The 72,089-nt window shown below is 33.3% G+C and overlaps 2 long non-coding RNA genes across 5 annotated transcripts; one reads left to right on the top strand and one right to left on the bottom strand.

Moving 5' to 3' along the window:
- The first annotated feature begins 38,666 nt into the window (after positions 1–38,666).
- Positions 38,667–41,939, top strand: LOC124898147. The gene is made up of 2 exons (XR_007054935.1): positions 38,667–39,410; positions 41,466–41,939. It is a non-coding gene; the product is annotated as an uncharacterized LOC124898147 (long non-coding RNA).
- Positions 41,940–48,650: 6,711 nt separating this feature from the next.
- Positions 48,651–66,898, bottom strand: LOC107868101. 4 transcript variants are annotated; one of them, XR_007054934.1, is made up of 4 exons: positions 66,431–66,898; positions 54,184–65,370; positions 49,173–49,740; positions 48,651–49,080 (listed from the first exon to the last, which is right to left on the bottom strand). It is a non-coding gene; the product is annotated as an uncharacterized LOC107868101 (long non-coding RNA). The 4 variants fall into 4 exon arrangements; XR_007054932.1 differs by having other exon boundaries at positions 65,211–65,370; positions 66,431–66,884; XR_007054933.1 differs by lacking the exon at positions 54,184–65,370 and having other exon boundaries at positions 66,431–66,881.
- Positions 66,899–72,089: the final 5,191 nt, after the last annotated feature.

Below are 72,089 nucleotides of genomic sequence, written 5' to 3'. Positions count from 1 at the left end.
ATTTGGCCCACAGTTTTAAGTAATATTGGGCTATTTGTGATGAAATTTTTGATAAGACGTCATAATTTTGATAGCTTATCACAAATATCGTCAGCCTTAATAGAAATTATCTCAGAGCTATTATTTCTGATGACAAAGCTGATGGCTTACCATAATTGTGACAGCCCGTCAAAAATGTCATCAGAAGCACTTGGATGGATATATCTATTCCACCTTCTTTGAACTAGAACCTAACTACAAAAATAAATAATTTCCTGGGATATTAAAAATTTGGGTTGCCTCCCAATAGCGCCTAATGTACTGTCGCGGCACGACTTGGTTATCTTGACTACTAAGACTTCGCCAAGACAACTTGTTGATACCCCTTTACCATCTTCATAAAATACGTCCACGATAGAGAAAACACTCATCTCCATTTCCAGTGTCATAGATGAGTGTATTTTGAATCTTGCTTCCTTGTCATTGAACCTGAACTTCAGCTCATTCAGTTCCATACCCACTATTACTCTTCCAGTTACAAGGAATGGTCTGCCCAAAATGATGGGCACTTCGAAGTCCACCTTGTAGTCCAGGACTATAAAATCAGTGGGCAGAATGAAGTCGGCCACCTTTGCCAATACATCGTGTAATATACCCACTGGCCGCTTTATAGACCTATCTGCCATCACTAATCGAATGTTCATCGGGGTAAGATCCCCCAAACCCAGATTCTTGTACACAGTAAGTGGCATTGGGTTTATACTGGCTCCCAAAACGTATAGTACTTTTGTGAAATTCAGGGACCCAATAGTACACGGGATGGTAAACATTCCTGGATCTTCATTTTTTGCACTAAAGACCTTGTAGAGAGAGTGCCACAATGAAAGAGATTGTCCTACGGCTCATGGATAACCTTCTGTTTCTTAGTCATAAGGTCTTTAATGAACTTCGCGTATCCTGGCATTTCGTCAAGTGCCTCAACCAAAGGCATATTTATTGTTAATTAATTGAGCATTTCCAGAACTTGTTGAAGCAGCCTCACAATTTCCAGGAGGAACATATAACCTGCTCCTATCATTATTATTCCTCTAATTTCCTTGCTCCCTATATTTATAACCAGGCTTATCACAGTAAGTTCGACCTTGATTCCCTTGGCTATTTTCTTAAAAATCCCCTGATTATTAACATAGTTAGCCTCTTCATCTATATCAGCCTCACTTCTATCCTAAGATCCCACAGCTTTTACCTTTTTAATCTTGCCTAATAGCAAATGCTTGGTTAGTAAGTCCATCTATATTTTAAGGTGAGCCATGTCTTGGTCAAGCTCTTCTTCTCTTTTGCATTGTTCTGCAGTAATACCTATAGAAGCAGTGGGGCTGGCCACCACAGAGTCTCTGGTATGCCATGCCCGACTCTATTTGGTCATTCTGTCCAGCATCTCTGAAGCCTCTAGTAATATAAGATCAACAAATGAACCATCACTGGAATTGTCTATAATTGGCTTTGTAACAGAGTTAAGAGCCCTGTACAAAGTCTCCATCAGATGTATGTACATCATGTTTTGGTTCGGACACTGTGTTAGCTTTTTCTTGAATCTTTCCTAGGTTTCATACAAGGCTTCAGTCGGGAGCTACCTAAAGTTGCTTATCTCATCCCTTAACTGCACCCTTATGGAAGGTGAAAAGAATATTTCTAAGAAAGCTTCTTTCAACTGCCACCAGTTAGTTATAGAATCGGGTGTCTTTTTATTTAGCCACAATGTTGCCTCCCCAGACAGAGACAAAGAAAACAATCTCAATCGGATAGTATTCTGGCCTACTCCTGAGTTATCAAAAGATTTTCAAATGGTGAAAAAATTCATCAGAATTAAGTTCGAGCCATCCCCAGGAAGGCCACCAAATAACCCCTTCAGATTTAGGAGTTGAATCATAGTACTCGTAATGTTGAATTTTTCCCCAGGTGCCAATGGTGGAGGAATAATTGCACCCGTTGTACCTGCTCCATCCATTCCATTATTATTATCATTGAGATCATACTGGACCACCTGGTACTCTTGTCTTTCTCGGAATGGACGGTTCCTGTTAATATTACGCCGTACTGGTACAGCTATTTGCTCTGCATGCCTTGGGATACCAAGATTAAGCAACTCCTCGTCTCCCAAATCTTCGTCCTTAGGATTTAGATGTCATCTTTGTTTCCCGACATTTTGCACAATCACCTAACCTCTAGCTAAGGCTGCCAATCTGTCAGTCTCTTGCTGTTTTACCATTCTTCCAGTTCGTTGCGGTTTTCGGATTAGGTGGTAATAACCGTTCTCTTGAACTTCTGGTTCTTGGCATACACTATAAACATCCTACAAATAAACAAAAACAACAAATAAATGTAAAACTAGGAAACTTCACTAACAGTCAATTAGCACACACAAACTTCAGTTTTCAACCGTATTCCCCGGTAATGGTGCTATTTTTGATAACGCTCAAACTACACCTCTCAACAAGAATTTAAGCGATCGTTGTCAATATAAAACCCATCTAGGTTGGGTTCGAATCCCATGGGGAATACGGTGTGAACGTAAGTTGTTTACAATTTAATCAACTGGTAGTTGGATGTTTCTAGAAACAGGGGGGTTTTAGTTAACAAGTAATTATTGGTCACTTTAGTTTAAATGTTTGTAATGAAGAGTTTATGAAAAACCAGAATTATGTTCACTAGGGGTTTTGGTACTTAACAGATGCTACTAGTGGTTCAAGATTCTCACAGAAGGTAGGACAACAAGTTATCTTTAGCTAAGTTATGCTTAAATGTATCTCGACCTACTTAAGCATTTAATTACTTAATCCTCTCAAACTTAGGGAATTTATATTCACTTTCCAGATTTTACTTCAAGTTAACCAACCTTGTTACAGCGCTGATTATTAAACGAAAGTTTAGTGTTTCCAAGTCCATGTTGATAATCCACTTCCCACTATGTTTGATTTCTTTTTCAAGCAAATCAAAGCAGGTGTTATCTATTGTTTTTAACCAACAGACAATAATTAAAATATCAAAATTATCAAAGATTCCTACCACCTTTTGAATCCTGAACACTCAACACCTTAACAAGACCTACCCCTAGATTCCATAATTCAGGTTAAAGGAATTTAGCTGCTCATGACGTAATTAACGAAAAAACTAGATGAATTCATGCTTTGAAAGATGAACTTACCAAAATATGAATAGAAACTAGAGATTTTCAGATTAAATCACCAAAGAAAATCCCAAAATAATGATGATAGTCTCTTTAAAGTAATTGTTTTTTCAAGCCAAAATAAGAGGGAGAAAAATATCAAAGTATCATCTCAAAACTCAAGGTTCGGAACTCTTAAGAAAACCCTAAACAAGGCTTTAAATATTTCACCCTAATTATGGAAACAAAATAATAAAATTCAGAAATTCCTCAGATTAGGTGACGTCATTTGTGATAGCCTATCAGGAGGCTGACGACTTATCACAAATGTCGTCAGCTTCCTTTATGCTTTTGGTACTCGCTGCCTAACACTGACAACAAATAGTGATGCCCTATCAGCTCCTCAATGAGCTATCACAAATGTCGTCAAGGCTTTTCTTCATCTTTCTTGTTCTGCCTTAGGTTGACGACAATCTTGATGACTTATCAGCTCCTTGACGTCCTATCACAAGATGTCATCACAGCTTTCAACTTAGGCTAATTCTCAGTCTACTACTGACAATGAAGCTGATAGCTTATCACAGGGCTAACGACTTATCACAAATGTCGTCAACAATACTTCACCTTTATTTACTTCAGATTTCAGCTCATTTGCTTCCATTTTTGTTGGTTCTTTAGCATCTTATCTTCTACTACAAAATCAAACATAAAGCAATTAAAAACGGCAAAATTTGCTTAAGACTTTGAAATTACTCTTAGTTAAAAGCCTCAAATGTGTTAGCATTAGCTCACACATCAGGGATCGAGAGAGAGATCAGAGAAAAGAAACTGAGAATTGAGAGAGGGAAGAGAAACGATGAATAATTTTTGGCAAACTCTTACCGGAATATACCAAAGCCACCAGCTCCACCATCACAGGAAACCCAATCAAATCAGTATCAAACTCATCAAAAAAAATGCCTCTATTGACCAGAATTGGGTCTGTTCTCCATTTCCTGTTCCTTCTAAGCTCACCAAAGCTCCAATAAGACAAAAATAGTAACCACAGTCCGTCAAACTCTCTGAAATAATGCAACATGGTTAGGTCCCATTAATTTTGAGATTCATCAGGATTGACTTGTCGTTGAATTAGTGGTTTGGGTTTTGACTAATTTATTTAGGATTCAAGTTGGTGGATTGAGGTTCGATTTGAGGTTTTTGGATCTGACTTTATTTTCTAATCACATAATTTGGCATAATAAAATCTTTGATTGAGGTTCATTTCTCATCTCATTCTTGATTAATTTTAATTATGTGATACTTTGTATGATAAATCCATAGTGTCTGGACTTTGTTTTTGTTAATTTTAATATGTTTGAACCATCTTAGGAGATTGTTAATATTTATTAATTGAATTGAATAATTGCATAATTTAAACTCAATTAGGAATAAGTGGGACAGGAATCAAAAGTTGATAAAGTGAATATTGTTGGGTCTTGATTCATCGATTGTTGTTGGATTTTAAATGGATGTTAATTTTATCAAAGTCGACAGTATCATGTTTTAGGCCAAGAATCAATAGGAAAATCTTAGGTTTTGGGTAGGCAACTCGTAGGCTTCTATATCATCGAATGTATAAATGTTTGCATTGAATGATTTCTCTACTTTTATCATATTTCATCAAATGTATTCATTCATCGGGGAATGTCCAATGGTTAAATTGTACTTATTCGCCGAGAAATATCCCAAAGTATCATGCATGTGAAGGAGGTTTGTGATCGAGGCCCGAGGCACCAGGTGAAGCATAGTTTAGGATTAACATAAGTTAGCGTAGATTTACATTTCAGTACCTTTTTATTTTGGGTCTGTAATAATTTGGATTTAATAATGTTTTTAAGTTTTGAATTGTTTGGTTGTTTGTTTTCTTTTTTTTGTGTGTGTTCTGTTGATTTTTTACATTCCAAAGTGTCATTCTAACTGATACACTCTTTGGATCGACCATGGTGAACCACGAAATCGAGAGATGCCTAACACTTTTCCCTCGGTCAACAGAATTCCTAAATTGGAATCTCTATTCATGGATCATTTTTTTAGAGTCAAATCATTTTGGAAAAGAACTTTCAAAGGTGACTTGGCATACCCGATTTATGCCAATTGGCGACTCTGAGTTTAAACATAAAAATCCTTTTCGAAATAAATTTTTCTTTTTGTTACTTAATAATAAAAAACATTTTCAAACTTAAAATCAATTCTTTTTGGGTAAAAAAGGGGGTGTGACAGCTTTTGGCGACTCTGTTAGGGATTTTTAAAATTCGAGCTTCATTGTTTTGAGTTCTATCGGCATAGTTCGATACTATGGATGTATAGATGTTGTTTGTGTCATCACTTGTGTTATCTTTATCATTGTTGTATATTTATGTGTTATGTTTTTACATTTTTTCCTTTATGTTACCGCATTATATCTGTCATCATTTGCATCACTCGAGTCATTTCTTTCAGAACAAGTCCCATAGTTCACCCTATGTACACGGCCTTTTATTGAGTTACCCTTCCTTTTTTTTGGAGAGCCGTGGATGGTATGGAGTAGGTGGAAAGCAATCGCAATTATTATCAACCATACTCTTTCCCAAATACCCTTGTTAGTTAAACCCTAGCATAAGTCAGCCTTTAGGCCATTCTTATGTGCATCATGCTGAGACCTAGCGGGACCCGCCTGGTCCGTTGTAGGAGACTCACCCCTAAATCATACCTACGTAATAATTGTTGCATCTTTGTGGATAATGGGGTCATTTGACGGACTGATTTGGGTAAGCATGTGCTAGAATTTAGGGAAAGATTATTTAGGCATGGAAATATTCGACGAAAAATGAAAGAAGGTGAGTCAAATAAAAGATTCGTAGGTTTTAGGAGTTTTTTTATGGCTTTTTGTTTTCTATAATCAAAAATGCAAAAAGAATTTTTTTACCTTTTGCATGTCATTTTCTCAAAAAATAAAAAAAATGAAAAAGATTTTCCTTTGTTTTCTTTAGCAAACATTCATAATTCAAAATTTTCAAAAAGATTTTTTTTTAATATGAGCATTTTATAAAATTCAAAAAAAAACAGATGATAGAAGTTTTGTACATTTCATATAATGAAAATGCAAAAAAAAATTCTATCATTTTTGTGTGAAGTGTCAAATTAACCCCTCCCCCAAAAAAAGGAAAGATTTTATTAACGTTTTTCATCGTTTATCTTTGTTGATGTCTCTCAAGTCAAGGTTCAGTTTATTATTTAATTCTTAATTGTCCATTCTAGATGAACTATGCACACCTGATTCTCCTCTCTTGGGAGTGAGATATATAGGTAGCCCTTCTTGGGTTCGGTGATCTTAAAAAATTCAAAAGATTTCCTTCTCTTCATTTTAGAGTTGGTGTTTCATAATGTTCTTAAAAAGAAAAATACAAAAAGATTTTCTCTTTATTTTAGATTAGTTGTATGCATGTGTTGCTTCAAAAAGATTTTTATTTGGTAATTTTAGGTTTCATCTTTGTAGGCATTTCAAAATCAATTTAAGAAGATTGTGTAAATATATTTTGAAAAAAAAAAGAATTCATTTAGCAGTAGATTAGTTAAGCTATGCATTTCTCCATATGAAAAATACAAAATGATTTTCTCTTGATAATCATAAGTTTCATTTTGCATAGGGTATTTAAAGATGAAAAAACACAAAAAGATATCCATCTACTATTGAAACTTTGTTGTTTTATCTTCCTTTAAAATTTCATCAAAAAAAGAAAAAGAGTTTGATTGGCCATTATGGTAAGACTTCACGAAATACGCATACCTGATTCTCCTCTCTCGGGGTGAGATACGTAAGCGCCCCTTTTAGGTTATGGTGGTCTTTTAAAAAATTAATAAAAAAAAGGGTTTGAAAATTTTTGAACTCTAACGCATTTGTTATCTCTTGTTCGGTTAGTTTGAGGTGGTTAGTTTGTGACATTCTGGATAGTCATCCATATTAATCAAAATCAAGAGAAAGTTAGCTATGACCAACAAGGAGATCGAGGTTTTTATCATTAACCAGACAGAGTTCAAGGGATAAGTATTTAGAACCTAATGAAGTGATTCAGAAATTAAGGTAGCAAATGATAGAAATGCATTGAACTTAGGCTAATGGGTTTCCGCCTCCTCTATTTTTCACTGATAATCTGGAATATCTTTGTAGCTTGCCTTCAGTGTCATATGCATAATTCCCTATTTTTGTTGACACTACAATATGTATCAGGATTTACTTCAGCGCAACACCATCCCAACACTTCCAATATTCCTCTTCTAGCTCCTCAATACAAAACTACCACATACTCGATTCCACATGCAATTCCTATTTTTACGGTTCCACCCCCACATGAAGCTCCTACTTTTGAGGGCCATCCAATGTTTGTGATTTCTCACTCTGCAAGAAATCTTATATTGAATATTTCTGGTGATCAGCATCATGCTTTTGAACCCATATTTAAGTTGAGTGTTCCTTACGGCTATACTTACCTACCTGAATTTTCTCTTAACATTGAGAAGTATGTTATGACAAAAGAACAAGAGAGCATGGCACACAAATTGAAGAGTTTAGAATAGGCCATGAGAAACTTGCAGGGGATTCGGGGTTATAAAAGTGTTTCGTATAAAGATTTGTGCATGTTTCTAGTTGTTAATCTCTCTCTTGGTTTTAAAATGCCAAATTTTGACAAATATGACGGGTATGGGGACCTAGTGGCACATTTGAGGCATTATTGTAACCAACTAAGGGGCATTAGGGGGAAGGAAGAATTGCTCATGGCTTATTTTGGTGAGAGTCTTTTAAGTCTAGCTTTATAATGGTTTGTTGATCATGACATCAACAAGTGGAATAGTTGGGATTACTTGGCTAATGAATTTGTGCAATAATTCTAATACCATGTGGAGGTGATTACTGATGAGAAATCCCCAACTAATATGAAGAAGAAGAAGAGCACTGAAAGTTTCAGAGAGTATGCAATTAGATGGCGTGAATAAGTTGTTAGCGTGAAACCACAAATGAAAGAAAGAAAGATAATGGAGGTGTTTATTCAAGTGAAGCATGAAACATATTATTGTTGACACCCAATTTTGACCTCACAATATCACTTTTAGGCTATTATTTTATCAAAATTATTTAATTTTAATTATTAATATTTTTACATATTATTTTTTTTTACCTTAAATACATGCTAACATGTCTCACTTATAATTTAGAAAATTCATAAATTATTTTATTATCTTTTAGCATCATTTTTAAAATCAAATACGATATTTTAATAATTAAATTACGCAATTGTGCACATTCACATTTTTGCAAATACATTGTCTAATTTTCCATTATTTAATGCTATTTATTGATATTATTATTTTTATTTATTATTATTTATTGACATTGTTATTATATATATTATTATTTATTATTATAATTTATTATTTTTATTTTTTTATTATTAATTATTGTTTATTTATTATTATTATTTGTTATTTATTATTTAGTATTGTTATTTATTATTATTATTATCATATATTATTATTCCTACTTTAATTTAAATAACAGCCTAAATTAAAATTACCATACACAATTTATTTACCTTTTAGCCCAATATTGTTCAAATTCCTTATAGTTATAGCCTATTCTACTCAATCCATTACAATTTTAACCCAATTCCTTGCAATCCTAGCCATTCTAAATCCACATAGTCTTAAAATTTCAGTCGTTGATCAAATTTGATCTAATGGCTGAGATGTGATCTACACCTTTCATTTCTTTCTAATCCAACAACCCCAAAACCCTAATCTTATTACCATTTTCATCAGACTTCACCTCTCTCTCTCACCCGCCTCTCTCTCTTTCACCCGTCTTTCTCGTCCTCCTCCTTCCCCATTCCATCATAACCTTGTTGCCACCAGCACTGTCGTTTCCCTTACTTCTCCATTCCCGTTCCACTGCTTCTATCCATATCCACAGCAACCACCGGTGAAACAGCTGCCTCCAGTCGTGGCGCCATGACTCTTCTCTGTCAATGCCCAAATCTACCAGCGCCGGTCATCCCCATCGCGACTAGTTCAACCTTCTCCGTCGTTGCTCCACCGGAGAAGGCCCAGAACCTCGTCGCTACTCTGTTGTTGACGCCGTCGAACATCTCCAGCTAGAAGAATAATCAGCCACCTCCAACCACCGCTACTCCGGTTTGAGTCGCCATAAAACATTCATCCTCATTACGGATTCTTAAGGATCCGTCCAAGGTTTGATTTCTCGTTTCTATTTTAAAAGTTCTCATTTTCTTCTATTTTTTTAATTTTTTTGACATTTCTTTATTTCATTTGGAATTGACTAAACTTAATTATTAATTGTCAATTAATTCTTGCAAGTCATGTACGTCTACGTGTTTATATCCGTGTGTCAAAACACCGGATGGTGTGTGAACTGTCTAAACCCCAAATGTTCACTTTGATTTTTTTTATTATGCATGTGATGGAATTGTGATGTTCATTTGGATGTCTGATTTATGTGCAAAATAACATTGACTGTTTCGTGCTTAATTACAGGGATCTATCTGAGTTACATCATCAGGTTGTGTATGAAAACTTTTTGACAATCATGCAATTAAAATAATTTGTGATTAATTGTTTCATATTTTCTAATCATTAAAAGCGGAAGCATATCTGTATTTTTAATGTTTTTTATTTTATATTTTTTTAATCTATTTATGGTAAATGTGTGTTGATTGATTCACTCTACTTAATTAAGAAAATTTGAATTGATGGATAATTTGATTATTTTGACTAATTTTATATTATTGAGTGTGATCTTTATATTTAAGAATAATTTTGTTGATTGATTACATCAAATATGCTCTATGTTGATTGATATTTCTCTTCCTTCTATGCTTAGGCTGATTTAAATTACTTGACTAATATAGGTGGGATATTTATGGAAAATTGTCATTGATTGTTGGACTGATTTTATTTTTTCTTAATTGATTGACAAAAGATATTCTTTTTCTGTTATTTGTCTTGACTCTTTTATTATATAAACAAGGCCCTTTCTTATTATTTAGGGATATCTTATCACCCTCTCTCACTCCCTATACACTCTTTCTATACAGAAAAACCTTCACTTCTCATCACAGTCACTCCCTACTCTCTAGACATCTCAAATACTACTCCTGACTACAACATATTCTTCTCTATATGAAAAAATAAGACTTCTCAAGCTCTTAAGCTACGAACTATTACTCTCTCTTAAACAAAACATCAACTGTTTTAATACCAGGCAATTAGATACTTGGGTTCTTTTGTTTTTCTTCAAGGATTACTGGATACATCTTGCTATTACTCTAAGTGCTTGACATTATTATTACCATTGTTGCTTTTTACTTGTTGCTTACCGGTAAGTCCTCAATCGATACAATTTTCATTCTCTGTGTGTTGACTGTATGATGTTTTGAAAACTACAAAGCATGTCTATAGGAAATAATCATGTCATGCTCGTCTTCTATGTGTTGGCATATTTTATCATCCTTTTTGTGCTTGCCATGTTATGTTTAACAAATTCAAAAATCGAAGAGTCGACGGGATGTTTAATTGGATTATGTTATAGTTAGATGTGTCTTTATTTATTTATTTGGGTTTGTAATACTATTTGTAAAAACATTATTTTTATTATTGTAATTATAACATTTGGGGGACTACTTTGGGGGCAGGGATTTAGATGTTTTATGAATGGTATAGTAGGTACAACTTAGGTTTACATGTGATACATGTTACGTGGATCATCTAGGCACAACAAATTTAGGATTTATTAACATAGGCAATGCTTAGTTTGTTTGTTAACGAATTCGATTCAATTCCGGTACATTAACGAGATTTTAGCATTAGGTATAAACTATTTAATATGTCTATCATGTTAACACGAATATAACCATATTAACTTGACATTATGTACTATAACATATTGGGCGTATTAATTTGACATGTAGCATATCAATGTACTTTGGCATGTTAGACTCTAAAACATGATAATGCATCTTTACAACATTTGTATGTTAAGTTAATTTCTAACATATTAACGTATTGTAAGCATGTTAAACAATAGAGGTTTAAACGAGTTAATATATTCTTAGCATGATCATGATTTTAAGCACGTCTATCCATGAATATGTTAACAATTAATCTTATGCATGTTAAGTATTATATTTAAGCCTATCGCATTTTCTAGTATGTTTAACACAATTTTCAGCATGTTTAATACAATTTTTAGCATGTTTAATACAATTTTCAGCATGTTTAATACAATTTTCAGCATGTTTAACAATATTTTCAGCATATTTAATTGATTTTCCTGCACATTGTAGTATTTTTCTGCACATTATACACCCTCGGAACACTATAACATATTACTGCATAATTAAAACAAACTTCAACATGTTTAATAATATTTTCAGTATATTAAAACAGATTCCAGCATGTTTGTCGTGTCTAATAATGTTTTCAATATTTCAGCATGTTAGTATTAAATTCTAAAACATGTTAATCTTTAACTCCGGCATTATTAACATTTTTTTTTGTGTTAAAACATTAGTATTTGGCATTTCAGCATATCATTGCACTATATTTCTTGACACAATTACCACACTTTTGACACCCCTCACGAATGCACATCACATTGTTGCATACACGAGTCATAGTCATCTTTTATAACTACCTGCTGAACATTTAGACACCATGCTAATAGGCTAACAACATAACCAATAATTATTTTTCTCTGTATGTAATCACATTAATTAATGTTAAATAATTAAGAGGCTAACTTGGGATTCTTATGTACTACTTGTTGTCCAAAGTGTTACGCGCTTCGAGTCCTGGGCAACATAACTTTCTTTTAGTCAAGAACACATATCCAAAATAGAAAAGTCCAATGCCTCTTGGACGATAGGTGGGGCGATAAGTATTACTAAAAACGTTAGTTTAATCCTTGTCATAGAACGCCCTTAGACTTGACATCCAATCTAGGTGGGTAGGACGGATAGTCATTCGGAAATGATGATCCCAACAGATATTAATGGAGAGGCTAATGGCATTATTACCTGTCTAAGACTTCAGCCCTCTTGGGTCGGATGATGATTAAGAAGTTAGGTTTCTAATCCGAATGAGACCAAAATATTTTTTTTGTTTGACTTGGATAATTTCTTTTTTTAGTCTTTTTATTTACTTTACATGTATATTTGGGGTAGTTAGTTTATTACATAAGCAGTCCCTATTATTATGATTTTGTCATTTCTTTCTCCTCGCTTATCTTATTTACATATTTTTTTTGATTTTATCACTTAGATGATTAATAGCTAAAATAATTAAATTAAATATTTGTTAATTACTTTATCACGTAGTCAAACCTTAAATTACTAGTAAAACAAGAGACCTTTATTTCACCACATAGAATTCCCACATAAAGTATGAATTCGGCCGGTAACCACCTTTATGGACCTCGAAAGGTGTCTAATACCTTTATTTCGAGGTAATTTGAGCCCTTACCCGAACTCTGGTGAACTAATACATAATAACAAAAGTAGGTTCGTAGTATCCTAGACCGGTGCCCTAATGCACCTTAATTCATTAGGTGGCGACACTTCACACCCTACCTTCAAACGCATTCCAAAAAGAGTTTGTTAAGTTGAATCCCGCCTTTCGTGAGGAAAACGGGGCGCGACAAAATGGCGACTCCGCTGGGGAATCTTAGGTTCTAACCATTATGAATTTGTGCTTTATGTGGGATTCTCGTTATTTTTTTTATCATAATGTTTGCTTTCTACATAAGTTTTTTTCTTTATGTTCGTCTCTTGTTATTTATTCACATTATGATTTATTTTTCACTTCTCCTTCTCTATTTTTTTCCATGCCTACTTTTCTTTTATTGGTTAAATGTTTCTATCTGCTAAAGCATGCTATGGTGTTTCTATGTGTTATGTGTTACTGCTTTATATAACTGGCACTCCGCTCATACTTTCCTCCACTTGGAAACCTCTTTTATTTTCTTTTACGAACGGTTGCGTGAATACACGGACGTTCTTTCCTAAAACACCCTTTTGCAAATGTCTTATGGATCGGTCGATCAGCGGTGCATTGACAGTCACAAGCTTTTCCACTCTCGAGTTTTCCACTATCAAGTTTTCCTCTCATGTCCTTTAGGTCATAGCTACATATTTCTTTTATTAAGGAATATGCATCCCATTCAACGTAGGATGGCTTGGCATCCTTGACACATTGAATGTTAGTCTCATTCAAAGTCCAAAGAGGTTCACAAACTCAAAAGGACTTACAATTACTTGTTATGTGTTGCATTTCTATGTATGTATTGACATGTGCCTAACTTGCTGTTTTTGTTCTTTCCTTAGTCACTCCTTACATTTAGTGTTCCTCATCTTAGAGCTTGTTACTCTTAAAATTCTATCATGTTAGGACCCTACCGTACACTCTTAGTGCATGCGCTACCATACATTCTTAGGGTCTATCCAAAACGTCTCTTTAATTATTATCCTCCTGACTCGTCTGTTAGTATACTAATTATCCCTAGGCTCAATTCTCTATTTGATAAAGGGTTTTAGTCTCATTAACAATCTCTTAGTGCAACTTATCATTTTAGGATATCTTCTCCCTAATGCTTCTAATGCTTACATACTAGTGTCCTACCACGATTCTCAGACATTAATATTATTATATTTGTGTCGTACTTTAACTTTCACAATCTCTAAGTTACATAGAGCTCTCATAACGTCTATTCACTCCGAATGTGCATAACTCATTATAGACTTCCGTACGTACTCGTTGTTCTTAATAATAAATTATTTCTTCTAAAGTTAACTAAAGTTGAACATCAGAAATGGCAAGTCAAGCAATGTTTATCGATCTTGTCAATAGCGACAATGAGCATGAGAATTTGGGATTGTATCACAACAAAGTTATGTCGAACGTCAGAAGGATAGAAGGGAAAATAGAGAGAATCGGGGGGATAATGACTAATCTCTGGGGTTCAGTTGAAATACCACCAGATTTTCCAGAGCCACTATCTGAAACTGACTTCATTACTCCCACATCCACCGTGTCATCTCCTAAATTGACAACCTCACCCACGCCTGATTTTGGGGCACAGGTATCTTCAAGCCGGTATTCGGTTGCACTACAGAAAGCACTCAATGGATTGAAAACTATGGGCAAGGAGAAGGAAACGGAAGGAGAAATTCCTAATATTAAGGCAGGGTCATCTCAATATCCTAAGATGGATAAGTCGCCTAAGGCTAGGGACGAAGACAAGGATAAAATTGAGAACTTGAACTTTCCACTGTATGATGGGTCTGGAAACCCTCACTCCCATTTGAAGGAGTACCTTGACAAGCTATCGTCTATAGGGCGAATTGATAGCCTAAAAATGAAACTCTTTGTTAGTTCACTTAAGGGTCCAGCATTGATGTGGTATGTCAAAAATGATAGTAGCAGATGGGTTCTTGGGACCATTTAGCAACTGACTTTGTTAGGTGGTTCAACAATAAGCTAAACATGAAGCTCGTAGCTAAGGCAAATTTGGTTAAGCCACAATCCAAGAATAAGGGAAAGACAATCATCAATGGGACATCAAAACCTACAAAATTTGAATTAATCATACCCCAACCTCAACTAATATGGTACCAAGCTCCAGAAATCGTCCCATCATCCAATCATGTCCAAGCCTATTATCCTCATTCCTTCACAAAACCTCCTCCACAGACTTTTTGGTACCCACCTCCATCATTGATCCGATATCAAAATACCCTCCAATGTCTTACCAAAATCCACTAATAAATCAACAACCCAACCAATCCACCAAACCTCAACATTAGCTCCAGAAAAATCCACCAAAACAATACACTCCTTTAAATGAACCCATAGAACAGTTGTATGAATGACTCAAGAAGGCGGGCTACATCACGTCCTTTACTGCCGTACCTTGTGGTCCTAAGTCTCGATGCTATCGTCCTGATCAAATTTTCACCTATCACTCTGGGATGAGAGGACATCCTACTAAGGCATGCTTTACTTTGAAGAACATGACCCAAAAGTTGATTGACACCAAAGTGATAAACGTGACAAGGTCAATTTCTGATGCTAATTGATTTCTCAAGATTGACTAGCACTTGTTGACGTTGGTAAAGAAGATCATATTGATTCTCCACTCCAGTCTTCCAAACATTTAAAAAGATCATATTGATTCTCCACTCCAGTCTTCCAAACATTTAAAATTCCTTTAAGTTTCACAATTTGCAGTTTTCTTTTTATGTTTTCCTTGATTATTATATGAACTACGATCGACCTGATTCCCCTGTGGATACGTAGGCGCTCATTTAATGAGTTCGGACTCACCATAATAAAACTTTATTTTCCCCTGCTTTGACACTTTTCTGTACGGAGTTGGATGAACCAATAATATGATATGAATCAACAAATCTGATGTTTAACAAAAGTCGAACTTACTCATTTCTTATTTTTCTTACCTTCTTTACAACCACAATCGCAAATTCAATATGACGTTCTATCACTATCCTACTTCATGCGTTAGGAGCTCAAATCTTTATGCCTAGAACGCTTATTAAGGCTTATCCTTCCTCCTAGAATAACTTTTGCTTTGTATTTATTAAGTGTTGAAATTATGCACTATGTGGTAATTTTTGCCTTATTTTATTTTAAGGTTTTCTAGCATTTGAATATCGAACTCGAGTGACAATCTGTAACATGACAAATATGCTCAATATCCAAAAAGACTCTAGCCATCCTTCTCATCGCCCAAGATAAAACATTGTGCCTCCTTATCCTTACCCTACCCTTACAAACTACGTTCAACCTGACCTCCATTTGGATACATAGGCAGCCCACTTTGGGTCCGATCTTAATCTTAAAAAAAAAAACATTTTCTTTTCCTTCTTTTCAATTACACTTCCAAAATGTCGGGCTAATAAGCCCAACTCCTGAGCATATTAAGGGTAGATTACAGCTACAATATTCAAATGTAGGACAACCATTTCTCTTGAAATAACATTCTCTTTGAGTGGTACAGGAACATAAGAGTCCGTCCATTATGAAATATTTTATTTGTTACAAAATAACATGTTTATTCTTTCCCTATATGTCACCTATACCTTACTACCTTGACTCTTTTAATTTTTTTCATTATTTATTTTCTCCCATACCCCAAGGATTGATTTGTGCATTCTCTTGCCTATTACACCAACTGAAAAGGGACTCGGTCTCCTTCTCTTAAGGCTCAGTCATCAAGACAAAGAAATGGGTGATAACAATGATACTAGATATGAGCATGGTGAGATGATCGTACAAATGGAACAAAGAATTCTTCAACTACAAGGGGAATTGTCACAAGCCCGTAACTTGCCTAATTTACCCCTTTCTTTGAATGCTCCTCTCGAACCACAAGTTGACGGTAACACTGTTGTCAAATCTAATGTCACATTCACAAGCCACCCCTTACGACCACTTTCTATTTCACAATCCCCAAAAAATTCAAGTCGTATATACACGCTACCTAAACAAACTCACATCTACATTCTTGTCCACCGCATTGTCACGCATATCCAGCTCTACTAAATTATCAAACAACATCATATGCCCATAATAAACCGCCAACATTTGCCACAAATATTCCTCATCCAAACAGCCATACTTTAGACCCAAGTTATGTCAAAACGTTCCCATTTACCCACCATCAATATAAATCCAAACCTCCGGCAAATGTCGTCCTTATGCAATCCGTGGTTAAAAGATTGGAACAACTTGAAGGCAATAAGAGGTTGAATGGGCTAAGTTACAAAGATTTGTGCATATACCCTGACATTGAACTGCCGGAGGTGTACAAACCTCCTAGATTTGAATTGTATAATGGGACTGGAGATCCAAAAGTCCACTTGAAATTACACTGTGACAAGTTGGCAGGAGTCGGTAAAAACAAGCAAATTCTTATGAAATTATTCATGAGAAGCCTCACTGGAGATGCCTTATCATGGTATATCACACAAGATGCAATAAAATGGTCAAAATGGATCGATATGGCCTCTGATTTCGTAGAAAGATTTGGGTTCAATGTTGAGAATGCGCCCGATTGGTTCTATATTCATAAGTTAAAAAAGAAACCTACAGAATAGTTTCGAGAATATGGAATGAGATGGATACATAAACCTTTTAAAGTGTGCCCTTATTTAGATGAAAATCAAATGAAAGAATTCTTCATTCGCACCCAAGAGCCACAATATTATGAAAGGATGATTCTTATAGAGGATCGAAAGCTTGTTGACAACATCAAATTGCACGAGAGAATTGAAAAAGGCATTAAAAATGGCATGATAACAAATTTGGAGGCACTACAAACGATAAAGACTTCACGGGATGATGAGAATAACAACATGAAGGAAGTAAATGTTGTCTTGACTATGCAAGATCCCAAAACCCTTCCAAGTTACCAAATATCACATCCCCCACTTCAATACTAAACACCCATATATCAAGCACCTTCATAGCCATTTCAACAACCCCTTAACTTCCAAATACCTCCAACTACCTTTCAACAACCATTAGCTTATCCAAATCTACCAACAGCTCTATGATCCAATCAATTCATCAAAACTCGAGCCAAGCGTCATAAAAATTAGTCAAGACAGTACACTCCTTTAACCGAACCTGTAGACCATCTTTATGAGAGATTAAGGGTTGATGGCTACATTACTCCAATTCCTACAATTGTAATGAATACAAGCACGAAATAGATTGATCATTCCAAAATTCGTGCTTACCATTCAAGGATGACAGGCCACGCCACAGAGGAATGTTTTGCTTTGAAGGACAAAATTCAAGAATTGATTGATACCAAGGTGATAAATGTGATGGGGCCATATCTTGATGTTGATTAAGCATTGGCATCTATCTGACATTAAGGAAGAGGTATCACGTCGCTCATTCCAGGCTCTTAAGCACTTGAGTTACTATAACATTTACATATGCTTGGAAAATATGAATTTCTCTTATGTAATTTGAACTACGTTCGACCTAATTCCCATTTAAGAGGGATACGTAGGTGCTCCTGTGGAGTTCGATCTTATCATAATGAATTTTTATATTTTATGAAGCATGTAACTGGGGTAGAATTTTTGAAAGGATTTCAAAAATTCTATGATTCTACAAGTTCAAGACGAATGGGACATGTAACTGGGGCAGAATTTTTGAAAAGGTCTCAAAAATTCTATCAAGAAGCATTTCAACAAATTCAAGGCTAGCAAGATTGAGTCCATAAACTGGGGCAGAAATTTTTGAGGAATCCTCAAAAATTTCATCAAGGATGACATCTCAAGAAAGTGATATAAATACAATGAATTGGGGACCTGAACAAAGGAGCCGGCAGAGACACGAATCAATCTTTCCCCCCTTTTTAAAAACTAACAATTTTTCTTTGAGTGCAGGAATAAAGTGATGAGTACAAATCTTGAGTATGCTATACACCATCAGAAGACATAAGGTTAAGTATTCTCGTTCTGCATTCTGAGCGGGTTAAGAACTGTCCTCTTTCGAGAAACTAACTAAGGCTAAGCATTGTCCTTGAAAGTTAGTTGGGTTAAGCACTACCCTCTCTCGAGAAATCATTCAAACTAAGTATTGTTTCGGAAACACAATAGAGTTAAGAACTACTCTATCTAAAACTCTCTAAGGCTAAGCACTATCCTCGGAAAGTAAAGTGGGTTAAGCATTACCCTCTTTTGAGAAAACTGACTAAGGCTAAGCATTGTCCTTGAAAGTTAGTTAGGTTAAGCACTACCCACTCTCGAGAAATCATCCGAACTAAGAATTGTTTTGGAAACTCGATGGAGTTAAGCACTACTTTATCTAAAACTCTCTAAGGTGGAACTGTCCTTGAAAAGTCAAGTGGGTTAAGCTCTACCCTCTTTTGAGAAAACTAACTAAGGCTAAGCATTGTCCTTGAAAGTTAGTTGGGTTAAACACTACCCGCTCTTGAGAAATCATCTGAACGGAGCAATGTTTCAGAAATTTGATAGAGTTAAGTGCTACTCTATCTAAAACTCTCTAAGGCTAAGCACTGTCCTTGGAAAGTCAAGTGGGTTAAGAACTGCCCTCTTTCAAGAAAACTGACTAACGCTAAGAATTGTCCTTAAAAGTTAGTTGGGTTAAGCACTACCTGCTCTCGAGAAATCATCTGAACTAAGCATTGTTTCAGAAACTCGATGGAGTTAAGTACTACTCTATCTAAAACTCTCTAAGGCTAAGCACTGTCCTTGGAAAGTCAAGTGGGTTAAGCACTACCCTCTTTTGAGAAAACTGACTAAGACAAAGCATTGTCCTTGAAAGTTAGTTGAGCTAAACACTAACCGCTCTTGAGAAATCATCCGAACTAACCAATGTTTTGGAATTTGATAGAGTTAAGCACTACTCCTTCTAAAACTCTCTAAGGCTAAGCACTTTCCTTGGAAAGTCAAGTGGGTTAAGCACTACCCTCTTTTGAGAAAACTAACTAAGGCTAAGCATTGTCCTTGAAAGTTAGTTGGGTTAAGCACTACCCTCTCTCGAGAAATCATCCAAACTAAGCATTGTTTTGGAAATTCGATGAAGTTAAGCAAGACTCCATCAAGAATCTGCCTAAGGAAAAGCTTTGTCCTTTGGAAATCAATCTGTTTACTCAAAAATGAAAATCTATTTTCCAATATTGAACATGCTAAGCACAATCGTCGCGATGTTACAAAATGTTGATGCTTTAATGGACATGGTGTGGATTAAGCATAACCTCTTCAAATCTATATGAACAAAGCATTGCCCTCTCGTGACAAGATACGCTTTCTTATTTCCTTTTTTTATGGTTATTTTTACTGCATTGTTTAATCTTCTATACATACATGTATATTCGTGCTAACCATTTTATCTAGTTGAGCTAAAAATGGCAAGACTAACAGGTAAAGATTATCTCATCACGAGCAGCCTAATAGATTGAATTCACGATACATAATCCCACAATGTGAAGCCAAGTAGCTAATCACACAAATTCACGATACATGGAGAATCCCAAAAGATGATCCCACGATGAGAAGCCAATTAGCTGATCACACAGTTTCACGATGCATGGAGAATTCTGAGAGTCGATCCCATAATGAGAAGCCAAGCAGCTGATCACATGATTCCACGATACGACGGATACGCTTTCTTTATTTCCACATTTACATTACGTTTATCAATTGTTTATTTTTTACATGCCTAATCTTTCTTATTGAGCTATGCAAAGACGCAGGTAACAAAGAAGGAATAACAAACCAAGATCATTTTCATTTCTGTTTTTGGAATATTACTCCATATATTCATCCACCACATTAACTCATCCATCACCTTACCTACCTCAAAGTTTTCAAACTTTTCTATACGTCGATGTAATCGTCTCATCAATCCACAATACCATTATCAATGCCCCTACTTTTTTCATTAATATTCTTTAGGAATATTGTTCATTCCTAAATCAATAACTACACATGGCCTGATTCTCGTAAAAAAAGAGATATGTAGGCGACTTAAAGCCAAAGTCTCGACCACACTAATTTTTAAACACCTCTCGTTGCTTTCTTCCTAGCAAACTGTCATCTCGGTCGGACCAAATTGGCTACTACGTCAAGTTTCGTTGCATGACAATTCTTTCATCATTGTCAAATAATGAAGAGGCAGCTGTTGACACCCAATTTTGACCTCCCGATATCACTTTTAGGCTGTTATTTTATCAAAATTATATAATTTTAATTATTAATATTTTTACATATTATTTTTTTACCTTGAATACATGCTAATGTGTATCACTTATAATTTAGAAAATGCATAAATTATTTTATTATCTTTTAGCATCATTTTTAAAATCAAATACGATATTTTAATAAATAAATTATGCAATTGTGCACATTCACATTTTTGCAAATACATTGTCTAATTTTCCATTATTTAATGCTATTTATTGATATTATTATTTTTATTTATTATTATTTATGAACATTGTTATTATATATATTATTATTTATTATTACAATTTATTATTTTTTATTTAATTTATTATTTTTTATTTTTTATTTATTATTATTTGTTATTTATTATTTAGTATTGTCATTTATTATTATTATCATATATTATTATCCTTACTTTAATTTAAATAACAGCCAAAATTAAAATTACCGAGCACAATTTATTTACTTTTTAGTCCAATATTGTTCAAATTCCTTACAATTATAGCGTATTCTACTCAATCCATTACAATTTTAACCCAATTCCTCGCAATCCTAGCCATTCTAAATCCACATAGTCTTAAAATTTCAGTCGTTGATCAAAATTGATCTAACGGCTGAGATTTGATCTACACCTTTCTTTTATTTTTAATCAAAAAACCCCAAAACCCTAATCTCATTACCATTTTCATTAGTCTCCGCCTTCCTCTCTCACCCACCTTTCTCTCCCTCTCTTTTACCTGCCTCTCTCATCCTCCTCCTTCTCCGTTCTATCGTGACCTCGCCGCCACCAGCATCGCTATTTCCCTCACTCCTCCATCCCCGCTCCACTGCCTCCGTCCAGATCCACAGCAACCGCCAGTGAAACAACTACCTCCAGTTGTGGCACCATGACTCTCCTTCATCAACGCCCAGATCTGCCACCGCTGGTCATCCCTATCGCAACTAGTTTGTCCTTCCCCTCCGCTGCTCCACCGGATAAGGCCCAGTACCTCGTCGCTACTCCATTACTGAAGTCGTCGAACATCCCCAGCCGGCGGAACAATCAGCCACCTCCTACTATCGCTACTCCGGTTCGAGTCGCCAGAAAACGTTCATCCTTATCACGAATTCTTAAGGATCCATCCAAGGTTTGATTTCTCGTTTCTATTTTAAAAGTTCTCATCTTCTTCTATTTTTTTCGATATTTCTTTATTTCATTTGGAATTGACTAAACTTAATTATTAATTGTTAATTGATTCTTGCAAGTCATGTACGTTTATGTGTTTATATCCGTTTGTTAAAACACTTGTTGGTGTGTGAACTGTCTAAACCCCAAATGTTCACTTTGATTTTTTTTTGTTATGCATGCGATGGAATTGTGATGTTCATATGTTCATTTGAATGTCTGATTTATGTGCAAAATAACATTGACTATTTTGTGCTTAATTACGGGGATCTGTCTGATTTACATTATCAGCTTGTGTATGAAAACTTTTTGACAATCATGCAATTAAAATAATTTGTGATTAATTATTTCATATTTTCTAATCAGTAAAAGCAGATGCATATCTGTATTTTTAGTGTTTTTTATTTTATATTTTTTTAATCTATTTATGGTAAATATGTGTTGATTGATTCACTCTACTTAATTAAGAAAATTTGAATTGATGGATAATTTGATTATTTTGACTAGTTTTATATTATTGAGTATGATCTTTATATTTAAGAATAATTTTGTTGATTGATTACATCAAATATGCTCTATGTTGATTGATATTTCTCTTCCTTCTATGCTTAGGCTGATTTAAATTACTTGACTAATATAGGTGGGATATTTATGGAAAATTGTCATTGATTGTTGGACTGATTTTATTTTTCTTAATTGATTGACAAAAGATATTCTGTTTTCATTATATGTCTTGACTTTTTTATTATATAAACAACGCCCTTTCTTATTATTTGGGGATATCTTATCACCCACTCTCACTCCCTATACACTCTCTCTATATAGAAAAACCATCACTTCTCATCACATTCACTCCCTACTCTCTAGATATCTCAAATACTACTCCTGACTACAACATATGCTTCTCTATACGAAAAAATAAGACTTCTCAAGCTCTTAAGCTACGAACTATTACTCTCTCTTAAACAAAACATTAGATGTTTTAATACCAGGCAATTAGATACTTGGGTTCTTTTGTTTTTTCTTCAAGGCTTACTGGATACATCTTGCTATTACTCCAAGTGCTTGACATTATTATTACTATTATTGCTTTTTACTTGTTGTTTACAGGTAAGTCCTCAATCGATGCAATTTTCATTCTCTGTGTGTTGACTGCATGATGTTGTGAAAACTAGAAAGCATGTCTATAGGAAATAACCATTTCATGCTCGTCTGCTATGTGTTGGTATATTTTATCATCCTTTTTGTGCTTCCCATGTTATGTTTAACAGGTTCGGAAATCGAAGAGTCGACGAAATGTTTAATTGGATTATATTATAGTTAGATGTGTCTTTATTTAATTATTTGGGTTTGTAATACTATTTGTAAAAATATTATTTTTATTATTGTAATTATAACATTTGAGGGACTGCTTTGGGGGGCGGGAATTTACGTGCTCTATGAACGGTAAAGTAAGCACAACTTAGGTTTACGTGTGTTACATGTTACGTGAATCATCTAGGCATAACAAATTTAGGATTTATTAACTTAGGCAATGCTTAGTCTATTTGTTTACGAATTCGATTCAATTCCGGTACATTAATGTGATTTTAGCATTATGTATAAACGATTTAATATGTCTATCATGTTAACACGAATATAAGCATATTAACTTGACATTATGTACTATAACATATTGGGCATATTAATTTGGCATGTAGCATATCAATGTACTTTGGCATGTTAGACTCTAAAACATTATAATGCATCTTTAGAATATTTGTATGTTAAGTTAATTTCTAACATATTAACGTATTGTAAGCATGTTAAACAATAGAGGTTTGAACGAGTTAATATATTCTTAGCATGATCATTATTTTAAGAACGTCTATCCATGAATATGTTAACAATTAATGTTACTCATGTTAAGTATTATATTTAAGCCTATCCCATTTTCTAATATGTTTAATACAATTTTCAGCATGTTTAATACATTTTTAGCATGTTTAATACAATTTTCAGCATGTTTAATACAATTTTCAGCATGTTTAATTTATTTTCCTGTACATTGTAGTATTTTTTTACACATTATACACCCTCGGAACACTATAACATGTTACTGCATAATTATAACAAACTTCAGCATGTTTAATAATATTTTCAGTATATTAAAACAGATTCCAGCATGTTTGTCGTGTGTAATAATGTTTTCAACATTTCAGCATGTCTAAGTGTAATTTCAGCATGTTAGTATTAAATTTTAAAATATGTTAATCTTTGACTACGGCATGATTAACATTTTTTTTGTATTAAAATATTAGTATTTGGCATTTCATCATATCATTGCACTATATTTCTTGAAACAATTACCACAATTGACAAGTGTAGAAAATGAAGTAAAACCATGCTCAGGTAAAAAAAAGTCATAAATGATTTTCATTTTTCACTTTCATACTGCATGTTATGTACTTGCATTTTAAGGATTGATATGACGAAAGCATTTCATTCTGTTATCAAAACCTTGTGTCATCCTTTGTTTATCCTGTTTGACCTTTAGTTCTATTTTCTTTCATAGCCCTCTTTTGGAATCAAAATAGTGTTGGCAAAGTTCAAAAGAAAAGTGTCGAGCAAAAGAATAGAGTCAGAAAAATGTATCAAAAAGAAAGAAAAAAGAAGAGCGCCAAGAAAAATAAAGCCATAAAAAGTTCCAAAGATAAAAAAAAGTCAATAAAAGAGAAAAAAAGAAATCAGAGTCAAGCAAAACAACGAGTTGGCGAAACTACGTTTGACCTGATACTCTTTTTTTGGGAGTGATATATGTAGACAGCCCTACTCTGTGTCCAGTCCAACCAAATAAATAATTCTGAATTACCCAGTTAAAGAAACTAGGGTATGGGTTAATTTCCATTGTTTGAGTTAATTCTAAAAGTTGTAAGTCCCACCCCATTTTAAGTATCGTTTGGGCCTCATATCTTCCTTTATTTCTAACCTTATCCAAAAGCCAAGTTACAATAAAAGAAAGTCCTTCAGATCAATCTTTGAGAATATTAAGGCTAATTATGGAATGGATATGATGAGGAATTTGGGTAATACTTGTCTTCCTTAGCATAATGAATCAGGAGAAAAATAAAATGAGAGATTCTTATGGGTGAAAACCCTTACGGGCACCGTAAGATGATTGTGAGTTGAGAGAATGAAATCAGAAAGTCTCATGGGTGAAAACTCTTATAGGCACCATAAGACAATTGTGAGTTGAGAGAATGAAATGAGAGAGTCTTATTGGTGAAAACCTTTACGGGCAGCATAAGATGATTGTGAGTTAGAAAAAAAAATGAGAGAATTTTTTTGGTAAAAACCATCACGGATATCGTAAGTGATGGTGATCTAAGGAAAATATAAATGAAAGAGGATTGTTGGCGATAACCCTCAAGACATCACTAGTGGAATAAGGTCTGTGTCTGTGAGTGCAATTGGCCTATGGAAGCAACTCAATTTTAGGGTCATTAACTCAACAACAATTGGTGAAAGATTGGATGAAAAGATCAGGCATCTTAATCCAAAATGTATGTCATAATCATTAGAGTTGACTGTCATTTTTAGATAAATTTTTCTTTTCTCTGTTTCAATAGGGACATTCATTGTCTTTTTTTTCTTCTCTATATTTCTATTTTGGTTTCTTAAGTCAGTTATTCAAATGAAAATTCATTTTTCTTCTGTCTTTAAGTCAAATCAATGTCAAAACAAGTGATAAAAGATTTTAAAACTGGCTACCAACTTCTTCAATTGCATAAAGCAAGACAAAAGGCTAGCACATGAAAGAGACATAAATGTGAGCCGAAATAAGGCATGCAAAGATTTTCGTCAACAGATAAGTTTAGGGGATTTGTAGAAATACCAAGGTTCAAAGGATCTATCTGAGGAACATAACAATAGAGATATTATGTTTGTTTTAGAGAAACTCTTAATAATATGAGTTTGGATTAATGGTACAAAAATTCAAGGGCATATGTTAATGATTGGAAGAAAGATTAAATATGAAAAGTGCAAGAGCGATCTCCTCGAAAGCTAAAGCCACAAACCAGCCACCATGCTTAAACTCACAAGTTTTCTTTGTATGAAATGGGAACACAGGTCACCTTCAAATCATGGACTTTAGAGCCTAAATATCAAAGGTTTTAATGACTCACTTCTACAAATGCAATATTCAATGTTGCTACACAGGTTTGGTAATCAAAATCATGGTAAAAACTTATCATCTTATATCCTAGGAGACGCACTTCCTTGTCCAGGTATTTCAGTATTCAATTGTTAGATGATGCACTTCATAACTTGAACCTTCACTTCTAGAAACTGCACTTCTCTAGTCGAGTTCTTTTATTAAATCCTAAAATTTGCACTTTATAGTCGAGTTATTTAAGTTAACTCTTAGGAGGCGCACATCCTTGTTTAGGTATTTTATTTTGCAATGGTTAGGTGATGTATTTTCTAACTTGAACCTTCACTCCTAGAAGCTGTGTTTTCTAGTTGAGTCCTTTCATTTACTCTTAGTCTACACACTTTCTAGTCGAGTCAATTTAGTTGATCCTTGAGAGACACACTTCCTTGTATGGGTAATTCAAGTTTGGCTTGTTAGGTGGTTCACTTCCTAACTTAAGCCTTGACTCTTAGAAGATGCACTTTATAGTCGAGTCATTTCACTTGACTCCTAGAAGTTGCACTTTCTAGCTGAGTCCTTTCATTCACTCCTAGAAGACGTGTTTTCTAGTTGAGTCATTTTATTTACTCCTAGAAAATGTACTTTCTAGTTAAGTCATTTCATTGAAAATGACTCCGAGAAGATATGTTTTCTAGTTGAATCATTCCACTTGACTCCTAGAATTTGCACTTTCTAGTTAAGTCCTTTCATTCACTCCTAGAAGACATGCTTTCTAGTGGAGTCATTTTATTTACTCGTAGATGATGCACTCTCTAGTTGAATTATTTCATTGACTCCTAGAAGACACACTTTCTAGTCGAGTCATTCCACTTGACTCCTAGAAATTGCACTTTCTAGTCGAGTCCTTTCATTCACTCCTAGAAGATGTATTTTCTAGTTGATCATTTCATTTACATCTAGAAGATGCACTTTTTTGTTGAGTTATTTCATTGACTTCTTGAACACACGCTTTCTAATCAAGTCATTCCACTTGACTCTTAGAAGTTTCACTTTCTAGTCGAGTCCTTTTATTCACTCCTAGAAGATGCGCTTTCTAGTTGAATCATTTTATTTACTCCTAGAAGACGCACTTTCTAGTTGAATCATTTCATTGACTTCTAGAAGACACACTTTCTAGTCGAGTCATTCCACTTAACTCCTAGAATATGCACTTTCTAGTTGAGTCCTCCCACTTAACCCTTAGGATATGCGCCTCTTTATCTGGGTAATTCAGGTTCATTTATTAGGTGATGTACTTTCTAAATTTAATCTTCACTCATAGAAGCTACATTTTCTAGTCGAGTCATTCCACTTAACCCTTAGGAGACGCACTTTCTTCTCAGGGTATTTCAAGTCTCATTTGTCAAGTGACACGCTTCCTAACTTAAACCATTATCTCTAGAAGACGCACTTTAGAGCCGGAATTCCTTATTTTTACTCTTAAAAGAAGCATTTGTTGGTCTTGGTCATTTAATTTTATCCTCAAGAGATACATTTATTAATCAGAGTCTTGATTTACCTTTACATTATGCATTTTGCGAGTAGTTGTGATTGGGTTCGACGCTCATAAAAAAAATTGAATATAAACTAGGGAACAATTTAATTCATGTTACTTGGAACTTCATTTTAGGACCCTCCTAGAAAATGAGGCTTTATTTTTTTGGAAAATGAAATCTTTCTTCATCATAATCTTTGTTTGGGATAATTTTCGTTCTAGATTTGATGTTGATTTCAGGAGACCGCCTGGAGAACAGGGTGAGAAAATTGAAAGTCAGGAGCCCGCCTAGCGAATAAGGTGATGAAATAGCAAGTCAGAAGCCCGCCTGGACAATAGGGTGATGAAATAGCAAGTCGGTAGCCTGCCTGGAGAACAGGGTGATGAAATAGAAACTTAGGAGCCTGCCTGGAGAACAGGGTGATGAAATAGAAAGTCAGGAGCCCGCCTGGAGAACATGTGATGACATAGCAAGTTAGGAGACCACCTGGAGAACAGGGTGATGAAATAGCAAGTCAAGATCCCTCCTAGAGAATAGGGTGATGAAATAACAGGTCAGGACCCGCCTGGTAATAGGGTGATGAGATAGAAAGTCAGGAGCCCACCTGGAGAACAGGGTGATGAAATAGCAAGTAAAGAATCAAGGAAAAATACATAGATAGGACTTTTGTAATTTCATTTATGTTTTAAACTTGTAATTTTCATTTTTGATGTAATGACAGAGCAACGGACTGGAACCATGACAGGGCCTCACTCGACTATCCAACTCGGTATGGACCCTCCTTTTCACTCCTCGAACTACATGTAACTTGATCCCCACATAACTTGAGATGGGTAGGATGTCTAAAATAAAGACTCGATTGCGTCTGTCCTTCTTTTTCTTCCTTTTGAAGAGTGGTCGGGTCAAAATTTTGTCTCGTTGTCTACTTCTTTATCTGCAAACACTTTGTGTGCAGAAATAAAGAGCGGCATGATGTAGACACATAATTTTGCCCCTCCCCGAAAATCAATTCAACTCGATTACCTTATCACGTACCCCATTCACATGGTAATTTTCCCACAAAACAATAAAATAAAAAACCATCTCATCATTTTTTTATCCTTATCCCAAATAATAATTTCTCAACAAAAAATAACAACTTGATAACAAATCAACCAGTTACACTATTAGAATTGGACAACTCACGACTCCACCTAACCCCTACCCCACGTGTCCTTATTGCCTACCCCTATCATGTTTTTTCACTCACTTTCACAAATAGTAACTCACACACTCTCATGCACTGGAGATATACATACACAACACACAGAATGCGGGGTATACATATGGAAAACAATACACATATAGAGAATATAGAGGGAAAATTTGGAGAGAGAAGAGGATTGAGAAAGAGATCAGAGATGAGAAACTGAGAATCAAGAGAGGCAAGAGAAACAACAAATATTTTTACAAAAAACTCTCGCCGAAATACACCCAAGCTACCAGCTCCACCATCACAGGAAACCAGCAAAATCAGTATCAAACTCATCAAAAAATGCCAATGTCGCCCTGAATTGGATTTGTTCTCTATTTCCCGTTCCTTCTGAGCTCGTAGAAGCTCCAGTGAGACAAAAATAGTAACCACAGTCTGTCAAACTCACCGGAATAATGCAACATGGTCAGGTCCCATTAATTTCGAGATTCATTGGGATTGATTTGTCATTTAATTAGTGGTTCAGGTTTTGACTAATTGATTTAGGATTTGAGTTAGTGGATTAAGATTCAATTTGAGGTTTTTGGATCTGTCTTCGTCTTCTAATCGTATAATCTGGCATAATAAAAGCTTCAATTGAGGTTCATTTCTCATCTCATTCTCGATTAATTTTAATTATGTGATACTTTGTGTGGTAAATTCATGGTGTGTGGACTTTGTTTTTGTTAATTTTGATATGTTTTGACCATCGTAGGAGATTGTTAATATTGATTATTTGAATTGAATAATTTAATGATTTAAATTTAATTGGGAATAAGTAGGACAAAAATCAAAAGTTGATGAAGTGAATATTGTTGTGTTTTGATTCATCAATTTTTGTTGGATTTGAAATGAATGTTAATTTTGTCGAACTCGATAGTGTCATATTTTAGGCAAAGAATCGATAGGCAAATCTTAGGTTTTAGGTAGGCAACTCGTAGGATTCTATATCATCGAATGTGTAAATGTTTGTGTTGAATGATTTCTCTACTTTTATCACACTTCATCAAATGTATTCATTCGCCGGATAATGTCCCGTGGTCACATTGTACTTATTCACCGAGGAATGCCCCGAAGTATCATGTATATGAAGGAGGTTCATGATCAAGGACTGAGGCACCGGGCAGAGCGTAGTTTAAGATTAGCATAAGTTAGCATAGATTTACATTTCAGTACCTTTTATTTTGGGTCTGTAATAAATTGGGTTGGACACTGTTTTTTAAGTTTTGAATTGTTTGGTTGTTTGTTTTCTATTTTTGTGTGTTTTGTTGGTTTATATATTCCATAATGTCATACTGGACTATATACTCTACGGAGCGATCGTGGTCGAACCACGAGAACGAGGGATGTCTAACACCTTCCCTTCGGTCAACAAAATTCCTTAATCAGAATCTCTATTCGTGGATCAATTTTTTAGAGTCAAATCATTTTGAAAAAGGATTTCCAAAGGTGACTTGGCACACCCGATTTTGTCGAATGGCAACTCTGAGTTTAAACGTAACAATTCTTTTTGGAATAAGTTTTCCTTTTTGTTACCTAATAATAAAAAACCCTTTCAAACTTAAAATCAATTCCTTTTTTGGTAAAAAGGGGGTGTGAAAAAAAGAAACAATATAAATTTTCTTTTTACGAAGTCAAAAAATAAAAGTAGAAAATCAAAGGATTTTTGGGAGATTTTTCATCAAACGAATTTTTTTTTTGAAATGAAAGGAAAAATGTTTTCTCTTTTCCTTAACTAAATGATCATCTTAAAGCCAGTTAACAACCAAAAGCGTTCTAAATAAATGCATTCCAAATAGCACATAAAGATGAACATGGTGGTCTTTATAATGGTTACCTATCTTAGACAGACCCATGCCTTATGTCGAGTCTCACTAGGCCGAATGTGCTAGATGCAAAAAAATCAGAGCCTAATAGGAATAGCCAGGTCTGAGTTTTTACTAGGTTTACCCCGATAGAGATAGGTATCTAGACTGACTTATTCGAGCAGATAACTCGAATCAGGAAGGCCAGTTTACCGATAGCAGAAGTATTCTAGTTCCACCGGTGATCCACCCCGCCTAACATGTGTGACTAATATTCCTTAAACTAGGAGCATAGCCGAACACTAGTTCATCTCAAATAGAAGGTTTTGTGGATCATAGCTGCACATACAGTAAATAATGGAAGGTATAGTCAGAGACTCAAAGGAGTTTGCGAGAGAAGACAATTTATATTTCAATTCAAATAATATCAAAATGGTAAGCACATAGACAAATAGTACATTTAGTCAAAAAATATGATATTCAAATATTAAATAAAGCCAACCAAGTCAATATAAAAGCTAGAATTCTATTTCCAGCAAAGTCGCCAGTGATGTCACACCCCTTTTTTGGCGAGGTCAAAGGATTTTTTCAATTAAACTGATGGTTTTGAATAAATATTATTTTATTTACAGAGTTACCACTTGAAATTATGTTATGGTATTCCAAGACACCTTATTGAATCCCTAGTCAAAAGAAAATGACTCTTTATATTTTGGTCTGTGAACTAAAAATCCGGATAAGGAATTTTATTGACCGAGGGGAAGGTGTGAGGCATCCCTCGAGTCCCGTGGTTCTAGAATGATCGCTTTGTTGACTTATATCTGGCTTAAATTAAATTCTTGAATGAATTATATTTGACTAGTTGCTTTGTCTACCTAAGGATTATGAGGAAAATGTGACTTATGTTTTCTGCTGAGGAGCGTAACCGCACACGGAGCCTTGTAATTATAAAAGTGACCAAGGAGCATAACCACACACATGATCAACCTCAATATAGTAAGTTAAATTCATTCTTCTACACTTTTCAGATTTGAACTTAAAACATAGGAAACTCTATTGTTTAATAACTAGACCCAAAGTTCATTTTTTTATGTTCTGCATGGCATATTTTATGGCATTTAGCTCTTACATGTCTTAAATGATTTATTAATTCATACTTAAGGGGAATCATTTGAAACGTCATTCATCTCTTTTCTTTTATCAAATATGATGGGTCTTAAATAAGTCTGTGACCCATTTCCCTCAAGCTTATACTAATTGTTTAATTAAGCCTCAAACGGATGCTTAAGCCTAAAATTTAATTATCTAGAGTTTATAATGATTAAATAGTCTATCACTCGGATTACTTTCAAAACCAATAAGGAACTATACATACGGAACAATATGAACCTAAATTTAACTGAGTCTAAATTTAACTGACTTATATTCATAATAACATATTAAGTATCATAATCAAGACATATCAAGAATGAAAGGGATGACACGGCAAATAAAAATAATGTAATAAAAGAATGAATAAGTCATGCATAAAAACTAATTCCTTAACCACCCATTTTTAAATTATAAACTCTCTTTTAAGCATATAAAACTTAAAGAGAAATCCACTAATTGAATCTAATTTTAAAATAAGTTACATAATGAATTTATTTATTAATTATCTTCATCATATTGGCCTATTTTACGCTATGAATTATCATATTTATTTTATGCTAAATCAAACGCTATGAAAATCCAAAAATATTAACAAGTTAAACACGTACAAAATCCGAGCCATTTCATAAAATCGTAACCATATCCCATACAATCATGACACTATACTATTAAAAAGATATAATGGGGTACCTCTTATGAAAATTGATTCACAGCAAAAGAACAAAGAAGTCACGAACTCGGAATCACAAATTAAACCTCGAAGTCTAATCTTTCCCTCTTTTTCTAAAATTTCTTTTTCTCCTTTTGTTACTGTTTTTTGTTTCTTTTTGTTGCTTTTTTTCTTTTTTTTCAAAGCTTCTTTTATTTTTTTTTTACGTTTTCTCTAACTCTTTCTTTTTTTTTGTTTTCTCTATTACTTACCTTTCTCTCAAGTTTTCTCCTAAGTTTTCTTTCTCCTTCCATTGCTTGGAAGAGGCTCCTCTCCAATGCCCCTAATGTCCAGTTCGTCCAGTGATATGTTTATCTACTTAAATTTGTCCATTTTTTAATCTAACAGTCTATAATTATTTAAATAAAATACCCCTTTTAAACCATGGTTAAACCCATTTGTTATTTGTTATATCCTTCCTTTATTGATAACATATATACAACATATATATAGGAATTTCTTCTTTTGTTGTTCTAATAAATATTTTTAAATCATAATTTAAATTTAATTTACAATATAAATCGATAATATTTTGGAATTTCGTGTACAATATATCTCTATTTTAATTAATTAATGTTATATTTTGTGCATTGAAATGTGTTTATAAAGTTATATACATATATTATATGTTATTCGCACTAGTAACATTTTTATTTTGATATATTAAATTTTGATTATTATTATAAAATAACAGTTTTATTCTGCTAATTTATTATATTATAAGATATTACTATTAAATTATATACTTGATTAGTATTTCAGATTTTACTTGGCCTTTGTTGACTTGATATACCGCTTTTTAAGAAAATTTTATTAGAATGTATTGTACTAAATTAATCTTATAATAATGAGAAACTCTAAATTTGAATAATACTTCATCAATTTATTTTTACTTGTCACATTTTAACTTGATACACTCATTAAAAAAATTATTATTAACATGGTTATTTTATCAAAGTACCACTATTAATTAAAAGAACATAAGAAAATTCTTATTTTAGTTGACCCTCTTTCAATACTACCCTTATCAATAAATGATCAAACAAAGTGTATATAGTAAAATTAATATTTTCAAAGCATAATTAATAAGACTAATTTGATAAAATAGACCTCTAATAAATATTTTCTTAAGGGATGTGTCAAGTAAACAAGGGCCAACTATTTCAAAATGGAAGAAAGTACTTGTCATTTCACAAAATCAAGACATAATAAGTTAGTACTATTTTTTTCACTTTTGCCCTCAGTAATAAATGAGGAGAGATATTAATAGTGCAAAAACGAAAAACATTAAATAAAGATGAGTTATAAATAATGATAATTTAGTCAAATTACCTTTCAGTTTATGCTTTTTTTAAGGGGTGTACAACTTAAAAAGGTGACAAGTAAATAAGAATGGAGGAAGTATTAAATAACGACATAAAAAAATACTTCCTCCATTCAGAATTACTTGTCATTAATTTTCTAATTAAATTTTCACTTTTACTTGTCATTTGTAAAATATCAAGAAAAGAAAACTTCTTTTTTTTTTTTTCTATTTTACCCTTAGCATTAATTATTTATTCTCCAAACTAATTTCAAAAGACAATAATAACCATCAATTAATAGCGGTACTTTGATAAAATAATCATATTAATAATAATTTTTTTAATGAGTGTTTCAAGTCAAAATGTGATAGGTAAAAATAAATAGATGAAGTATTAATCAAATTTAGAGTTTCTCATTATTATAAGATTAATTTAGTAAAATACATTCTAATAAAAAATTTTAAGCGATATATCAAGTCAATAAAGACCAAGTAAAATCTGAAATACTAATCAAGTATATAATTTAATAGTAATATTTTATAATATAATAAATTAGCAGAATAAAATTGTTATTTTATAATGATAATAATAATCAAAATTTAATATATAAAAATAAAAATATTACTAGTGCGAATAACATGTAATATATGTATATAACTTTATAAACACATTTCAATGCACAAAATATAACATTAATTAATTAAAACAAAGATATATTGTACAAGAAATTCCAAAAGATTATTGATTTATATTGTAAATTAAATTTAAATTATGATTTAAAAATATTTATTAGAACAACAAAAGAAGAAATTCCTATATATATGTTGTATATATGTTATCAATAAAGGAAGGATATAACAAATAACAAATGGGTTTAACCATGGTTTAGAAGGGGTATTTCATTTAAATAATTATAGACTATTAGATTAGAGAATGGACAAATGTAAGTAGATAAGCATATCACTGGACGAAATTGACATTAGGGGCACTGGAGAGGAGCTTCTTCCCCATTGCTTCTGTCTCTTTTTTTCTTTTCACACTCAGGTCTTGTTCTTTTCTTTCCTATATTTCCTCTCTTTTGTTATCTAATGCATGGCTATCCACAGATAGTGCATGTTTTTCATTGTCTTCTCGTTTCTCTCTTTGTTTTCTCGATCTCTTGGTTTTATCTTTGTCGTGTGTTTGTTGTTATATAATGTGGTTACTTAAGAAACCCAATTATCTAATTTCGGCTTCTAAAGAAAACAAATTAAAACCACAACATAGTCATATAATTATAAACCTAAATAATCAACTATTATCTAAACAAGGATCTTTTTTTCTTTCAAGCTTTCCCTTCTTTTTTTTTAAGTTTGCATGCATGCTGGGTCATATATTATGGTTTATTATAACTACACCCTAATTACTCGTAAACTAAACTAAACGTAACTTCACATCTTTTAGCATTATCAACTTTAAGAAATTATCTCATCTAATGTTCACAAAGAATTGATTAACATTGTATCAAACAAAATTTCAAATAAAGATATAGAGCACAAATTTCATATAAATAATAAACTTTCATATTAGTTACTACACAAAATCATTTAAACATTCGACCAAGTTTTTTAAAAGAAAAAATAGAAAAGCATTGAATAAGAACCCATGAATGAATCAAACTGAGTAATGAAGCAAGAAAGTCGTCACTGAAAACTTCAAACGAAACTCGGAACTCAAACTCTATATTTTCTCCCCTTTCCTTAGTCTGTTCCGCCTGTTTCTTCTTCTTACTTTGTTTCCACTCTAATCCCTCATATTCCTTAGTCTGCTGCATCTGTTTATTCTTCGTCTTACTTTGTTTCCGCTCTTGTTGTCTTTTCTCACCTTTTATTTTTCCTTTCTTTGTACGTGTTTTTTTTCTTTTCTTCCACTTTTCTTTCTAACGCTTCTTTTTTCTACTGTTTGCTTGTTTATCTCTTTTTTATAAACAAAAGCAATCTCACCTTTAATGAACTTAATTATATAGTATCTCAAATTCTTTTTCTCTCTCTCAGATTTGAAAAAATACATATACATGTCGACCTTACCTTATACATTATATAAATGTATAAGGTAAACCGTTTTGCCTATATTTAAGGAAATAAAATCACACACCATTATTCTCTAACTTAATGAACAACAGTCATTAATTTACTGATTAGGTGGAGCCTTGAAAATAGTAACCGTAATTCAAACTGAAAAAAATTCTAAAACTTCACAACAATTGATTTTATTGAAATTGAGATTTCTCCACTAATAATTCTTGGCCAATTTTTTCAAGATCTAGTTTCTTTTAGCTGCCAACATCAATATGAACATCGCTATTTTGTTGAGGCATTCCGGTATTTGGCAATCTGAAATTGTATATGAAAAATGCAAAAGTGATGGTATTGTTTTTTCAAAAAGTATAACATTTTTTAGGTTGATCTCAACGACTCCTAAAGAATTAGATATTGATGAAGGTCAAAAAAAATAGAAGTAAAGTATATCGTGGGAGGTAATTCTTCGTCAATTATTATAAGGAATGATAATGGAGTGAGGGTATATGTTGAGTTGAAAAAAAGTTTTTCATGATTTGTCAGTTATCCTTTGTGTATTTCGACTTCTGATCAGATAAAGAGTTAGAGTTTGATCGTGAAACTGAAGCTGTTCTTTGTAATGAAGGAACTGAATCTGATGCTCTTGCATTAACAGTAGTTGAAATACAAAATCAGTATTCGTTATACGTTTCAGAATTTGGAGTAAAAAACTTCATTACTGATTGCAAGAACACAAAAATAAAGGTTGATCAGCTTTACAAGGATAAACCAACTCTGGTTGCTGTAATGGAGAAATATGCATTAGCGAGAGGCTTTAATACCAAAGTTAAATGATCTGACAAACAAAGGTATGAACCGACATTAGATTTAAAATTTCTTATATGTTAAATTTTTTTATAAGTTAATAGTTTTAAAATTTACAATTTGTTAATACAACTTTCCTATCCTTTATTAGTTAATATAAGTTCTTACATAAGTATACTAAAAATGGAAATAAACGTTTGACCCTCAAACACCGCATACATAGGAATGATATGTATAAAGGAACAGTTAAAAGTAATGATATGTATCGTAACAGCTTATACATAGATATCTTATGTATATGGAAGTTCCTTGTTTTATTTTGAAGAGTTTCTTATACATTTGATTTATTATAGTAAACGTAGTCACTTCTGTATTATAACTGCTTATACATAGAAGTGATATGTATGGGGGATCTGTGATTATTTGAGAATCATATTAACTTTTTTTTTGTATTGTAATCATATGATATGTATTGTAACTGCTTATACATAAATTGCTTAAGTATAGGGAGTTGCTGCTTTTAATTACCAATATTTTTTATACATTCAATATATTGCAATAATACAAAAACTAATGTATTAGAACTGTTTATGTTGATACCTAATTTTTGTCTTCCACAACTAAGTTTAACTTTAAGTTTCTTTGATTTTAAATAAAATTACAACATTTATTTTATCCGAATAAAAAGCTTTTTGAAAAATTCATCTGAGTAATTTTGCTATTTAAGTAGAGATTATATTTCAACGTATTTAATCATACGAAATTATATGATTTTGTTACTTAAATATTTATTCTAAGGAATATTGAATTTTAATCAAAACTTATCTTGAAAATTAATTCAAATAGTTAAAGTCTTGATTTAACTATAATTTATTCTCAAAATGAATTTGGAGAAATATGATATGGGTGCCAAGAGCTCAAGGCCATTCACACGGAGTCAAGACCAAGAATTACAAAGTCTACAAGCCATGTTCATGAAGATGGATGCTTGTGAGTGTGTCATGAATTCACCCAAAGAAGTGCATATACTAAAGTGTGAAGAGGGACCTTGAAAACACTCCAAGGCCGCTTCTTACTCACACTCTAACAGCGCCTCTTCTTCAAGGCTCATTAAGGGCATTTTGGTCTTTATATGTAATAGCTATAAATAGACTTTTAGACTTATTTCCTTCACTAGTTGTTGCTTGATATTGAAAGAAAACATTGAACTCCTCTTGTGAAAGTGTCAAACCCGAAACTAGGACATCATAGGTGTGGATTCACTTGTGTTGCAATTTGACTTAGAAACGTTGGCGCTTGTGGAAGATTGAATTCCTCTTGTGTCAACATAAGATTTTGGTGTCACTCATATAGATCATTTGGCTCTTAGAATTTGATAAATCCTTTGGTTCTCTTAATTTGTATGTTTCTATGTCAAGATATCTATCCTTTTCTTTATGTTATGTTGAGTTTTGATTCTTGTTTTGGTATTCTTGGCTTCATCTCTCTTCTTTAGACTAGTTTTCTCTTCTTTTAGTTTGAATCTATATCAAATCATGTCTTTGATTTTATTAAACTAAGAAACTCGAGATTAAATTAGTCGTTAACTTGTTTCAAATTTTGATTAAATTTAGTCAATTTATTAAATTTAACCTTAATTAAAATCGACTTGGCCACAATTGCAAAGCAATTGGCAAATTAATTTTCAACTGGGTTAATATTTAAATCCATTGACTAAAACCATAAAGATAGGCTATTTAATAAATAGTCTAAAACTAATTTACCCATTTCCCTTATAATTTCAACACCACCCCTAACCAGCCCAACAACAACAACTCCACCAGCCCACTCCAAAACACCCTAAACCGGCCCAATTTTGATATCTCCTTCAAACAAACAAAAAACAACGACCAGCTGCAGCGGCATCGACCAACAGTCATGCCCAAATGGTGAACCAGCTCGGATAACGGAAAAACCGACCCAAACCAGCTCCGATAACTGCAAAACCCGACCCGAATCAGTATACACATGTCTCACGTGATAGTATGACGAGAAAGGTCTGATAATCTTCTAGAATACACCCAGGTGTCTCCCCCAACGGCTAACTCCACGAATCTCGGGTGCAATGGTACGAATTCGTACAGATTTGGAAGAATTTCATTGGTTCTTGACCATGATTAATTTTCCCCCAATTTCATTGGTCCACCCATTTCAAATTTTCTCAAGAAAAATCTGAATTTGTACAAGTTATTGGCTGGAAATCTGGTCCTCAGCTGGAATTTCAAAAATATCCTTGTTAAAATTCCCCAAAATTACCCCTAATATTTTTCTCCCACATTGATGGGAGTTTGGAGTTGAACCCAGGATTTCCCTCTATATAAGGCTCATTATAGAGCTAAAATGGCCAAGTCTGGAAGGTGGAAAAGCTTTCGAGCAAAAAAGTTCCATTTTTATAGTATAAAATTTTTTCCGTGAAAAGTCGATGGCTGCACGGAGTTTTTGGAGTCCCGGCAAAGTTTTCCGGGCGGTAATCGAGATTCCGTTGAAGGCTCGAGTCTCATTTTATTTCCCCGGAAAAGGTAAACACATGTTTCCTTTCTAATTTATCATCAATTTTTCTTCATCCCTTTCTCCGTAGTTTCGCAATCGTAGTGGCTAGGATTGTTTGCTGTAGAAAGCCTCGAAGGCTATAGGATTTTTGTGATTGCTATGCTCTTTCCATCGATTCAATATTCTCCCCATAGTCGTTGGGTTACTATTTAGTTTCTTAGTTGTTGGTTTAACCGTCTGTTCGTCCACGGTTTTATTATCCATGTTAATGTCTAATATAGTTTTTGATGATTGGTTCCCAGTTTGCTGTAATTAGAGAATTGGTGTCTATGCTTGGATCATGTTCATGTTTAATACACATTTCGTGCCTTAAAATGATCGCAGTAATAGTCTAGTTTGGATTAATCTCATTATTGTGATACGTCCATTTCCACAGCATCTTGTTTCTACCTAGAATGTGAATTTATGTATGAGAACTCGGTGCTTGTTTCTCTCTTGGCAGCGCCATTCTATTTAAATATCAGCTTCTCTTCGCGAAAAGCTTGCTATGTTGATCTTTTCTGTTGCCATGTTCTTTATCATGATTCAACTAAAATCTAGGTTGATCAGTTATCTTAGTGATATTTGATGAAGTAGTAAAAAGAGTTGGTTTTGATTAGATTTTAAACTGTGAAGTCTATTTGCCTAATATACCTATTGTCTGTAAGTTGTTCCTAATTATGTCACTAATGCCTTAACACATGTATTAGGGGCTTAGTGATATGCCTACTTCGTGAATCCTATTGTTCGAACTAGATCTTTAGATTTAGTTTCTCACAGGGCATTTAGTTAGTTCCTTTCAAAAGTGCATTAGGCCTTTTGGTTCAATTTTATTTTGATATATTGTTTTGAACTGCTTTAATCTTCATAGCAATGTATAACGTTGAAATTTTTATTTCGATTTGGTATGTCGATTTGCAGTCCTTCAGTTGTCAGAACTATGCATAGGGTCCATTTTTTAAAATTCTAGTTTGATCTGCTTATTTGAAGTGCTTTGGTTGTAAAGACTTCGCATACTTTAAATTTTTATTTTTAGGTACTTTAGTCGTAAGGGCTATGTTTATTGTCAAATTTTATTTCAATCCTAGTCTATTGATTTGTAGTGTTTTAATCGTTAGAACCATGTATAGTGTTCTATTTTGATTTTGATTCATTGATTTATTTTCAAGCCGTTGAATCTTTTTAACTAACATTAGAATTAAAATTGGATGTGTAAGTTGGAACACTTTGTTTGTTTATTGTTAACATTATGTTTGTCTTATTTGAATGTATAAACTAGTTGTCTCTTTGGTTCTGTCTAGCATTTAATTGTAAGATGGTTGGAGCTTTATCTACTAAAAGATGGCATGATTTTGTGGAAAGCTTTGCCTTCCTCAAGCTTAAATCATATTATTAAGTCAGCCAAGCTTGTTAAAATGTAAATCAGGTTATTATAGCTTTTCACTGTTGGCCAACTTTTTTGAGAATTTTTAGGATGTGCTACCGCTTGATTACTGATTGCCTTTTTGCTATACTTGTTATATGTTGTGAGTTGAGTGTCTATCGAAAACAGACTCTACTTCATATGAGGTAGCGGTAGGGACTGCACACTCTCTACTCTCCCCAAACCACACTTTATGGGAATACACTGGGTTTGTTGTTTTAGTAAAGTATGAGGATCTTAGAAATTTATAATGTCCTTGATTACTCCTTTAAAATTGCATATGAGTTCTCTTTGTAAGAGCGATTGCATCTTGTTGCATCCCGAATTTACTTTTTGTGTGTTCTTTTGGAATTTTGATTGTATTAACATTTAAAGATTTTGAAACAATTATGTTTTGATCCTTCAAAATTATTGTCTCTATTTCTTCCTTCTTTGAAATTTCAATCCTTATGTCTTCTTTTGGATGATTAGGGATGTTAGTTTTCTAGACTATCATTTGGCTCGGGTGATTTATTTTGATAAATGTGTACATTTAGTCTATAAGATTAGTTGTTAAATGAGTTCTTACTAGATGGATGGATTCTAATCCTTCTCCTTTCCCTTTTTGTTTGACATGCAAAAGGTTGAGTCCGAAATGGACTCTTCCCATGTGCATTTCGATGATGGGCCAATGCGGCGTATTTCCTTTTTGAGTCATCCCATTGAGCCCATCAAATTAGCTTGATTCTTGGAGAAAGGAACTATTGCCAATGGAAGAAAAATGGATCAGGACCCACTGATGAAGTTGCTAAGATTAGGAGACTTGAAAAGTCTCACTTTGATTTCTTTTATTGATTTGTATTTATTTATTCATTCATTCATCTGGGTCTCGAAGCCAAAGTTGTAAACTAATACAGGTGAAGCAAATTTTGGGTCAAAGGGTTCGAAAAAGATTGTTTAGGACAGGTGCAGGTGGTTCAAGAGTTCAATTAGATTAGGACAGGGTTGATAGATTTGGGTCAACGAGCCTAAGTCTTCTAATTCTCCTCTTCCCCTTTTACATGCTATTTGACTTTGATTTGCTTAGACTTAGTTAAATTCTCTACTAAGTTGTCAACATTTATTTCATACAAGTCTTTTCCTAAAATCACTTTCTTTTCAAAAATCAACTTCCCTTTTTTAAAGTTAGTCAAAGGTGATTTTCAAATAGTCTGGATAATCGCAAGTTAGCGGACATTTTAGGTGCCTTAAAAACCTTCCTAAGATGTTAATAAGGACCTCTTACCTAGGATTTTCTTAAAAGCCTAAGTCTTTTTTCTATTTTGAGACTTAGAATTTTATTTTAAAGTTTTCTTAATTTCATTTTAAATAAATTAAGTGGTGACTGTAATTATTTAGATTATTTAGAAATTTTTAAAGTTTCAAAATAGTTTTAAAAGTTGAAATCAATGTTTTACAACCCTTCGAGTTAAAAAGGGATAAAACAGCTTATACATAAAAATGTTATGTATGAAGAAACTGATAACATGATAATTTTCATGTAAATCAAACATGAATTTTATATATATGTTTTCATACTTAGTGCTTTGATTATTTTTTATGCAGCTATGTCCTTCATTGTCTTAACAAAGATTGCAAATGGATCCTCAAGGCATCTTGTAAGAATGTATTAGATGTTTTGTGACTTGGTGATTTGATTCCAAACATACTTACCGAGTTAGTGGTAGAGTTCTAAAAAATTTAATTACTACAACAATTTTTGTGAGTGAATTTACAACAACAAAGTTAGTAAATCACAAGAGAATACACATCAGTGGACATAATTGAAGAAATGAAGGGCATTTATGGAGTTGATATTAACAACATGAAGGTATGGCGAGCAAAAGAGAGGGCAATAGCGATGCTTAGAGATGATCTAGCTAATGGATATCGATAAATATCGCGATATATTTATATGCAAAATAAAGTGCATCATGCCTCCCATATTAGGATGCATAAGGCAGCGGATAATGAGTTTAAATACTTGTTTATTGCCTTAAATCCCATGATAAGGGATTTTCAGTTTTGCCAACCTGTTGTAGTTATTGATGGTGCTCATTTAAGCGGTCCATACAAAGAAACTTTTCTTTCGGCAAGCACACTTGATGGTGTCGGTATTAGTCATACTTTTTTATCCTTTTATATAGTGTTATTTGAAAAGTTCATTAATTTTTGCGGTCTATTAGTGTTTAATTCAAAATACATATTATAGCGTCAAAATATTTGTTGGGTTATAATGTATTTTTTTTGTTAATTAGGTTGTATTCTGCCATTAGCTTACGGGGTTGTAGATTCTGAGAATTATAATTCGTTGACTTGATTTTTCTATCAATTTAGGAATGTTTTTGGCGAACGTGACAACATGTGTGTTGTATCGGATCGAAACAAAAGTATCATAAAAAGTTTGAGCATTGTGTATCCTAATGTCCCGCATCCAGCATGTATTTGACACTTATGGAAAACATTCGCACTAATTTTAGGAAAAGCAAAGGTAGACTTAGTGGCCAGTATTATTCTATGGCTAAAGCTTATAGAAAAGAAGATTTTAATTACATTATGTTAAAGGTTGCTAAAGATGATCATAGGGTTAAGGATCACCTGAAAGAAGTTGGATATGAAAAATGATCTCGAAGTCACTCACCTGTAAATAGAGGTAGGATCATGAACTCTAATATAGTTGAATATATTAATGGTTGCTTGGTGGAGGCGGGTGAACTGCCTGTTTTAGGATTTCTCAAAGGAGCAAGAATTTTGTTTGCGGCATGGAATTGTAAAAATAGTAAAATTGTATCTTATACCAAGACAACCTTAGAGAGAATATTTGAAGATATTCTGACTCTTTATGAGATGAAAGCTTCTCGGATGATGGTATGTCTTCGAATATATATATGCAATTATATTAATTTTTTTCATTTATAATTTTTATTTTATCATATGTATTAAAGATTGTGTGTGTAACAAGTTAAGGCAGCTGCAGTTATCTTTATTGTGTATATGAATTCGAAAAAAGATACATTGTCGATATTGAACGTGACAGTGAAACTATGGCCGGTATCAAAGTGATGAAATATCTTGCCCTCACGCAATTGCAGTATTGAAGAGTAAATATGTAGATGATTATAGTCCTTACTGCTTAGATTTATATAGGCCAAATACTATTGTTAAGACGTATGAGTTTTCAATAATTTCAATGCCAGACATGAAGGATTGAAAAGTGCCTCAATTTGGTGAAGATAAAGAACTATTACCGCCAAGATACATAAAAGACCGCAGGAAAGCAAAAAAAGGCAGGGCACAACCAGTGCACCTGCATTTTTTTTTTTTCTAAAGGACACTTGAAAAGATTGTTTGTTTATCTATATGATGTCCCAAATATGTTGGCTCATACTTTCCATGTTCATCTGGTAGAATCTTCTTTAACTTTGAATAACCTGCTTTCTTTATCATGTAAAGAATTTGGAAAATGTATGAACTAGATTTAATAATGTTAATTCAAGATCAGTTCATAATATTTTAAAATTTCTTATATTTCAATAAGATTATTCAATTTTATATTGATTTATGATCGTTAGTTCATACTTTCATGATCCAGTTATGTATTTAATGGTACATATATTTAGTGGTGTTTGTTTGTTTCACATATATTGTAGATTGTATGTTTAATTGGATTAATATGCGGATATAGCCCAGAAATGTATAAGATCATTGTTATGAAAATGTATAATGATCCAGCTAATGTATAATATTATAATATTTAATGATTAATAGATGTTAATTTTGACTGAAGTATGAAATTTGATAACATAATGTTTAAGTTAAAAGTTCATTTATGTAACAAACTAATGTATGAGAGTTTCATTATACATTTATGTTAAGCTATGAGACTTTTAATCTACCAATTTAAAGGTTGAGAAATAAGAATGTCTTATAAACCACTTAATGTATAATGGTTTATTATATACTAGGGAATATGCCGCGCTTCGCGCTAGCGTTTATGTGTTTTAATCAATCTTTTTTTCTATTAGTTATGCATTCGGTATATTGTTTGAATAATATTATTATCTTTTGTTTTTATTTTATTAAGAAGATTATAATGATGATAGATAATAAAAATTATCAAGTTCTGTATCTATTAAATAATGGATAGTATATTCTTAATAAATAAGTCAGAAGTAATCTCTAACAAAAAAATTATTTTATTTATTTTGTAGATTCAGTCGATAGTTATAGAAAGCCAACTACCAAAGTTTCTTTAAAACTTTTAGTCACATTTACATAGTTTTGATAAGAACATTTGACTAAGTCTGGACATAATATTTAAGAATCAATAACCATACTTACAAACGATATATCGAAGATAAATCAAAAATACGAAAAAAAATTATTAAAAATAAATTGAGATACAAAAGATCTATTATTTCACGATAATTATAAGAGTACCCCTCATGAAATGTATCATGAAAGCCCCTATTTTTTCATGAAGAGACACTATTAAATGAATGATGGCACGTCATGAGAAAAAGAACATAAAATGATACAATTTTATATGTATAATATAAAATTAGATAATGGGGTTATGACTTATGAACATAAAAGTTTGTTATGGATATTATTAATACTATTTATGAGTAGAATTTATAAAGATGAATAAAACAATTAAGTTTTACATTGAAGAAATTTAAAGAAATGACTTTTTAGTTTCTTAACATCGAAATATTTAATATAATTAAGAGAGTTAAAAGAAATGATTTTTACATAACATTTAAATGAAGGAAAAATAGAGAAAATGAGAAAAAAAATAAACATGAATGAAGGCTAGAGTAAATTCCCTAGATGGTCACCAATGTTTAGGAAATTACCTCCAAATATCATTTTTGTTTCATTTAGGACAAGAACATCACCCAACTCTTTCTATTTTTCTTAAAATATATTTAACACCTCAAAATCTTCTCTCTCCTACTTGAAATATCATGTCATTAATTACACATGATATACTAATCATTGAAGATTAATTTAATTATACCAAAATCTTGAATTATTTTATTTGATATGTACTTTTCAGAGTTTCTTTTATTTACTTATTTATTTCACCACTTAATAATATTTAAAACTCAAGTACTTATAAAAATTGGTCTCATTTAATTTTTTTTGTTATTTATTTTATATATTAAAGATTCGTAAAATGTAAAAGAAATAAAAACGACGGATTTCATATTTTAGACATTAAATTTGTTATTTATATGAGGATAAAAGAATAAAATCCACTTTTTTTTATTATACAAAAGAATTTTTGGATTAATATAATCCAAAGATATCATATTGCCTTCAAATATAGAATAATAGAGAATAAAAGAATATAGTTTGTTATTTAAAAGCATTGATGGAAAATCTACGATATTTTTTATTGCCAAACAAAATTCAATCAGAAAATTTTAATATGTATTATTACCTACAAAATTTAATTTGAACATCGATTACTTGCAGCTTTTCATGCAAGATAATTTTTGATAATTATATCATGAAAAGATGATTTTTTTTTTCTTGAAGATTTTTTACAAGTAATTGCCCATAAATAAATCAAGTAAATCTGTAAGATAAGACATAAAAATTTAGAAAAAAAATTATTATTTTTAATTTAGTTTCTTTACTTATTTTATGATCATTATATTTATATTTTATTTTATTATATAATTAAACACTAATTTATATTTGTACTTCATTCTAAATCCATCAAAAGCAAAGAATAATTGATTGAGTAATATTTTAAAAATCCATTTATAGTAGTACTGAAGAAGGTATCATTTTGTTGATATTTATTAAAAAATTTAATTTGTTTCAAGACTACATATTTTTTTTTCCTTCGAAAAAGGAGATTTAATTCTTTATTCTCATATAAATATCAAACTTAATGTCTAAAATATGAAATCCATCGTTTTATTTCTTTCACATTCTAAGAATTTTTAGTATATAAAATAAATGAAAAAAAAAAACTATTATATCAATTTGTATAAGTATTTGTATTTTAAAACTATTATTAAGTGGTGAAATAAATAAGTAAATAAAAAAAACTTTGAAGATTACATATCAAATAAAATAAATCAAGTTTTTGGTGCAATTAAATTAATCTTCGATAATTAATATATCATGTATAATTTTTTTCTTTAAAAAAAGAATTAAGATAAAACTTTAGTTAAATAAGTTTGATAAGTTATACATTTATCCAAAAAAAAAAATTAATGACATGGCATTCTAAGTAGGAGAGAAAGATTTTGAGGTGTTAAGTATATTTTAAGAAAAAAAAAAAGTTGGATGATATTCTTGTCCTAAATAAAACAAAAGTGATATTTGTAGGCAATTTTCCAAATATAGGTAACCATTCAGGGAATTTACTCATGAAGGCTATAGAGAGATTGTCATATCAACTTTTTTTTACATTTTGGTTGATTTTAGTCTGTATGCATATAAGTGAATCGACTCACATAATTTTTTTCTCAACCTGTTGAATTGTATATACGTTATCCCAACAAATTAAATGTTAAGAAGAACTGATTTTAATAATCTGTAGAGATCACGTATAATATAGATAAGATTAATTACTTCTAAAGAAAAAAATAACAAAAGATAAATAACTTGTAACTTTAATTTAAATTTAAAAAATAAAATACTCTCAAATTAAATATGCATCACGTTGATTTAAGCTTCATGACCGCATTTTTAAGGGCGAATTAAATTATTGTAGTGTTGCCTGATCCATGATTCCATGATCTTGATGTACCAAAATTTTTTGAGCAATAGCCATGAAGGCAAAGATGACTTGAAACAGTGAGATGCCAATATCAATATCCATATTATATATCCCATACGAAATGACTCATTCATCAAATAGTGCCTAATGCTAATTATGCATTTGCACAGATCTCCAACCTAATTTATATACCCTTTTGAATTCATTAATTATAATTAATTATTAAAAGCTGTTACAACTTATCATTTCTCGGTTATAAAACTGAAATAAATGTTACTAATTGAGAAAATTATGTTTTTCTTTTTTAAAAAAAAAAAGATAAAAAAAAGGTTGAAGAAATGAAATAAATGCCAATAATTAATGAGTCAAGAAAATATAATTTTTAAAGTTTTTTTTGGTCAAAATATTAAGAAAAAAGTTTAAAATTCTACGAAAAAAGATAAATGCTAATGGAGGTTTTAGAGGCATGCCACATCAGCAGCCTCCGATATCACTTTTATATATATAGAGAGAGAGATTCTATACAAATATGAATTTTTTCACTAATGTATAAGGATTGATTATACATTTATGTAAAGATGAGCTTTTAATATTTCATTTTAAAGGTTGAGAAATAAGGCTATATTAGATACAATTTAATGTATAATGGTTCATTATACATTAGATATTAATGGTCGTGTAAGGTATTAGCTGTCAACAAAGTTAGTAAGTAACATATTTATGTATAAGGTATAATTTAACAGTTTAATAATAGTATTTGATTTTACAATAGTAATATAAATAGATATTAAATGATCATATAAGGTAGCATATATAAGAATTTATGCTATAGTAATGTACATATAGTGTAATATATGTATGGATCAAACGTTTCAATGCTACACTATCTTAATACAATACAGCTTTATGTATAAGGTTACACAGTTTGTAGGACATTATTAATATAACTTGAATACAATTGTATTAATTATATAGTACACATACATTCATTTATATGTGTCCCTTGATGCTGTATAAGGTCACTATAGTCTTACAAACTGTTAATAATAACAAAATTAATCTATCAACATATTAAAGAAAAAGAAGATAGATAAGCATCCTTAAGACATCCCAAATCCTAAATCCAACAAAAAAACAAAAATTCAATCTAATACTAAAAATATAACAAGTGCTATAAATCTTTAACATCCATTACTAAAATAAGTTAGTAAATGTGATCATGTAGAAGGTTAAAAATCTGTGCTACTCTAAACTAACTATTGTTGTTTTGTCAACTGATTGAACATAACTTGGACTTGGTCGCGGAGGATCATCATTGTCACTTGTGTATCCTTCAGATGACTTGATAACTTTGTAATTTCAAAGTAATGTTGCATAGCGTATTCGTTGAGTTTGTGCGTCAAACCCACTTGAAGGCACTGTTAGCCCTTCACTTAAGATTTCTGCATATCCAACTACAAAAACACCACAATATCTGAAATGAAAAAAAAAATATTATTTAACAAGTCATAAAAAAATTCTTAAATGTTTATACATATAAAAAAAGGTAAAAACAAATGCACTTACAGACTAGCACACGCTTGTTGGGCTATGTTTTCAACATACTGAACGTCAAATGGGTGTTGGTTGAGAATCTGAGTGCGCTGACCCAATTTATCTTTATACACATTCAGAATTTGCCAGTCAACACATTTTGTCCTTTCAAAGAACCCATTATCAGACAAGTAAATAGGCAACATCACGACCAACTTGTGTATTTCATTGGATGGGTCCCTATTTGTGGTTCCTAATAATGAGGCATAGGCTCGTATGACTCTTTCCTTCAGCACAATAACAACCAACACCTAATGAAATTCTTTAACGCAATTAACAGGAACATAAGCCTCATCAACCATATGTCAAGGCAATTCCGCAGGAATATAGAGTTTGTTAATTGTGTTGGTTATTGATTTCTTATTTCTAGCAACACATGATCCGCATAGTTTTCCTGTGTAAAGGTTGAATATTTGAATCATCCGGCTAATATCTATGATATGTCTTTTCAATATGATTTGAAGAAGCAACTTGTTGCTGTATATTTATATTTTTGACCTATCTGCTGCTTCAACTTCTTTCTCAACGACTGACCATCAATCTGAGGTGAAAAATAATAATAAGATCAACCCGAGTGCCTAACTCCTAAAAAGTTTGCCAGAATATAGAAGTGAACACTAGCCTCTGCATGATAAAATAGTCATGGGTACCCCATAAAGATGAACTATTTCACGAATATAGATACGGGCCAGTCTCTCAACATTGAAAGAAATTTGAATAGGTACAAAATAAGTTGATTTGGTCAATTAATATATGATAACCCAAATAATGTTAGAATCATTACAACTATGAGGTAACCCAGCACAAAGTCCATAGTGATCTGCTCTCACTTTCACTAAAGAATAGGTAATCTCTGAAGCAAATTACCTAGTCTCTAATGCTCGACCTTCACCTACTGACAACATATGAAATGAGCTACAAAATCTGCCACCTCCTTCTTTATACCACCCCACTAGTAAAGCTACTTCAAATTCCAATACATCTTGGTATTCATAACAAATCAAGTGTTGCTCAAGAGGCAACCCAAATTAAGCTAGTTATGTTAATGTCTTTATTGTCCTTTAGTATTTCCTTTAGTTTTGTTTTTGTTCTGTGTTGTTAGGTTGAAGAAAAGTCTGAGTGCCATAGATCATAGCTAAGGAATATAGCAAAAATTAATTATGGGGTCCTATGGACCTCGTGGATAAACATGATTCCACTAGATAGGCCTAGAGGCCTCAAATGGTATTCGTAATTCTTATTTTTTGATTTATACTTAGGGCACAAAGTACGAATTTAAGTGTGGGATGGAGAATCTTCTAATTTCTTAGGGTGAACTACGCCTATAGGATTTTTATTTTTTGTATAGTCTTTAGTTTTGACTAAGTTTAAAAAATTATTAAAAGATTTAATCTCTCTTTGTTTTTAGTTTGGTGTTTGGTCTGTAGTAGACACTTAACCCACCCCTTGATTTTTCTTTTTGGATTTTTTAGAGGGGGACCCTTTGAACCGAGTATTCTTTTTTTATTCTTAGGAGTAATTTTAAAATTCTTGTTATTAGAAATAAATAGAGATGCTCTTGTTAGGTGCTATACATGATTACATGATACAAGTTGGTTTTGTATGTGGAAGCTTGTGTAATGGGTTTAATGACTATTTTTGAGACACCTAGGCTGATTTACATGACTCGTGTGTGTTTGACTTAATTTTGAATTCTTGATATTGCTTGGTTGAGAGTCTACAGGGATTCATCTTGTTTTGAGAATGTTCCATATGTGAGTGAGGTTTTTGTTATATTCCTTATTGCATATTGATGTCTGGAACTTGCCTAGTGTGTTTGTACAGAGAAATAAAGAATATTGAATTTTGGAGATGATATAGGCATTTTTTTTATAGCCATGTTTTATCTCTGCTCTATCTACTTGTTTTGCATGATCGTAGTTAGCTCAGTTAATCCTTTAGCCTATTCTTTGGTGGCCTCATGTGTAGCTTATTCCTTTTTTCTAATTGACTATAATTTGATCCAAAACTCCTAAGCACTTTAGTTGAAAGATTATGATTTGAAGGAATGAAAAATTGAAGGAAAAAGGTGAAGCCCTAAAATAGTAACTATTAGTGTGTTGGAAAAGTTTGGGTTGTGGTTGGGAGTAATGTAATGAAAAAATTGATCAAAAGTGAATCATGTGTCAATAGAAAATATTCCCTGTTATACCCCATCTTAACACGATGTCAAAATAGTATACAACATATTGAAAAACTTTCAATTTAAATATAGAAGCCGCCACCTAGTTAGTACTACGATGAAATAGGACCTATTATATACTAAGTAATTAAAACTAATAAGGACTTCATTTTAGGTCTACTTAACTTAAAATTTCAGGTAAGGATTCTAATTTTCCTAAAGGGAAGGGATTAAGCATTCTAAAGGATCCGCTAACTATAGTTAACTGACCAAACTTAGGTTAAATACAAAAGAATCGTCTTTTACTTATTTTAAAGAAAGAATTAATTAATTTATTTATATAAAAATGAGGAAAAATGAAAAAGGGTATCAAGTGAGACAAATTGTGCATGGGATTAAAATTGGAGTAAGATAAGAACATATACCGTGTGCAAAGATTTTTAGAAGAAAAGATATAATTAGCAAAGACATTTAATATCTTATTATTAGCAAATATATTCCTAAAAAAATGAATGGAAAGAGTTTCAATTAAATAAAACATTGGTTTTATATATTTTTTTCAAGGGAACATTTTGAAGTTATACTTTTTTTAATTGTTGAAAAAACTGCATTTTTAAAAATGATTAAAAGTTGCAAATTTACACTATATAATATGCAACTTTAAATTCTTTAAACAACATAAAAGTTTATAATTGAAAGATTCCCCTTTGTACCACCATATAACTTCTCTAAAGTAGTTTTGTTAAAAGAAAGATGTGTTTTGCTCAAAGCTCAATTCTGTGATTAAAGAAGTACCATTGAAAAACTTAAATACAAATTCTCGACACCGAAAAAACTGAAATTGTTCTGTCTTTTGATATTTTACTACTTGATTAAGAAAATGATTCACTCACATCAACGAAATACTTTTAAAGGGAACAAGGGACGACTAATGAAAGATTAAGAAGTATAAAATTGAATTCTTTTCATTTTTTTCCTTTTTTGCAAAGTCGTCTGTGATTAAAAAAACTACATATGTAAACTTGCTTCTTCAAAATTTCAAATATAATGTAGACACAAAAAACCATGTGAATATAGGAGAAAAAGCTAGCGACATATATCCAAACTATATTACCGCAAATTATCGATTCTAAAGTTCAAATGCTCTAGGCATATCGCAAATTATCATTTCTAAGGTTCAAGTGTTCTAGGCCTATCACAAATTACCATTTCTAAGATTCACGTGTTCTAGGTGGAATTACTTATCAACAAAACCAAGGAAAATTAAAGCAACAGTCAAATAAATAATAAATTTAACGAAATCCAAAATGAATTCAACGGTAAGTAAAGAAAAAGAAAAACGAGAAATATTATCTCCCCGCCCCATATCACTTGGATAGAGATCGGAGAATTGGATAACGAGGATTCAGTCCCTCTTTTTCTTCTCCCTTAACTACTTATTAAAACATAGAGGGAAGATGAGAGACTGGATCAAAGGGCAGAATGCAAGTTTGTTGGAATGAATGATGATATAGAGTCTCATTTGAGACTCCCTGCATTTTCGTCAAGCCATGTGAAATAAGAAAAAAAAGAATTAGAAGCTAATCTAAGAAAAAAACAATAAACAATAGAGTAACAAAACATCAAGACGGCTTAATCAATTAATTTAAGGCTTGATTAAATAGATGCTTAGCATTTCGAGAAGATACTTATGATCAAATTACTCAACCAAAAGATTCAAACGAAGGGGCAGAGACAAATCCTACACTCAAAAAGGAGTGACACTTAATCAAACTTCAAGCACTTTTGCCTAATTAAAAAAAATAGAGTATCCAGGTTATCCATGAAACATATCTTAATCAGCCCCTAACTTTACCAAAATAAAATGCCAAGTTAAAAAAGAACACTCTTAAGTTCCAAGCACAAGTAAGCAAAACAAACTTAAAGGCTATGTCACGTTTGCAAATATGGATCTCCTTATTGACATGATCCTAGTACTTTTATGTTAAAATTCAATATCCTCAGTCAAACATACCAAGTAAACATAGCTGTTCATTTGTACAAATTATTGCTAGAAAAACAAAAGAAAGGAAGAAAAAAAAGTGAACATCGAGTATGAATTTGACCAAAGTGAAAGCATGAGCATTCATTCTTTTAATCGAAAAAACCACCTCTCCTTGTGAGATTCGTGGCATACCAAAGGTGTTTTTTTAAGTTCCTTTGTAAACACCATGAGAGCTCATGCCTAGTAGCGGTATAAGCAGTTTCTCGAAATGAAAACAACACCTTTTTCACACATCCGACCAACCCTTTTTAAATAAATCAGTTGCATAGGAGATTCTCAGTTAATGACGATGCACAAAAGAAGATAGATAATCCATGAAGATAACACACATGTATTTTTATTGACCGTAAGACATGATACTTAAATGACGAAAATTTAGAAAGAAAATGTTATCAACCGGGAGGGGATTTAAAGCGCTAAACCATCAAAAAGAATAAATTCATTATGAATATGTTACAACCATATATATAGTTCAAATGAGGGAAAATAGCAACATCGTCTATATTATATGCATGACATATCCATATTCATAACAGACCTGACCAATTGCTTTTAAAATTCAATTGTTTTTTGGTTTCAACAATAAATTGCAAGTGCAGCAACTTCCTCGCAAAAAATGACGACGAAACAGATTCAGAAGAAAAGTAACAAACGACTTCAGACACCCAAAGAAATCTTTTATATCAACAAAATATAATATGCTTCCTACATGAAATTCGAGAGGCAGAGAAATAGAATGAATGCCATTATGAAATAAAAGAATAATATTATATTTTCACCTGTTTTGGAGCAGTGAACTAAGGTACTCTTAGATCAGAAATTTACACTCGAAATAGAAACTCTGTATTCGAATGGCACAAAGGATTCCAAAAATCAAAGAGAGATGAAAGGACTGGATATTTATGAAAAAGAGAAGCTCTTGTTCTTTGTTGTAAACAAAGAATTTTTTGCTTAAAACAACTCCCTCTCAAGCCTCCCCCAATCTTTGTATTTATAGAGGGGAAACTAGGGTTTATGGGAATTCTTTTTGGGTGGAAGTTTGTAACATGAAAAGAGTTAATTGAATTTGATTTCAAAATTCTAAAAAGCTGTAGCTCTAAGCTTAGCAATATGATTGATTAGGAGGACTTTGTCACTATATTTGACTGAGAGAGGGGAGAATAGAGCAGATAGAGTTATCAAAGTTTGCACAAAAAAAGGATGAGAACGACTGTCCATGGCTAAAGAAGGTGAGATTTTTGCTAATAATGGAGAGAAAAGAGCAGCATTGATAGAGTAGAGGAGAGCAACCTAGTATGCTTCTAGGATTTCAAGGGGGAATTATAGATGCTTTATGTGGGTAAGTGAGGGTATAAGAGGTAGTTTAGAGTAAATTGGAAATTAATTGGGTTTGACCTGCTAATAAGAGCAAGACAAGTGGCGAGACATGTGCTGATTGTGGAAGAAGTATTACAGGCGTGTGCGGAGACTGTTTGGCGCCTTATGTTGCACAAATGTGGCATCCAAGTGGTGCTGAGGTGGACGAGTGGAGAGAAAGGTCAGATTTAATGGATCAGACCTCAATTTAAGCCAAGATTGTAAAAATATTTAAAGGAATGGGCTAATTTAAATGCTTTCCTTCTTATACGCTTTGGGCTTCTAAATTAATACAAATAACACTTTTGATAAAACATATTAAAATATTCGAATAAATAAAAAAATCATTTGATACTAAAACAAGTACTTAAACAAAGTTGCATCGTAAATGTTGGAATTGAATGATATTATTTATAAAGTATAAAATCACAAAAATATTTCATATAATTAAAAAAAAATATAATGCCTTTTGCGCAAGTTTATAAAAAATGCGATGATAATTTAAAATATAATAAAAATAGCAATAAAGAATAATGATGACGATAATAATAATAATAATAATAATAATAATGTCATCGACAATTCTTAATTTTAGAAATACAAATGGTAGCAGAACCTGCATAAACTCCTAATTGTAGGAATATCATACATGAACTTTTTTTAGCTATCAAAGTTATTTAAAAGCGCACAAAGATAGTTTGAAAGAAAGACGGAACAAAATTGGGTGTCAACAACTGTCCATCTTTGGTTGAAAATGATGAAAGAATTTTTGAACAAAGAAGTTGACTTAGTAACCTAATTTTGTCCAGCTGATAGAATCTGAAAGGATAAGTATGAAAAATGTTTGGGAGGAATGTGGTCAAACTCTGATCTCCGAGTTGCTTACATATGTCAGGTTGTATGAGAACCAAGCCATATGTAGTTCAAAACTCATAATTCTTGTAGATTAGGAAAAAAAGATAAACATGAGCTTATAAAGATTGTCCCAGTGTCGTATTATGATGACACTGGGTATGATGATTCAGGAACATAGAAGATAAAAATGAGAGAACTTGACCATCAAATTATCAATGTTAGTAGGGCATTTAGAAGTAGGGTCAAGTGAAGTTCGAGGTAGATTCTTAATCTTTGTTGGGAGTTTAATCCTCATTCCTAATAAATTGCCCAAGTTCACTGCTCAGAAATAGTTCCACATTTTTGCTAAGGTTCCTGTAAAACTTAAACTAGATAAAACAACAAGTACATAAACATTAAGTATAAACAATCTTTAGAAATTCCTGAAAATGACACCCCTCGTGCGTTAATTTGTGAAAATGAGGCCTTGGACAGAAATAATTTAATGATATAATACCTTCAACAATGCTTATAAAATAAGGTTTTAGACTGATGATTAATGAGAATGGTGCCTTTCGGCAATGAAAATGAAGCCTTAAACTAAGTAAATTATGAATATAAGGCATTTTCAAGCCAAATAATTAATAGATGAAGGCTTTTCCCTAAGCTAATGATTTATGAAAAATAACCTTTGTAAGCGGTGGATTCTATAAAGCATTCGTTTGGTGCATCCGTAAGTTTTTATGCACTTATCAAAAAATAGTTGTGCAATGCATTTGAAAGTGATTGCGCGATGCTATGGAAGAAATGAAAGTCATGCAGAGTGCGACATAACTTAAAGCAATTGTGCAGTTCCTTTAGAAGAAGATGAAAGCCATGAGTAGTGCAGAATATCTTAAAAGCAATTATGTCGTGCGTTTGTGCTTATGCAAAGCCATTAAAGCTATGTGCAATGCATTCTAAAATATTTTAAAGCATTTGTGCAGTGCATGTGCGGTGCAAAGTAATTGAAAGCTATGTATTATTCATTATAAATTAAAAGCGATTGTGCTTGTGCAGAGTCATTAAAGTCGTGTGCAATGCATTTTAACACATTTTAACGCATTTGTACAGTGCAAGTGCGGTGCAAGCAATTGAAAGTCATGTATTGTGCATTTTAAGCATTTGAAAGATTTATGCAATAATTTTGAAGGCATTAAATAGACCAAACAGAAGTTATGTGTAGTGCGTTTGAAATCTTTGTCAATCTTCAAAATTGTTTAATTTATAATTTTAAAATCAATATCATTACAAAGGCATAATTTCTCCTAAATGCTTTAAAGGAATCCAAACCGTTTGAGGTGTAATCCTCACAAGACTGCAATGTCGTTAACTTTTAACATCGCTAATTTATAGAACCAGCATCCAGAGAAAAGTTTGTAACTTTGGGGGTGGTTGATTTGTGTCGACTTTGAAGGACTTGCTCTAGATACTACGTGCTTCCAACTTTGTTTGGACTCATAACCCCATCTATTCCAATATTGGCAAATAGATAATAAAAAAATGTTTAACAGAAAATTATTTAAAATAGAAGATAAACAAGAGTAATAAATAACTTGATAAGTAAAATATGCAAATATACGTAGTGGCAAAAGAAATTTTGCCAAACTTTTGAACTATGACATATTCTGAAACAATGTGAACCTCCTTTATCCAAAACGAATGTCCCATTTTTCAACAACTTGGTTGAACCCACACTTTTCAGTATCTCTTGACATCTATTCAACCATTTCTTAGAATGATGACCTTTAAATGTTGTCTCAATTTTGGTTTGAGCGAGATGCTAACTTTCCAAGATGATGAGACCGAGCCTAGTATAGGCTGCCTATATATCTCGCCAAGGGAATCAGGCCGAGCGTAGTTCATTAAATACACTTAAGAAAATTAAAAACTAAGGGGCCGAACTCTTCGTGGGTTGCCTATGTATCCCACGGGAATAGAAACACCTAGACTTAGAATCATTGAAAAACTTCATTTTTTGGTGTCACAAGGGTAGGTACAATTAGTGGCTTGAGTCGTACCCCTTGGATACTTGTTATTTCCTTCTGCTCCTCCCCTCTCATATCCTAGATAGCGCGGTGAGTGTCACTCACTTTTCTAGGTACGAGTGACCCTCCCCTCAATCGTACCTAAGGGTACGAGTCATAGTAAGGTGAGTTGTATAGGGGATTCATGAGTTGGGAAGTGGACTATTTTGGGTACGATTGTTGTGTCCGAGTTAGGGGTGAGTCGTACCCTTTGGATACAACTTAAAGGTGCATGATCGTACCCATAATAGTTTTTGTGACCTAGGAGAAGCCTAGGGTACGAGTTAGGGTACCACTCATGCCCTAGTGTACGACTACTTAAGTGAGTCGTATGGTGAGTTGTACCCCTTGATGGGTTCAATTTTCAGCTTTTAACCAAGGGTCTTGTGGCTATTTGTTATGCCTAAAACCCTAAGACCTCTCACTACATAAGAGTGTGTATCCTCCGAAAAATCCATTTTGATTGATCAAACACCCTAAATACTCTCTCAAGCTCATCTTTGAAGGATTGGAGGCTAGGGTTTCGAGGGTGATCTTCAAGAGGCAAAGTGAAGTCAACATTCTTGGTGATTGAAGTTGTCTAAGGCATGTACCTCTTCCCCTAGCTAAATAACTCTAAACCTATGTATTTCACACTTGGATTAATAATTGTACACGGTGGTTTTGAAATCGAATGAAAAGGGTTTTGTTGCCAAATGATGAATAATGATTATTCTTGCCTAGACTTATGTTTATACATGTTATTTATAGTAGTTTGCACTCATGAATGCTTATTGTATGTGGTATATCATGTGGGTCTTGAGTAACCCTAGTCTTGATGGTTTTTACCATGAAATTGTACTTGGTAAAGGCATGTACACAAGGTGTTTGTGAAAATATCTAAGTGAGATGTCTAGTTACATAACGATGATGCTTTGAACTAGGGCAATGGCCCAATATGTAAGAATGCTTGATAAATCATATTGTGAAAGTAAAATAAGCCGCGTATTGTGTAATTGATGACCTCGATGGTTGGAGGAATAAGAAAGAGGTTAAAGTCCCTAACATGAAAATGAACTTGAATTGTGTGTTGAACTAAATTATGGTATAGAATTACTAATGAAGTGGTAATGGCTTGTAAGGGTCTTGAGGACCTTAGTTTGAATCGTATAATGAGTTGAATTAAGGCATTGGCCTATAGAAATGGTTTAGCAACGAAGGCTCCCATGAAGACCATATCTGGTAATGTATGGTGTTGAATTAGCTACATAGGTTAAAGTCCTTATGTGTAGAATTGAATGTATGTGGATGCATGGAAAAAGGGTTAAGAGTCCCAATGTCGACTAATAAGAGTCGTGATGGCTTGAGGTTAAAGTCCTTTGCCTAATAGAATCGCTTGTGGTTACAGTCTCTTGCATAATGAGATCTCATGAGGTCGAAGTGCCTCACCAAATAAATTGGCATGGGGTTAGGGTCTCCTATCGAATATAGAATGAGGTTAGAGTCCCTTGCCTAATATGTGAGAATATGGTTAGAGTCCCTTGCTTGAATGAATGTGAGTGGTTAGTGTCTTTCACTTAAGTGGATGTGTATGTTCTTAGAATCCCTTACTTCATGATATGTGAATATGGTTAAAGTCCTATGCCGAATAAGAAATGCTTGAATCTATAAGTGTGGAAGATTAGAGTCCTCCATTGCATGTTTGTTGAATGAGTCTTTCCAAAATGTTGGTAAGACTTGTCCCCTGGTTAGCATATGATATGTCTATATGTATGGATAAGGTTATGAATGTGATTGAATATATATATATATATATATATGCTATTTTATCCTTATCTTTGAGTTACATGCTAGCGTTCCAACCACCAGCCGTATTCGAATGCTATGTCTCCACGCGACATAGGGGCCGGAGCATCATCTTCTCTTCCTACGCAGCGATTAGGTGATCGAAGCGGTTCGTGCATCGACTACGGAGTGGTGAGCTTCCTTATTTTGGAAGACATTAATTCTTGGTCCCCTATCCTTAGACTTAGTCTTATTTTGACTAGTTTGGCTATTGTCAGGGGCTTGTCCCGACATATATATTTCTATACTTTGGTTTGTATGGAGGTATTGTGGATGATTGTGGACATGGGTATATTGGCTAGTGTGTTGATATTTATGAAATGGTTAGACATTATTTAAGTTATGACTTATGGTATATTTTTCGTTATCTTATTTTTTGTCAGGATTCACTCGACCCATGTGGTTAATGTGATGATTGTGATAGGTTATCAGGGCAACTTCTGGTTAATGTGGGCTTAAGGTGCCCCTACGACATGGCTCGATTTTGGAAGAATCAGATCGAACATAATTAATTACATATGAAATAGAAAAGGGAGGAAATTTGATTTTTTTTCCTTCTAATGTGACCGAGGCCAATGTGGCTGCCTACGTATCTGCCTAAGAAGTAAGGTCGATTGTAGTTCACATTACAAGAACAAGGGATTTTTGGGAAATTTCTACTTAATAGACCAAACTTCGACGTGGATTTCCTACGTATTCCCCCAAGGAAACTAGGTCATTCATAGTTTCATTACATAGAAAAAGGAGAATTATTAAAAAAACAACTAAAGACTTCTAAACATAATATTTCTTAACAACATCTGCATTTATAGCTTTCGGCCATACTTCACCATTTGTTTCTGTTAGGATCAATGCTCCGCCTGTCAGTACTCGATGAACCGTGTAAGCCCGTGTCAGTGAGGTGCGGACTTTCCTTTAGCTTCATTCTGGCATAGAAATATGCGTTTTAACACCAATTTTCCTTGTTTGAAATGTCTTGGTCTTACCTTCTTGTTGAAATCTTTGGCCATTTTATTCTGATAAAGTTGACCATGACAAACTGCGTTCATCCTCTTTTCATCAATTAGTATCAATTGTCCATACCAGTTTTGAATCCATTTGGCATCACTCAACTGAGCTTCCTGAATGATTCTCAAATATGGTATCTCTACTTCTACGGGTATCACTACTTCCGTTCCATACACAAAAATACAATGTGCTGCTCCAGTAGAAGTCCAATAGTGGTGCGATAGCCATGGAGGGCAAATGGCAAATTCTCATGCCAATACTTGCAGTTATTAATCATCTTCTGCAATATTCATTTGATGTTCTTGTTGGCAGCCTCAAAAACTCCATTCATCTGAGGTTGGTAAGGAGTGGAATTATTATGAGTAATCTTAAACTTCTCACATATCTCACGAATCAAACCAGTATCAAGATTAGCTTCATTATCTGTTATAATTGATTTCAGAACTCCAAATTGACAAATAATGTACTTGCGAACAAAATCTATCACCACCTTCTTTGTTATGGACTTTTACGAAGAGGCTACTACCCATTTAGTGAAATAATCAATAGCTACAAAAATGAACCTATGTCCACTGGATGCAACTGGCTTAATAGGATCGATGATACCCATACCCCAAGCTGTGAATGACCAGGGAGAACTCATCACATTGAGTTCATTTGGTGGAACATGAATCAAATCACCATGAATCCGACACTGATGACATCTTTGCACAAAGCTAATGCAATTTGTTTCCATTTTCATCCAAAAATAACCAACTCAAAAAATCTTCATTGCCAAAACAAAACCATTCATATGATGCCTCAGATGCCCATATGTATTTCTTATACTAACCTGTTCGCCTCCTGAGCATCGATGAACCTTAGCAATCCTAAATTCGGGGTCCTCCTATAAAGGATTTCTTCATTTAGGAAAAAGTTATTCGCCAATCTCCAAAGTGTTCTCTTCTGAATACTGGTTATGCCTTCTGGATAGTCTCCTTCCCTGAGATTTCTCTTAATCTTGTAGTACCAAGGTTTTTCGTCCGTCTTCTCATCTACGTGAAAACAGTAGGTTGGTTTTTCTTGTACATTCACCTTGATAGGATCTATGAAATTCTTGTCTGGATGTTGAATCATAGAGGACAAGGTTGCCAATGTATCTGCTAACTCATTCTGAGTTCTTAGGACATGTTTAAATTTAACCTTGATGAACTTCTTGTGCAACTCTTTCACACACTCCAACTATGGAAGTAGCTTTACGTTCTTGACATTCCATTTACCTTGTACTTGATGAACCACTAACTTTGAATCCCTTGTAACCAACAGTTCCTGTATGTTCATACCAATAGCCATTCTAAGACCAATAATGCAAGCCTCGTACTCTGCCATATTGTTAGTGCATGGAAACCAGAGTTTTGCTGAGATTGGGTAATGCTGGCCTAATTTTGAAATTAGTACAGCCCCAATACCAACTCCTTTGAAGTTTGTTGCCCCATCAAACAACATTCTCCAACTTGGATATTCTTCTGATATATCTTCTCTAATAAAAAAAACTTTTTCATCTAGCATATAAGTTTTAAGAGGTTTGTACTCTTCATCCATGAGGTTTTCAGCAAAATGGTCGGCTAACAATATCAGTAAGATGAGAAAGTGAAGAGCAAAGATATGAGACAACGCCAAACTTGACCAAAAACATGGAAAATTGATCACCTGTTCATCTAGTGGTCAGACAATCCAAGAGTAGCATGACCATCTCCATGACCTTGAGAAAAATTGTTACATCTAGATGTAAAGAGTTGTTTTAGTCAAAGGACTCAAACTTTGCATATGTCAAGAGTAAAGAGAGAAAGAAAGAAGAAAACACTTGATAAAGCCATAGTTCTTTATCACACTCGCTTCTTGATGGAGACTTTTGATCATGGTTCTTAGATCAGAAGCCATTGAAAGAATTATCACGAATTAAGAGCAAGACTTCTCTCAACATATAAAAAAGCCTAAGGATATTTTGTTTTAATATTAAATTACCTTGCTTATTTGCTCCAATAAATCCTCTATAGCAGCAGCTACATCAGAAACTACGGAAGAACCTATATTACTACTTCCTGTCAGGTTCTTTTCTGGGGGATTTGCCCCGCAAAATGAATTATTTTCTTTTGTTAAGAAGGACAATGAACAATTGAATTCTTCAATCACCAAGAGCCTAGCCTTCTTATTCAATTTACTTGAATACTTCATTTTTTTCTTTTTGCAGTACTTTTACCAGCAAAAGCTTCAGCTCTCACATTTATGAACTCTTGGGCCTGGGTTTAAGGCTGGTAAGTGGTATCACCTGATATCATCCTAAAAGCTTGCGTCGGGAACTGGCTCACTATGCATGCCCCAACTTCTCGATCTTCAGAAGTGATTTCTTTAGTATAAAATAGATCTGCAGAAACATTTTTGTTCTGCTCCAACAACCGTAATAAGAAGCTACCATGAAGATAAAGAATGGAAAAGAACAAAGAGTACAAAATGTAGAAAGAAAGGACTGCACTAACTTGCCTGATACACTCATAAATCCTCTCACAAGTGATTGGTTGTATTCCCCACTTACATGCAATCTCATATTTTGGGCCACTAATAAATTTACACAACAAATGTGTGACCTTTTTTGTTAATTTCTTAACAAATTTGTCTCCAATTGTAAAACATAAAATTTCTCAGGAACTGACTCTCTTTCTCATCATACTGCAAAACACATAAGCAGAAACTCTAAAATGCTGGGAAAGGAACTCGACATGGAAATGGATAATAAAGAATGTGACTACCAACATCCAGTAAGCATCCATCCTTCATAAAAACAATATTTCTTTTTCATTAACCTTAATTTGTATAATGTAAGAATTCAGTAGCAAAGAACAAGAGAGACTGCAGAGTCCATATTATTACTCTGCACCTTTTACAATAAATCGAGCAGATTTAACTTCACATCTCAAGATAACAGAAAGTGAGACTGCAAAAGAAAAACCATCCTCTTCCATTCCCCACCCTCAAGTTCAGGGGATTATCTAAAGGACTTGTAGTCTTCGAAAAGAAAAAAAAATCATAAAAAAGGCGTAAATAATGAAAATGAAGTTGAACCAATTCGACAATACATATTAATTAAATTATCATCACTGTATTAAAATATTTAGAAAGCAAACAACACATATTATTTGTGAATTCAAGATCATTTTCTCTATTAGCGACTTGAATTATAGATAAGCATATCAACATATTCTCTAGAGGAAGTCGTTCATAATTTGATGAGCTGGTTTATATATGTTTATTCAAGTCCGAACTTATGTTTGGCTAGAAATAGAGAATTTTGTGTGTACCTTTTTCAATTATCATGTTTGTACAGGTTATGAAAGTGGGAATGACTGGCCATTAATTGACTTTTATAGAAACAAAGAAGCTTTTGAAGTCTAATGGTGAACAACAACACAGAACAAGTCAAGAAAAGTTAAAAATTAGAGTGAAAAGCAACATACTCTACAATAAGAATCATGATCAACCTCAGAGGCGCATAACTCACTTTATGAGGCATTTGGACATGAAACCTTAAGGAATATTATAAATCCTTGGTGGTTAGTCTCTAGTGCTTCAAACTGATCATCGTTTGGAGTTTCCAAGGAAAAGTTATATCTAAATTAACTGAAATCACCCAAAGCAATGAATTGATCTGACCGCATAAAAAAGATATAGTGATTTAGTAATTATGCAATATCTAAAGCTTAAGATAGCAAGCTTATTACAATCACATAACTCAAAATGAGCTTGATTTCTGATATTGTCTTTTCTTCAAATTTAACAAGGGTGTAAGGAAGAAAGAAAGGAGGTCGGGTGAGGATCTTGGAATGAAGTTTCCGGAGCCAGGAAAAATACAAGAAGCAAGATGATTGATGATTCAAAGGATTCAACTATAAGATCATCCTTTGTATCTTCCTATTTATCTTAGATTTGTAATGCATGTGTATCATTGTCCTTGTGTTATTTCATGAGTTAAGTTGTGTAATAAGAATTTAATGAAAGCGATCATGGATTAAGGATTTGATTGAGTTCTCCTTGCTTTACATAAAATGGTCTTGTGTTATTTTTCAGTCTTGTGCTTAATTTTTGTGAGTGAGTGTACATTTTTTACAATTGATTGGGAATAAAATAGTGAACTTGGAAAAAAGGGTATAAGATTAGACACAAATTGAATAGTATATGAACAAGGATTAAAGATAACCATATCATTAGTTGGATTGATTCTTTAACTAGTATAGGAATATACCAATTTACCCTGTATGCTCATGACTTGAGCTTGACACAAATGCATCCTAATAAGTTCCATTCTCCTAGGAATATAGAAAATAGGCTTGTATGCCATTGAGAACATACATGAAAGTAAATTAATGTCTAAGATTAATAACTAGTATATTTAAGTAGAGCATAGGAGGTTCAATAAATGTAACAGAATGCTCGGGAGAACCTAAGCCCTAGAAAGCTTTCTCTTTTAGATATTAGTTTGTTTTGATGGTCGTCAAGTCATACTTCTCTAAAACAGGGCAGTTCGGTGTACTAAAGCTCCCGCTATGCATGGGGTCTAGGGAAGGTCCTGACCCCAAGTCATACTTTTTCTAGTCTTGAAAAAATACTAAATTACAGAAAAAGCATTATCAGAAAAATCAAAGAATGTAACAAGAAAAGTTCTTGAGGGGAACACATTCAAATACCTCCAAACAAGACTTGATCCAGCGACTTGATACAAAAGTAGCCATTTTTCTTAGAGTGCAGTATACCATGACATTCGATAGTGAAATGCATAACTGTTTTATCCTGATCTTCCACCACCACTCCTTCCCCGTGCTTAACCCACTCAATAATTTTAGCTCTCTAGACAGATTATGAAAACTTTAATATCAAATTGAAAAAATGACACTACACTAGGAAACTTTATAATTAAAGGAATTCGGTCACAGAAAGATATTAGATATCTAGAAGATTGTCATAGAAAGAGATATTAAGTATAGTTAGAATTCAATTACTCTCTGAAGCTTACTTTGAATGCAAGCACTAAGAAGTACTTAGTTTCCAAAGACAAGGGATAAACCATCCCTCACAGTACTTAAAGACGAGGGATAAACTACCCTTCACAGTTAATAGGTAGGATATTCTTCACATCTTTCGAAATCAAAAGACAACAAATTCCATGGTGTTATGCAGAAGACTTCAGCAAATACTAGTTCTATCCTAAGAAATTTACGTGAATCAGATAGATGAATTACACACTTTCTAGAAATGGTTGCCAATAACAGAGGGAATAAATAAGCATTAAAAAAGATACGGGAAACCACCCTTCTCTTTCAGCAGAAACTTACAACCAACACAGAAACAAAAACTATGTAGATTCTACCAAGCAACTGTTCAACTTTATAGCTTTCAAAAACAAATGTTTAGGTAAAGTATTAGATAGCACAATAAAGCTCAATCACAAAAGAAGTACTTAGTTTACAAAGACTAGTGATAAACCACCCTTCACAGTACTTTGTTTGAAGATGAGGGATAAACCACCCTTCACAGTTCTTCATTTTCAGGATAAGGGGTAGACCGCCCTTAATATACTTGGCTAATCTAAGAAATAAGAAGAAAAAAGAAGAAAAGGGTTAATCGGAGCTTACCTTAGGAATCCAATTCACGAAAACCCAATTTCGCAGAATCAAAAGGCAATTTTTCATATATAGATAAAAAAAACCTCAATCCTTGAAAATGGTGTTCTTCAAACTGGGATGGCAATAGCGATTGAGACTGAATATTATGATAGCTTGTGCAATCGAGGCTAAATATTGTGATAGTGTGTGCAATCGAAGCTAAATATTGTGATAGTGTGTGCAATCGGAGCTGAGCATCAGAGCTGATGTTGTGCAACATAAATTGTGACATTGTGTATACGTACCTCACTTCAAATTGTCCGAATCGGAGCTGAATGTTGTTCGACCTAAATTTTTATATTGTTTACCTCACTTCGAGATGTGCGATAGTGTGTATCACAATTAATCGATAGTCCAACACTTCTGGTGGACGATAAGCATCGGACCCTTTCCCCTCCCGGCGGTAGGGGTGCCTCTCCTGCTGAAGGCGGTTCCCTTTTGATCACCTCTTCTTCGTCGGCAGAGGATCACTTCTTCTTCTTCCTCTCCATTGTTAAAATTTATAGTATAAATATTACTTTTGATTATTCATTAAAGAACAGTAGAAATGTTGACAATAAAGAAGAGGGCGCGTATAATAGTTTCAAACCCTAGACAAAGTTGTTCAAAAAATCCACTTTATTGTGAAAGTGTGTGGTTATGCCATTTTTGAGTTGAATGTTTTTTTAGAGTTGAGGGTTTTCTGAACTGAAAGGATTATGTTTATAGATTTAAGTTTGTATGCTTTATGATTTTTTTTTGGGTAATTAGAAATTTAAGGGAATAAAATATATTGGAGGGAATATAATATTTTAGTGTTAAAATATTGAAGGGAATATCATATTTTAGTATAAATTTTTTAAAAGTTATAAGATAATAATACTTGTAAATTCTTGTTTTAAAATAATAAAAATAACATATTTTAAAAGTTTAACCATATTTTTAAAAGGCTTTGCAAATTATATAATGATGTTACAACACTTATAAAATGCAGCATATAGCATTAAAGACCACGCTTTACAAGCGTTGTCAAAATTATTGTGGCTTAACGTTAGATATTAATGGTACACTTTAAAAGTGTGCCCAAAAATATGTTAGGCAACACTTTACAAGTGTTGTCCATATTTAGTGTCGCCTTAGGCCAAAAATGTTGTAGTGTTATTAGAGATATTTTATCAATCCTTGACCATCAGCTCCAGTTCTATGGCAGACACCATATCCGGAGGAGCTTTTATGAGACTAAGTTGGGAGGCAGCTTTGGAGATGTTAGATCAAATCTCACTCACTAATCAAGGGCGGAAAACTCGAGAGGCTGAGAGGGGATCTGACACATATGTTATTGGCTCCTCCTGCGACCAGAAAGTAGCAGATGACACAGTAGCTAAAGAGATTAGATTGTTAAGAATTGATCTAGGGGTACTTGGAAAGCATCTTGCAACAACGAATTTCAAGAAAGTGAACGCAGTAGCAGCACAGAGGCAAGCTTCTAATACATATGAGTTAGAACTGGGAGAGGAAGAAAATTATCTGGATCGTCAGTTGGCGGGTTTACGAGCCCAAAGGCAAAAGAACTAAGGTTGAAACTACTATGACAGATACAGAGGCCTTAAAAGAGAGTAAGATGGTGACTGAAAGAAGAAGGGTGATTATAGAGAGAATGGAGATAGGTACATTCCACCTGTCAGACGAGATGCAGAATCCATAATGGAGGAGATGTTAACTAAGCTGGTGAATGGTCAAGAAAATTAATAGATCGACCTTAAGGAGATTAAGATCGGCATTTTAAGATTGATCCAGAAGTTCGATTCATATACCACTGCTATCAAAAAATTGGAGCACCAATTCGGGTAAATATCAGCAACTCTGATCAAGGACAGCCAGGTACCCTTTCGGGCAACACGATGCAAAATTTGAAAATGATGGTCATGTATTTGTTATTACTATGAGGAGTGGTATCACTACTATTGATCCCCCATGACCCACTGTAGAAGATGTTGTTGATAACACACCTATTGTTGAGTTCAAAATAGTAACAGGTGATAAAGGTAAAGTTGCTGAAGATAAAGGTAAGGGTTCGGTCATTGAGCTAGAAATTAGACAAAATTTTGAGGCTATCCCTACCTTTTCCTCAGATATTGAAGTAAAAGAAAGAGGAAGGTAAGTTCGAGAAATTCATTGAAATACTGAAAGAATTAAGCTTGAACATACCTCTTCTTGAGGCAGTTGAGTAGATGCTTGGATATACCAGATTTATGAAATAATTGGTCACAAAGAAGAAAAGAGCAATAATTGAGGATGTTAATGGTGTGCACCACTGCAGTGCAGTCACGACTAGGTCTTTGGTGCAGAAAAGAATAATCTCAAACCATTCACTATACTATGCACTATTAGGTTATCTCGATTTGCTAGAGCATTATATGACTTAGGAGCAAACATTAATTTGATGTCATTGGCCATATTCAAGCAATTGAGCTTGAACTCTCTAGAAACAAATTTGATGTGGTTGTTGATGGCTAACTGAACAGTGAATAAACTTGCGTGAATCTCTTTTGATGTGATCGTAAGTGTGGATAACTTCATCTTTCTAACTGACTTTTTCATCCTAAATTGTGAGGTTGACACCGAGATTCCCATTATATTGGAAAGATAATTTATGGTCACAGGTAGAGCTATGGTTGACATGGAAAAGGCAAGCTGAAATTCAAAGTTAATGGTGAGAAGGCTATATTCAACATTAAAAAGTCAATGAAACAACTAACCTACATGGGGGTAGTATCAGTGTTTGATTATATTGATGACCCTGGAGGATGCTCCTATGGTTATCTTGATGAATTCTGAGTAGTTAAGACACTCACGTCGTATCGCAATGTTAAATCAAGCACTACATAGGAGGGGAACCCATGGGCTTATTGGCGAAGTCTAAGTAACCAATATAGTCACATCGTGCCGCGACGTTAAATCAAACACTAAGTGGGAGGCTACCCCCTATTGTTAGTGTTCATGTTTTTGTTTTTTTACCTTTTTTGTAGGTTTTTAGCTCTTGGACTTACTTGGAATATAGTAAAAATTGCTACATTTATCGATTTCTATGTAACGGAACTGTGGGATCAACCCATCATGATCACAAGTTCCACACGGTAACTTGAGTAATTTGTTGAAAATTTGAAATTTTGAAATTTTGAGGATGAAAAATAAAAAGTAACGGACTTTGGCATCTAATTATACATTTGAGACCTCAAACTTAGGTTGCGGTACCATACGTAGTTGAAAAATATGAAAACACCAAGTCTGGATTGCAGAAAAGTGGGCAAAAATTTTTGGCCCTGCACCAGCTGGCCACAGGAGGCACCTGCACCCCATTGCCTGGCTGCAGGTGGCAGGCACAAGTACTAACCGCGGCAAGGTCAAAAAGTGGGTCCACTTTTTAATTTAAGCTTTGGGCCCACCAACATATATATATGACCTAAAATAACCCCCCACCTATATTTAAACAACCTTAACCTCATTCTAACTCATTCAAATCCTCAAAACTTCATTTTTCTCTTTAAATTCAAACTTTCCTCTTAAAATAAAAACTAACCCCACACATAAGTAAAGGTTAAATTAACACTTATTTGAGATACCAACTTATCTCAACACGCTAAAAAAAAGTTCCAACTTTTGTTTTGCTTGACTTCTTCATTATTCACTTCTGGTTCTTCACAAAAGATGTAACTTTCTTGGCTTGTAATTGTTATATATTGATCTATTTATTATTTAAACACGTTTATCTGTGTATTACATTACAAAATATATAGTATCTATCACGCTTGTATGTAGGAGTCTCAAAGTAGCCTAAAATCTTAATGTAGGGCCTTGTTCAGAAGAAAAATCTAAAGCCCCAACTGAAAGTTGAACTTGAATGAATAAAGTAATAACACTATTTAAGCATGTTTGTTTTCCTTAAAAGCTGTGATTTATGATAGGTGTGTGCACATTGGACTTGTTGGGATTTCAAATAGGTTATTGGGGTGTGAAAATTGAGGAAAAATTTGAACTTTTTAAATTTTGAGTTTTATTCAACTTTTGTTATCCCTCACTTTTGTTGTTGGAAACTAACAACTGTTTTTTAAGGTACATATGGCACCCAAGGCAATAAAAAAGATAAAGGCCGGTACCTCAAAGAGACTGACAGAGTCTCCCTAGCTTAGTGGCTTAGTGAAGGACTACTTGAGGCAGTGACATAGAGACACTGCAGTTGAGGTGACACGTAGAGTTACGAGAGAACAGATATGCCAGGCTACTCAGATAATTATAGCCCAACCAAAGATGAAGTCAGCAAAGATGTCACCTCTACACACTCTTCTACCAGATGATAATGATGAGGAGGAGATAGATTTTGATTCTACTCCACAGGTTGGTGCTCAAGAACCCCATTCTGAGGAAGCCTCTCAATTTATTTGAGAAGGTAGAGCAGGAGTAGCCATCAACGGTGCCCCAGTCTGAGAAGGGTAAAGCTAATCTTGTACAACATATAGATATACCCTAGTTTGAGAAGGGTATAGAGCAGTATACCCATGATGCAATAGTACAATAGGCACAGATTCCTGCTTCCGCATATGCCTCAAATGCATCTCCCAAGGAGGGACCTTCGAGGTGGTGTGTGAAAGGGATGCAAGAGATATTTACTATTAATAGTCATATTTGGAAAGCAGGCATGCCTACGAGGTACATTTATAAAGAGCGCTAGATTGACCTATTGAGGATTAATATAGTACTACAGTTACAGGCGGCATTTGATAGATATCAGCTAGAGTGGATGACTAGGCCACTCAGTTCTTATATCTTAGCTATGGTATGGGAATTTTATGCATCCTACCAAGCTACCGTAGTCCTTACTATATGCATACATCCAGGCCTAGTAATATTTGTGAGGTAGCCACAGCTTGAGCATACATTAGTTAGAGGGGTTAGAGCTGATATTTCGACATAGACTATCCGTAAAGTTATCTTTGACCCAAATTATATTTGTATCTATAACTGAGTGTGACCACAGAATGAGGGTTGCACGTGAGCAATAAATCATGCGGAAGGCTTAGCACCGATGGGAGATGGTTGAGATGGCTAGGTGGATAGCCAGTTATATTTCACCTTTAGGTTATGCAACCCCATGGATTGAGGGGCATAGTATGATCAAGAAGGGGCCTATTAACATTTGAGGCAAAGTTTTGGTGATTGCTGATCAGATACCAAATGATACCCACTACTTCAGATAATATGTTGACGTGGGAGAGAGCAGCACTGGTTTCTTGTACGATGGCTAGATATACTATTGATTTTGCTTCCATCCTCAGGCATGAGTTACATAATAGAGAATTTGAGGAGTTGACTAATATTCCATTCCCTTATATAATTCATACACTGTGTGAAGAGGCTAGTGTGCCTGAGATCTAGGAGTGGACGAAAGGGCACTTGTGATGGAGACTACATAGACAAAGACTATGAAGGATTTGGCATGTCTAAGCCCTTCTAGGAGATCTAGAGGGCAGGCAGTAGTACTACGGGCCCAGACTGAGGGCCCAATAGTTTCCATAAATCCTGATGGGGAACATAAAGGTGATGTGGGTGTTAGTATTTATTTGGAGATACGGGAGCAGAGAAAGGCTCCAGACTCTAGTACGTAGGGAGAAGGGACACCAGCTACTTCTTCTTCAATCCTAGCTTCGACCTTAGAGCCGGTTAGTGTATTTTTAGAGCTTACTAAACCATTAACTACAGCTCCTACTATTGGTATGATCACTATATCTAGCAAGTTTTTGCAGAGCTTAGTGGACAGCCAAAGGGACACCAATGATCGTTTGATGGTTGTAGAGATCGAGATGACTACCCTCTACGAGCATATGCGATCAGAGGTTAGGAGTAGATTTAAACAGGAGGAGGCCCAAT

The sequence above is a fragment of the Capsicum annuum genome, chromosome 4 (assembly GCF_002878395.1).
Source record: "Capsicum annuum cultivar UCD-10X-F1 chromosome 4, UCD10Xv1.1, whole genome shotgun sequence".
Lineage (NCBI taxonomy): Eukaryota > Viridiplantae > Streptophyta > Magnoliopsida > Solanales > Solanaceae > Capsicum > Capsicum annuum.
The sequence above is the reverse complement of the archived record's forward strand: the minus strand, read 5'-3'. Positions and strand labels throughout refer to the sequence as shown.